Genomic DNA, 72,089 nt, shown 5'->3' with positions numbered 1-72,089 from the left:
GGACAATATAAGCCACAAACACCACTACCCAGTGCAATACTTGATGTACAAATATAGGCACTAATTATCTACCCACTGGATATGTGCTAAATATTTGAGCAGAGCCTAGTTTTTGATTCATCCACCCCTCACAAAAGAGGAACACCAATATCTTGCATCTGGGAAGAGGAAAGATGATCTGTGGTTAAAAAAGAGAACTAGATGCTATTCCTGCCTCCAGCATTCCTATGTAACTTTGGGAAGGTCACTTCATCTCTGTATTTGGGTATTTTTTGTTTTTGTTTTTCAAATGCTACCTTAACTTTTAATTCTGAATTTTCAGACATTTCTGCTTTTAAAAATGACAATGTTCTATTAAGGCTTTTCCCTCATTACTTTATTGATATGAGTTAAATGAAGTTTTTTTCCCCTTCTTCTTCTGGGAATTTTTGTTCTGCTCACCAAAAAATGTTACACAACTCTCACATTGAAGAACTGTGCTAGTCTTCAGTATCTGAGCAATGCTCCTCTACACTGCTAGTTGTGAGAAAAGTATTTCTTATTTTCTTTCCTTCCATTGACTCTAAAGTTCTTTGCAGATGTTTAGGGCAGTATGTTCTGTTTCAGTGGAAGACTTGGGAACAAATGTCTGCTAGAAAAATGTTTTTTATAATGTGCTCTCTGTGTGTGTGTCATTATTGCTATCAGTAGTTCTATACCTAATATTTGTGCCTGTCTCAGTTTCTTCTGGGAAAAGTTCTCTTCACTTCTGAGATCTGGAAGGGTATCATTCAAAGCATCTATTAAAAGCACATTAATCCCCAAACCCTTTCCCGGATTTATGTTGCAAGTAAATTATTGGGTTCAAATAATAAATAACAAGTATTGGCTAAAAATATCATTGGGAAGGATTAAAATCAACAAGGTGACTTTTATGTGATTGAAGATTAGCTGTTACCCATATTCTCATAGGAATTTGAAGAGTGAACAATTATATCAATGCTTCAGAGGCACCCTTTTGATTACTTAACCCAGGAGTCTTCCAAGTTTAAACATGCAAATATTACTATTATTATTTCTCAAACATCAGCTGTATGCTTGGCACTGTGTAAATAGATAAGAAAGCAGCAGTCATGCCCTATGGAATTTGCAATTCAGCATACAGACAAAACAGTTCAGCCAAATGTAATATACCAGCCGATGATGTGAGATTGAGGTGGTCTGGGAAACTTACAGAGGTCACTATGAAAGGTTTGAGAGCCCTTGGAGAATAAGATGGGAACTTTGGGGGAAAAAAAGTGTATTTTTTTTAAAGCATATATAAAAAAGAACCCCAAACATGGCGAAAGTGTAGAACACGCACCCACCAGGACTAAATTTAAAAGATGTGCTTAGCAGTGAACACATGCATAGCATATGGATGCAGCTGACGGAAGAGTTGCTGGACTCCATTCAAGATACCACTCACACAGCAGATGAACCATCATAAATGTAAGCTACACAAGTCACAGCCTCACCACTAAGGTTCCATTGAGTTATCTGCGAATACAGAATGTGGATAACTAGCTTTGTTGTCTTCTGAAAGTATAGACATTTCTGTGCAGGAAAATTATTATGGACACATAACATAGACAAGTACTCATGCGCTCTTTACCTCTCGTGAATTTCCTACCTTGGCATCTTTTACTTCATAGACTCTCTGCCTAACAGATTTTGCACAGCATTTTGTCATTTGGTTCTTTATGACTGCTCAGTGAAAAACAGGCACTATTCCTTAGCATTATCTTTTACAAAAATGTCTACAATTGAGGTAAGCTTCTAGAACAGATTAATAGCTTTGCAGAGTTACATCTTTGCCAAGTCTTCTTCACACACAGACAGACAGACAGACACGCAGCCACCACAAAAGACAATAACCTTGAAAAGGAAAACACATATAAATTCCTATTATGTCTCTTTAATTTCCATGATGACTACTGAGTGTTTATCCTATTTCTGAACTTTCACATCACTGAGCCAGACCAGACCTCAGCTGGACCTATATGAATGTCAGGTTATTGGTGTTCTTCAGTGATTTACCATTATTAAAGTATTTTATCAAAAAAGCTATAGTATACCAGCATGACCAATAGAACTGATAGACATTTACTGAGGAAAACCAAATATTATTTTATTTCCAGTGCAATATGTGAGCCATAACATATTCCTATCCCACTTCTTGAAAAAAAAGAACGATTTTGCTCTGCACAATTCTTTTAAGGATAATTTGATTAGTGACTGCCTAGAATCCATTAATTAAAATCCTAGGTTTCTAGGTGGGCAGAAAAATCACGGATGCCCCCTGAGTTATGCTAGCACTACACAAAATATTAGCTTCCATTCCCAACTGTGCATTTTTTAATCTTGTGTGCTGCTCTTCATCTAAGGGACTAGCACCGTGCTATTTAAACACTGATTACACCTAGATAATCCAAATTATATTATATGAGGGATAGGGAACTTGAGTGATTTTAATTCTACATAGGATGGAAAAAATTCAAAATTAGACATTCTGTTTAATGACTTTTAGGAAACTATTCTTCCTCTTTAACATAGTTTTGGTTTTTAAAATTGATGGACCCAAATCAAATCCCTGTCTCCTAACATTCAGATTTTGAGGCAGTTTGGATCTGGAGCTTGATATGAATTTCATGGCTTGTCCATATTTCTATAATGGGCTGAACTGAAACCACAGATCTAAGCACTCAGTAAATGTCTGATAAAATCAGGATTGGTCAGGATGATGATGATTATTATTCATAAACATTATTGTAGCACCCAAAGGCTCCAGTCAAGTTTGGGGCTGTATTGTACTCTATTGTGCTGTATAAACATAGATAAAGAGACCTGTAGAGTTTATGATATAGAAGATGACTGGTTGTGGATGGGAATATAACAAATGTAATACAAATAACCAATAATAATAATAACATGGTCATAACTGGTGTAATTTTGTCAGTTATATGTGTTGGTGTTGTTAAGTAGCGTGAGGAGAAATGCATGAATGCGGCAGTTAATAAGAGTGAGGGAGTAGGAAAAGGAAGGAGGAAAGAGACAGTCATAGCTCATCACCTGCTCACCCATGGTCAACAGTTAGGGTTTTGTAGGTATTGCAGCAGGGATGGTTTTTAAGGAGAGGTTTGGAAGAGGATAGGGTAGTAGCTGTATGGATGCTTTTCCAGATTTTTTCCCCATGTATAAAAGGCATAACGGGAGAAATCATGAAGTTGTCTGAGGGAAAAGTAGATTGATGTGTAGTCTGGAAATGTTGGAAGAGCAAAGGTAGGATCAACTTCCTGGTAAATCACTATGCAGGAAGTTAGCATAAGATAAGATGTGAAGGACTTTAAAGGTAAAAACAAGAAGTTTCCATGTGATGTAGAAATGAAGAAGGAGCCAGTGGAAGAATTGGAGAGGGGATTGATGTGGGGACAAACCAGGAAGATTAAGCAGCAGCATTTTGAATGCAGTAAGGGAGGCAAAGTTGCAATACTGAAAGCCAAAGATGAAGTAGTCAAAGACAAAGAGAAGAAGGTTCTTGGCAAGAATTTTGGTGGTGCAAAGTAAAAGGAAAGACCGGGGCTTAGAACTATTATGTAAGAAGGTTAGCAGCAGAGGTGAAAGTAAGCCGGTCTGGTCTGGTCTGGTCCGGTCCGGCCCGGCGTACAGGCAAGAGCCGGTACACTGTGCCGGACTGGATCGGCTTCTCCGGCGGCGATTTAAAGGGCCCAGGGCTCCAGCCGCTGCGGGGAGCCCCAGGCCCTTTAAATCACTGCTGGAGCTCCGGCAGCTGGTAAGTCCTTTAAGTGCTGCCCGAGCCCTGCTGCCGGAGCTCCAGCGGCACTTTAAAGGGCCCGGGGCTCCCCGCAGTGGCTGGAGCCTCTGGCCCTTTAAATTGCTGCCGGAGCCTCGGGGTTCCTGCAGCTGGGCTCGGATGGGGATTTAAAGGGCCCGGGGCTCCTGCAACTGCAGGGAGCCCCAGGCCCTTTAAATCACTGCCGGAGCCCTGCCGCCGCAACCCCGGGGCAGTGGCGGCAGGGCTCTGGCGGTGATTTAAAGGACCCGGGGCTCCGGCCGCTGTGGGGAACCCTGGGCCCTTTAAAGCACTGCCCGAGCCCCGCTGGCCGTGCTTACAGGGCCCAGGGCTCCCCGCAGCGGCCGGAGCCACGGGTCCTTTCAACCACCGCCGGAGCCCTGCTGCCGTTACTCCGAAGTGGCAGGAGCACCGGGCCCTTTAAATCCCTGCCCGAGCCCGGCTGCCGGAGCCCCGGGTCCTTTAATTCGCCCCTGAGCCGCAGGGCTCCCAGCCGCCTCTGCAGCTGGTAGCTCCGGAGTGATTTAAAGGCCCCGCCTCTTCCGGTTGAGGTCACCCCTCTTCCGACTGAGGCCACACCCCCACTCAGGACTCCGGCGTACCGGTAAGTCCTTTAAGTTACTTTCATCCCTGGTTAGCAGCAAGGTTTAGATGTGGCCTGGATCTATGGTCTAGAGAGAGGATTAAGTGAAAGACAAAGCTCAGGTTACAGGCCCGAGTGACTGAAAAGACAGTAATGTTGTCTGTAATGATGGAGAAGGGGGAAAGGTTAGAGCTTTATTGGGAGAGATCAAGAGCTCAGTTTCAGCCAAGCTAAGTTTAAGTTTACAGGTGAACATTATGGCAACAGCTCCGTCTGGGTCCTAGCCATAGGGACGGCCACGGGGGCTCTGTATGCTGCCCCCGCCATGAGCGCCTGTTCCACAGCTCCCATTGGCCAAGAACCACAGCCAATGGGAGCTGTGGGGGCGGCGCCTGTGGGTGAGGCAGTGCGCACAGCCGCCTGGCCGCGCCTCCGCCTAGGACTCAGAGGGAGCTGTTGCCACTTCCGGGGAGCTGCCTGAGGTAAGCGCCACCCAGAACCCGCACGCCTTTCTGCATCACAACCCCCAGCCTTGAGCCCCCTCCTGCACCCAAACTCTCTCCTGGAGTCAGCACCCTGAAATGCCCCCCACACCTCAACCCCCAGCCCTGAGACCCCCCCTTGCAGCTGGGGGCTGCAGATGGAGCCGTGCGCCCCCGTCCAACCTGCGGCTTGCGATGGTCAGCGAGACTGTCACCGGGGGGGCTGCAGCCGGGGCTGTGCACCCCTGTTCTGCAGCTTGTGGTGGGGGCCGGAGCCAGGGACATGCGCCCCCGACCTGTAGCTTCCTAGGGCTGTGCGCACACCTCGCCCATGGCTCCGGTGGGGGCGTGAGCCTGTGGCTGCCCCCCCCATGTGTCTGGATATTTTATTTTTGTGATCTGGTCACCCTAACCATGGCTGACAATTTCAAAGGTAGCCCGATAGGTCAAGGAAGATGGAGTAGAGGTTCTGAGAAAGGCTTTGCTCACATCACGCTTTTAACTCGCTTAGGCAGCAATTTTATCTGTCTCAAGATATCTTTCTTAATTTTGTTCTTAAATTGACCTAGCTGTGCCTTAGTTGTACAGGCGGTGTCCCAATAGAGCACAAGAGTTGCCTGCCTTAAAAAAAGAAAATATCTCGTATTATATTTTACAGGCACTTATAGTGCTCTTTATTTTTTCTTGTATTTTAAATTTTAATTTAATTCATTTGAAGCCTATTTGGAATCTGATGTCACTTTTAACCACATTTCACTTAATTGCAGTTACTTGTGGAATTAAGCCTTCATAGCTGCAGTTGCTCAATGTCAAAGGACAAAGAAAATAAATTACTTGAAAGAAAACTGAAGCAGCATTTCTATTCTGCATTTCAGTTGCTGACATTTTCTGGAAAATGGCAAGAGGTGTCAGAATAGTGGCTGTTAAAATGATTTATCTTTGTAGCCTATTAAGTTGAATTCTGAAAGAGTGAAGTGAAAACTGAAGACTTCCAGGGGGGACTTCATATATTTTATCTGATGTATTCTATTACTTACATTATTTCAAGTTTATAGCAAAAGATTTCTGCTTTTTCACCCCAGGGTTCATCTTTAAATATGTCCAAGACCTGGGAATTTGATCTTTTACACCCTTTTTAAAACCTCTGGCCACTTTAAAGTAGACCTCCAAACAGTCTTGGGTTTTACAGATTTGTTCTGCTTTGACTCCCCACAATACAGTCCAGGCCAATGGGGGCTGCGGGAAGTGGCGCGGGCCGAGGGATGTGCTGGCCGCCACTTCCCGCAGCCCCCATTGGCCTGGAGTGGCGAACTGCAGCCAGTGGGAGCCGCGATCGGCTGAACCTGTGGACGCGGCAGGTAAACAAACCAGCCCAGCCTGCCAGGGTGCTTACCCTGGCGGGCGCGTGCCAAAGGTTACTGATCCCTGGATTAATAGGAGTCCCTGAGAGAGCAAAACAAGATAAACCCCTGGAATTTATCCCCAGACTTTTAATGGAAATACATATCCTGCTTGAGGACTTTATATTTGACACTTAAAAAGCCCAAAGGTCTCTAGTCCCAATGGCTGCCTCCAGGGCCCCGATATTCAAGTTTCTCGGGTTCACAACCAAAGAAACCATTCCATGCAAGGCAAGAGAAAAAGGAGAGCTTTACTGGGGCAATCCCCCCCTCTAAAATACTGCTCTTTCAAGACTTCACAAAGGAGATTGTGTGTCATAGGGTGGCTTTCAGTAGGCGCTGGAGCACTTTCAAAACCAAAGGAGCTAAAGTATTACAAGTCCTGATTTATAGCTAGCTTCTGATTTGTATTCATTACTATCAACTTCACCTTTCTTCCATTTGTATATATATTCCCAATTATCATGAATATTTTTCTGTTTAAATTCTTCCTCTCAGATGGTTTGGCTCATAATTGTTTTCGGCTTTGTGAAATTGACCTTTTTAAAGCACCAAGTATATATATTATAGATCTGGACTTTATTCTGTTGCACATAACAAATGTGATCAAGTCATGAACTCTTGTACCTAAGCTACCACTAATTTTTAGTTCTGTGATCAATTCCTCTATCTGTCAAGACTAGGTCTAATATAGAATTCCCCTGTGTTGGATGCAACACTTTGTAGGTTAGGAAATTGTCATCTACAGTATTTAGAAATTACAAGGATGATTCCAGAATATGTCTCTAAGGTTGAAGTCTGCATGATAATACAGCTTATTTTCTGCTAGATACGTGCTTAAGGAACCAGTTATCCTGTTTCCTAGTATGAGTTGGTGGTCTGTAGCAGACACCAACTAGTACTCCATCTTGTGCTTTATCAATTATGATATTGATTCATAAGCATTGAAGATCATTTTCTTCCAACTTATCAGCAACTCTGAAACAGGTACTGTAATGCCATTTTTGCCTACAGTGCTACTCACCCTCCGCCTTTGCCCACTCAGTACTTCCTAAATAGGTTATAACTATTCATTTTAACATTCCAATTGTGGGGATCATCCCACCAGGTTTCAGTCACACCAATAGATTGATTTTATGCTCTTAAACGAGCAATTCCAGTTCCTTTTGTTTGTTACCCAGGCTCCTAGCACTGGGGTATAGACCATTAAAATTTTTCTTCTCTTCAATCCCTTTGAGCCTTGATGAATTTTATTTTTGACAACTTTATGTTGTGCTAAGTTAGGTCTCCTTTAGTTCCACCTTTTTGATATTAATTTTAACATCCTCCTGACTAGTCTACCCTTTAGAAGTTTTGTTCCCCCTTCTATGAGATGGCGGTTAGGCAAACTATACAGACTCCTCTCCCTATCAAAGGTGGACCAATACTCCACAAAATCTTCTATCCGACATCACTTACCTAGCTAGCGGTTCACTTCCAGAATCTTCTGCCTTCAGTCTTGTTTTGCTGCCAGGATAGGAAGGATCTCTGAGAAGATTACTTGGACATTCCTCTCCTTTAACAACCTCCCAAGTTCTCTGAAGTCATATATAATCTGTGAGGTATCACATGAAGTCATGTTGTTAGTGCCAATATGTACCATCATATGTATCATCCTTGTCCACTGACTTCAGAAACCCATTGAGTCTCAGCGTCTCTCATCTCATGGCTCCAGCAAAACAGCTCACCATCTTCTTGTATGCTTTTCTTCACATCCTTTGGTTTCTTGATTAATTTTGTTCTCAACATCATTATCTTGTGCTAAATGAGTGGTCATTTGTTCTCTCTTTTCACCCTCCCCTTTTCTTATTAGTTTAATGCCCTCCTGACTACTCTAGTCAGCCTGTTCCCGAGAAGATTGGTAAGGTTCCTCTTCTACGCAGATGAGAGCTATGCAAACTGTACAGCTCCCTCTCCACAAAGCCAAAGCAACTAAAACTAGATGTCTGGGTCTCCTGTCTCAGTACAGTCCCTCCTCCCACCCCCCACCTCCTCCCCAGGGTTTTTGCAAGGGGCACAGGGCAACAGACATATATACCTTAAACTCTCTTTCCTATTTATGGTTTAAAACCTTTCTAAGATGCCATTGCCTAAACAGCACTGCTATGGCTCTGTCTCTTAAAGAAATCTCTTGGAACATTAAAGGATTTAACACCAACGTTAAATATAAGAAAATTTATGTCTGGTTGTAAACAGCCAAGGTTGACACACTATTTTTACAGGAGACTCATTTAACTGTAGAAGAGCCTCATACATTGGAACGAGATTGGGTTGGTACTGCTGCCACACCTCAAAATCTAGAGGACTCTCTCTGCTGTTCCAAGGAGAACTGGCAGTGAATATTATTTATGTTATCTGGGATACTCAGGATATCTCCCGATTGGTTCACAGCTTCTATATAAACCCAGGACAGGAACAGAAGGTTGTCCATGCAACTGGGATCTCCCTGTGTAGGACTGTTTCTCCTGCAATACCTACTCCTTTCTACTGATCTCCTAATCCTGCCTGCCTCCTGACACCTGGCTCTCGGTTTTGCCCTCTGGCTTGCCTTGGCCTCTGACCTCCTGATAGCTGACCTGGCCTGACTCCTGCTCTGACTCCAGATCAGACCGCCCATGCCCCAGTCGTGACACTTAACTTCAGCTATTCTCAAACCAGGTAAGGATCTCATGCCATGCTTGAATTAGAGACCAATCTCCATAATTAATAATGATATAAAAATATTGGCCAAACTGTTGGCATTTAGGCTGGAGAAAGCTGTGCTCAGTGGGATTTATTAAAGGCCAGCATGGCTCGGATAACTTAAGACAGTAGGTGTAATAGCATGATGGCATGATGACCCTGAATCCCAAGCACTTCTAACTTTGGATGCAGAAAAGGCCTTTGATCAAGTGAACTGGGAATACATACTATATACTCTCCAGAGATTTAGTCTGGGGCCTTTTTTTATAGCATAGGTTAAACTTTTATATAAGGACTCCACATACCATCTCTTAACCACCGGCATAATTTTCAGACTCATTTAACTTTCTCAGAGGCACTAGACGGGGTTATCCACTTGTTGGGGACCCCCCCTAGGCATAGCTACCAGGTTACATAAAAACTGCTTAAAGTATAAAAAGGTAAAAGTTATTTGTATTTGTTGCACTGGATTTGAGACATGCTGGTCTCCTAGTGTCATTTCAGAGCTCTGAAATAAACTTGGCTTGCTTTCTCCCCTCGGTGTCTTTATTGGTGCTAAGCACACCGGGCCAACGGACCCTTTGAAGTCCGCCTCGAGCCCCTCAGGCGGTAACAGTTTTGGCGCCCAACGTGGGGCTCGAGGCTGAAATTTAGCCTTGCCCGGATCCCTCCTGGTGGCCGACGGATTACGACGACGACCGACGCCCAGAGCGCTCACCGGTGACTTCATCGGGGGGCCTCGGCAGAGACGTGGTTTGCTCGACCCCGGAGGGCACAACGGTGCAACGCACACAGACAGTGGAGAAGCAGGGTGGGGAACCGGTCCCGTGGATAGAGCGACGGTGCAGAACCGGACCCTTGGATAAGGTAGGAACAGTCCAGTGGGGACTTTATCTGTTTTGACCTGGGGACGCCCAGAGTCTGCCTGTTTTGACCTGGGGACGCCCAGAGTCTCCCTCAGTATGGGGCAGGGACAGAGTACAGCCGGCAGGGGACAGTGTACACCCTTAGAATGCATTCTGGTGAACTGGAAGGTGTTTGGATCTGATCAGTTAATTAAAAGTAAATTGAAAAGGTTCTGTACAGTTGATTGGCCTCAGTACCAGCTGGAGTGCCAAAAAAGGTGGCCACCGGAAGGATCACTTAATTATAACACGATCCTTCAGTTGCTTTTGTTTTGTCAGAAAACAGGTAAATGAAATAAACATTTCTATGCGTATACGTTTATGGTGTTAAAAAATAGGACTAATATTTTGCTCAAGTGCCATTTGACTCCGACAGGCTCGGTAGTATGTGCTGCTAAACTCCAGAACCCTCCCACTGTTGTAATGCCAGAATCGGTGTCCCCTTCGGCTCCTCCACCCCCACAGGCTTTAGAAAGTGCCCCCCCCGTGGGATTGTATCCGTTGATTACTGAGAGTGTGGTAGCTCGGCCAGGAACACAAGAGCGGGCAGCACAAATAGTATCTGTATTTTCGCACGTACCTTTTGACCCTGTACATTTGGCCGCTTTCAAGGCAGAAGCTGAAGAATTCTCAACGGATCCAAGCAAGTTCATTTCTATTTTTGAAGGGTGTCTAGCAAGTTATAAGCCTGATTAAAATAATTGTAATATACTTATAAGAACCCTGTTGTCTAAAGTGGAACAAAATCAGGTTATAGCTAAGGCTAAAAAAAAGAAAAACAGAAAAGGCATTTAAGGTTTAAAAAAAAAAGCTATTGAACACCAAAAGTTGTACAAAAAAAAATCCTCAGAAGTAAGTGTGCTCATCCTGGTTTGTTGCTTCAAAGCTCTGTACAAAAGTTATGTTACTAAAAAAGTGTATAATGCCAATAAGTATGTGTTAATAGTTAAAAAAAAAATGTATAAGTAAAAAATAAAAAGTTCCTTTAAAAATTAAAAAAAGCCAAAAAAAAAAAAAAAAAAAAAAGCACAAAATAAGTTAATTAAAAAAAAAATACAGCTAGCCTCAGTCCAAGGTCAGTGTTCACAGCCAAGACTTTGCTAACAACCAAGAAGAAGGGAGGCTGAATGTGCCCAGGCTACTGTAAAATCAGCAAAATACTGCAAAGCATAATAAAAACAACAAAAAAGTTAAAAAGCAGTTTTGTTGGACAGTATTGGCTCAAAAATTTAAAAATTCCCCCACTCTGTTTTGACAGGCTTTGGTCAGAGACTTGAAGGAGTGGGATAATTCAGACAAAGCCCTCTTGTTGCAATATGTAAATGACTTGCTAATTGCTGCTGTAAGTCTAATCCCTTGTCTCAAAGCTACTGTAAGTCTCCTAAACTTTATTGGACTGCAAAAATACAGGGTATCTCAAAGCAAAGCCCAAATTGCTCTTTCAAAAGTTCAATATCTGGAATTTCACATCAGGCAGGAAAAAAGACAGCTCTCCAACAAAAGGAAGAAGGCTATCTGCCAAGTTCCAATCCCCAGCAACCGCAAAAGGCTTAGGGCATTCCTGGGCATGGCAAGCTTTTGCAAAATATGAATTCCAGAGTTTGGACTGTGGGCTAAACCTCTGTATAAATGTGTTAAGAGAGCAAAACATGACCCCTTTCATTGGTCCCCAGAAGCAGACAGGGCATTTAAAATCTTAAAAAAGAAGCTAATGGAAGCTCCAGCCCTTGGCTTGCCCAATCTATCTAAGCCGTTCCAACTGTATGTGCATGAACAAAAAGGGGTAGCTTTGGGAATGCTTACCCAGCTATTAGGTGCCTGGAAGCGTCCTGTGGCATACTTTTCTAAACAACTAAATCAAGTTTCAAAGAAATAGCCAGCCTGTTTGAGGGCAGTCGCAGCTACGGCTCTAGTCTTGGGGGAAGCGGAAAAGCTGACAATGAAAAAAGCTGTGCAAGTGTATGTTCCTCATATGGTCCGTGCCTTGCTGGACACTAAGGGGGGTCTTTGGCTCACACAGGCTCGGGTTGCTCGGTACCAGGCAAAGCTGTTAGAGAATCCTAAAGTCACCCTGCAAATTTGTCCCTCCCTTAATCCAGCTACACTGCTGCCCAAAACAAAAAAGCAAAAACATGACTGTTTAAAAATCATAAATGTTCAGTATGCTAGCCGCCCAAATCTAAAAAATCAGCCACTCCCAAATGCTGACTTAAAATAGTATACAAATAAAAGTAGTACTGTTGTAAATAGGCAAAAAAGGGCTGGTTATGCCATTGTGTCTCTTCATAATACCGTAGAAGCTGAGAGTTTACCGGCAGAAACATCTGCCCAGCTTGCTGAACTAGTGGCCCTGACTCGGGCACTCGAGCTGGCAAAAGCCAAACAGGTTAATATCTTTACTGACTCAAAGTATGCTTTTGGGGTATTGCATGCTCACGCTAGTTTATAAAAACAAAGGAAAATGCTAACAGCCCAAGGCTCTCCGGTCAAGCATGGGTCTCAAATTCTCCGACTTTTAGAAGCAGTACAACTCCCCTCAGCAGTAGCAGTGGTGCATTGCAAAGCCCATCAAAAAAAAAATCAAAATATAACCAAGGGCAATGCCAGAGCAGACAGGGAAGCTAAGCAAGCTGCTACCCTAAAATCACCAACTAAAAAAAATGCCCAAATGCATGCCCTCATCCCATCAGTGGGTAAGCTTGCAGCCCCTCAGTACTCCCAAGAGGACAGAAACCTGGCTGACAGTCTCGGTCTCCAGAAAAAGAAGGGATGGCTTTGTTCCACAGAGGGAAAAATCCTCCTGCCCAAGGGCTTGATTCAATCAGTGTTGCAGAAACTGCATCAAACCACACACGCAGGCAAAAAGGCTCTCACCCAGCTCATGACTAAATATTTTCTAACCTCTGGACTTAAACCCCTAGCATCACAGGTACAAGCTAAATGTTTAATCTGCCAAAAAAATAACCCTCGAACAGAAGTAGCAGTGCCACCAGCCACCCTGGAACCTACCCCAGGCCCAGAATTGGTGTGGCAAATAGACTTTACTAAGTTTCCCAGGACCCAAGAATACAGGTACCTCCTTGTCTTAGTGGATCGATTCAGCGAATGGCCTGAGGCCTTCCCATGTCGCAACAACACTGCCAAGACAGTGGCTCTTACGTTTGTCAAGAAGATCATTCCTCGCTTTGGCCTTCCTCAGTGGATGGAATCTGATAATGAAACACACTTCACATCTCAAGTGGTTCAAAAAATATCAAGTGCTCTGCAAATCCCCTGAAAACTCCACACACCCTGGCGACCACAAGCCAGTGGAGTAGTAAAACGCACAAATCAGACACTCAAGCGACACCTCTCAAAGGTCTGTCAGGAGGCCTCTCTTAAGTGGCCTGATGCCTTGCCCCTTGTGTTACTTCGCATTCGGGCTCTCCCTAAAAGTAGGATAGGGCTTAGTCCCTTCAAAATTATGTTTAAAAAAGCATGGCCTATAAATGGTACCCCAGTTCTGGCAAAAAAATAAAAAATAGGGTGTGGTTTTTTGTCTCAGTATATGTGCTCTCTGTCTGCTGTTCTTTCTTCTCTTCACAAATACACCAAAAATTCACAGCCTCTTCTGCTGGATACTCCGGTCCACTCCCTGCAGCCTGAAGACTCCGTTCTCGTGCGGACCTGGAAGGACAAGCCTCTCCAAGAGAAGTGGAAGGGACCCCACACCGTCCTGCTTGTCACCCATACAGCGGCAAAGGTCAAAGGACACAAAAACTGGATTCATCACTCTCGACTGAAAGCAGTGCCCATTCCTAAACAGTGGACTGTCCAGCCTGCAAAGAAGACTGCTAACAACGATTTGGGACTTAAGCTGTTATTCAAAAAACAGTAAGAATCACTAAAAATGCGTTGTAATCTTTCTGAACAGTCACAACATACTCCTCGCGAGAACCCTAAACATTGGTTTTATTTTCTCACAAAAGGCGGACCTAGCCTGTGTATTTGGTCTTGTTATTTTTTGACTTGTTTAGTGTCAATAATTCTTATTGTACTCTAGGTATTTAAGTTGTAGTAATTACAATATAAGTTTAGGTTTAGGGTCTCTCACAGCATTTCTTTTTATCACAAAGGCAATTCTTCTGTTACCTACTGTTTCACCCACATCGCATGCAGAATGGGGAGCCATCCCTGCAAATATAGCTACCAACACATATGAGGCCCTGAAAATTGCCTTTGCCCGTGAGTTCAATCTTTCCAACTGTTGAATATGTGCCCAGACTCCCCATCATTCAGCGGAATTGCCCTGGAAAGTAGTACCCCAAAATTGGTCAAACTATTGTCAAAGGTGAATGGTTACCAGCAGCAGCACCTCTAACAATTTAGGTTTGCAATCTAACTGTACTGCGAAAGCTCCTTATGGCCTACACCATGGCTCTTGGATTTCCCATTATAAAGCCACTCGTAAGCCCCAGCCTATTCGTTTACGTTCTCCACCCACTGGTCTCATATGTTATCAGCAAGCCAGTACAAGTAAACATACCTGGTTTGCGGGCATCAGTAAGTGTAAATTTTATATTAGTCCTGGTATAAGTCTCACTGTTCCTTTACTAAATGCCACCGGGTGGCAAACCGAAGCTGCATTCTTTACCCTTTCCCCACAAACTGCCCTACAAAACTCACAAGGTAACAATAAAAGGGCTAGTTATAGTAAAGCCTTTTGGGTTTGTAGTATTAGTGCCTACAAATGGCTTCCTAATAGTTAGCATGGTAGCTGTTACAAAGGCTATCTTGCTCCTCCCCTCCGCATTCTACCCAAGGCTCCCTCCGGTCGTCCCAGGTACTATCAGTCCTTAAGGGCTACCATAAAACCAATCAGTAAAAAAGACAAGTTTAAAATAATAGCCCTCCCTTCCTATGGGGTGGGACAACTAGCCCAACTTTACAAAAAACTGTCTAAATTTCTCACCCAGTTTGCCAATAATACCCTAGCCATAAAAAAAAGCATAAGTTCTGAGCTGTACCAGCTTCAACTGCTGGCTTTACAGAACCGTCAGGCCCTAAATTATGTATTAGCCTCACAAGGCGGGGTCTGTGCCCTTATTAAAAAAAAGTGTTGTACCTATGTCCCAAAGTTTTCACAAAACATTAACACGCACATCTTGTCAGCTAAACGGGCCTTTAATCAATGAAAGGCCCAGAAAGAAAAACCCACTATTTTAAATTCCCTTTAAAATTAAATACCTAGTTTAAAAAAACTAAAAAATATAAAAAAAAGCATTGTTCGCATCTTGCTCACAGGTGTTGTAATATGTTTTGTTCTTATTCTTTTGGTCATTTGCTGTAAAGTGCTCATATGTAAAATTTGTACCTCCCCCTCTCCAGAGGTTCCCTTATATCCTCTCATTAATAATCCTAATTGTATAAAGCTTAATCGCATTTTGTCTTTAAAGTATAAAAAAACTCTAACAAAAGTTTGTTAAGTGTTCTCAAAGAAGGGATTGTTGGGGACCCCCCCTAGGCATAGCTACCAGGTAACTCGGGAGAGTGGAAGACCAAAGTGTCGATGAAGCTCTTTTGCTCTGGGCCTAGCGGAACCCCCAGACTCCATCTTGTGAACTCTCACTTACTTCTGTGTGTAATGCTTACAGGCTACAGCAAAAATGTATTGGTCAGCGTTTTTAGCAGATGGCTTCAGTTTCACTCACACTAGCAGAAATAATAGAAATAAGAAAGAGGAATAGTTAGTTTTGCAAATGTCTAACTCAAGGCCGCAGAGACTGGGAAAGTTTTCTCACAGGCGTATGGGAACTTTTCTAATTGTAACGGCTAGAGAAGGGAGGGGTGGGAGGAATACTAAGAAGTTAACAGACAGAGGCTTACATAAAAACTGCTTAAAGTATAAAAAGGTAAAAGTTATTTGTATTTGTTGCACTAAATTTAAGACATGCTGGTCTCCTAGTGTCATTTCAGAGCTCTGAAATAAACTTGGCTTGCTTTCTCCCCTCGGTGTCTTTATTGGTGCTAAGCACACCGGGCCAACGGACCCTTTGAAGTCCGCCTCAAGCCCCTCAGGCGGTAACACACTGGCCCGTCTCCTGTTTGCTCTGGCCCTCAAGCCCAGGGCAATCACCATTAGCTGTCACCTGAATATTTGGAGCATCAAGATTTGCCCATTTGGAGTACAGTTTGATGCTATACACCAATGATGACCTCTTGTCTATAATGGACCCCAAAATCACAGTGCTTAGCCTTCTAGTGTTAATCCAAGATTTTGACTCACTTTCAGGCTATAGAATTAACTGAGAGAAGTTGGAACTACTTGAAATCTCCTGGCTGCTTTATAATGGGGGCTTTCTCCCAGTGGAATTTTCAGAGGCAGTCAGAGGAAATTAAATACTTGGGGATAAAAATAGTAAGGAACATTTAAAAAAAACTTGTAAAAACTAATTTAGAACCTTCCATCCTACAACTAGAAGACAACATCAATCAGTGGCTAGAGCTTTCTCTGAGCCTCTGAAGTAAAATTAATAAAGTTTAGGTGAACGTTTTACCTAGATTTTTGTATATTTTGAACGGGTTTCCTATCATCCTCTCCCTATTCTATTTTAAAAGATTTCAAAATATCAAAACCTTTATATGGGGCCTGAGTCAGTGCCTTAAGCTTCAGCTCACCATTGTTGTCTTGGTTTCAGACTCCTGGTCCTTCAGAATGATTACATTGCCTCCGTCATGTCCCAAGTGCCTCACTGGTTCCAACATATAAACAATAATACCCCTTTTCAGATAGAGATCAAATAAAAAGTCATGAAACCAATCCCCCTACTGGGGCTTTTGGGATCCTCATCCTGGTATAGCGCAAGCTCCAGTGTGCTTCAGCAGCAGTGGTGGGAAGTACCAATTGTGGACTACAAACTGCTGCATGTTTGGAGAACTTCCTGGTTCCTGCTGGGAAGTATCCTTTGCCCCCCCAGGAGGAAGTTTTAGCACTGAAGCTGGGAGCATGAGGCAGGAAGAGAGGAGGCTGCTGGAACTGTAATCCTGTTCTAGATTTCCTTACAGAATAAAACTTTGCTCCTGGTGGTTTGTCTAAGTGGGTCTGGTCTGGGGTGACACACTGGCACACATGACAGCGCACACAGAGGAACCTCAGGCCCAGTCCCCCAAAGTTGTGTACAAAGCCACAAGGCAGACTAACCCTATCTTGAATTACCCCATACTGGGATGGTGAATAGGAGGGGTGGGGGTTATAGTACCATACAGAGAAAAACAAAGTACCCCTGTAGAGGCCACCCGGAGAGTATGGACCATTTTGGCCACTAAATTTCATTTTCACACCCAACACGATACAAAAGACACTAGCTGGAGTAGTTCTAATTTACCGATTGGCAATCAACAAATCATATGGAGATAATGGTTGATTGATGATTGATAGAGAGTTCCATTCGAGGTCCTACAATATCAGGATAACCTCCTGGCCACACCATTTGGCAACTTATAGAGCTGACACATTTATTGACCTGTCACTTTGGCCTGGACACTACAGCTGGTCTGAAAGTGGAAATCATAACAATTTATGCATTTTTGAAAATGTTTTTGTCCCACATTGGATTGAAAAGTTAAAAATGTGAAATTTTTGTGAGAATGGATTTCCAGAAAAATTCCGTTTCAGGAGAACTGAAAATGTATGTCTATTTTGAGCTCATGTGAGGTAGCTGCTAACTGATTGCACTGAATAGGATGTAGCTGTCAAGAGATTGTCTTTTCATGCACTACTTGGCATTTCCTCTGTTTGTTTCTTTCTGTTTGACTTGTATTGATGAAGGATGCAGGTGCGTGGTCGGTTGCTGCATAATTGGAAGTGGTGGTAAAAGAGCGGTGCACTAGATATCCAGACAGCAACAAGACCATTTAACTCCCCAGGGGACTAAGTAAAGATGAATTGTTGGTGAAAAATTGAGTGTATGACAGATACACCCACGGTCCAAGTCACATGGTATCAGTCCTAGTTCCCTGACTGGCTGAGCCAATGTGGCCAGGAAGGTCATGTTAAAATACTGGATAACATCAGTTCCCAAATATATATGTTTCCAGGTTGTATAATTATTAGTCTGATTAGAGATGTTTGACTCTGTTTCTCTGACCAAATGTATCTGTTGTTAACTTCTCTCTGTAAACTAATCAGAAAAATATCAGGGCTCTTTCTCCTGTCACAATGAGGTAAAACAGGAGTAAATCTTCTGAAGTCTATGGATCTAACTAGTGTAAATGTAGTGTGAGAACAGAATTAGGCTCAATGTTTTTCTAGTCTTTTACTTTTACAGAAAATATCACCTTGCATAGGTGCTGGAACTAGGGATGCTGGGGGTGCAACAGCACCCCCCTACCTTGACGTGGTTTCCATCATATAGAGAGTTTACAGTTTTGTTCAATGGCTCTCAGCACCCCCACTAAACAAATTATTCCAGCACCTATGTCACCTTGACAATGACAACAAACATTCAGGAGGAAATGGAAAAAAATGTCTCCATGTACCTTTAAAGGATCTCTAAGTGGCTTCAGATACACTCTAGGGAATAACCATTGCTGAAAAAAACCCAAGCTGATCTTCTAGAAGACAAAAGAATGAATTAAAAACCTAAACAACCTTCAGTAATGCATTTAAAAGCCTAATTCTATTATTTCACTCAGCCTGTGTTTTCTTTCGAATCAGACTAATAATTATACACCCTGGGAACTGTTATATTTCATGTATGTGGGAACTGCCGTTATTCAGTATTTTGAGAATCCTTAAACCTCCCATTTATTTTATTTATCATTTTTACAAGGAGAACAGAGGCAGCCTGGTGTCAGAAAAAGATCAGAGAGGCCAACTCTGTCCTGTTTAATCCCCAGGGGACTGATTGAATTTTCCTCTGGACAGTATTATTTTATATTTCTGCTTCACTTGTATATATTTATTTTGATTTATAAATTATACCATCATGGCCGCAGGGCAACAGTCCTATGAGAATAATTTCTGTTTGTGCCTGTGAGCTGGCTTAATGTCTGTGTTATGTGATTGAGGATGGACTCCTAAATAAGTTTACGCCTCTGCACTGTTTAATTTCTTCCTCCATCGCTTGATTCAGCAGCCAGAAAACTGACTGGATAATATTCTATTTGACATTAAGCCTCACATTTAGTTTGGGACAGGAACTGCCTTTTTATTATATATATAGAGTGTCTAGCCTGATGGGTCCCTGGTCCCTGGATGAGGCTTCTAGGCACTATCACTATCCAAATAATGAGAAAGCAGCACCCTGAGAAAGATCAAGTAACTTCTTTTTGAATGAGGCAGTGGAGTAATTCCACACACAGTGAAAAGGTGGAGCAGCAGGGGCAGAGAGGTTGTACATGTGGAAAAAAGAATCACCTTTACTAAGCTGGATGAGAGACAAGGACTACTGCTGATCCTGAAGAGCTGCCACAAAGAAAATTTGCCAAGTGTAACTATGAGGAGCAGGCAATAAGGGACCGGAGGCAGAGCAATTGGCCCCTCAGCTCTAGCAGCACTATGAAGTCAAGTCAACAGCCTCTACTGGGATCCCAGGGGCCAATCTCATGACCCAGCCATCCCTGAGATGACTATTGAGAGAGGCTGAAGTAACACAGGCTCAGATTTTTAAAGGTATTTAAGCATCGCGCCCTTCAGTGTTAAAGGCCAGCATTCAGAGGCAGCAAGTCTCAGAGCCCGGATCAGCTGACTTGGGCTTGTGCTCCAGGACTAAAAATAGCAGTGTAGACCTTCCTGCTTAGGTTTGAGTCCTGGCTCTGAGACCCTCCCGGATTTCAGGGCCTAGGCCCCAGCCCGAGCAGGAACATCTATTTTTAGCCCTGTAGCACAGCCCAAGTCAGTTGACCTGGGCTCTGAGACTCGCTGCCGCAGGTTTTTTTAAATTTGTTCGGGGTTTTTTTTGCCTTCTATTGGCACATCCTTGCACTGTTTTTTGAGTCTTGCCAGCAAACCCCCAAGTTTCTGCTGGTCAAGTTAAAGCACCCCTGAGCAGCATAAGTCCTGTACTGGTGCTCTTCCACCAGTACAATGCCTGTGTGGACACAGGCTAATACAAATAGTCCTCCAGCAACAATCCCATAGTTTCCCTTTCTTTGCAGTGGTGACCACTCTGGTTGAATTTTTGAGCTCATAGACTCATAGACTCATAGCTCGATGCAATACTGAGTGTGGACCCTACCAATACCCCATGAGTGACAATACAGGAAGGCACCCCAGAACTAAAAGGTGACAAAGAACTCTTTGAGGATAGGATGTGGAGGATGCAGTTCCAGCAGATAGCCAGGAGCTCTTTGCAGCCCAGCCAAACCTGACTCAGATGAGCCTAGAGACAGAACCCATTGAGGAAGGGGAAGGAAGCTCAGGTAGGTGTATTAATACATGCATTTGTTTGTTTTTATAACTTACTGCACAGATCCGAAATCTTCGCCCCCCACTCCACCACCATCTCAATATGGCAGCCAACCACATGCAGGCAGGGAATCAAGCAATTGCCTTTTAATGTAGCTGGTTTATTTTAAGTGTGTGCATTGACCGTAATAGGTAGAAAATAACACATAGAATACACTGAGCATTGAAAACACATTAGCAAATGCATATTTTTTGCCAGCAGGTAAAAGTTCTCGTAACACAACAATGCAAATATAAATCAGTGCATTGCAAAGAGAAAAAGAAACCAATCACCTGAGCATTCAAATAAAATACTTTGAAAATACACGAAAATCCGTAGAAGCAATCCAGTAACTGGGCATTCAGAATACAGGATTTCATAGGAATAACATTGTAAACGAAACATGTAATATAAACATTAAAAACAGTATTTTGGTTTTCCAGTCTGAAAGTCCAACACAGATTTCTTGCATGCTGAGCTTAGATTCACCATGTCATTGGCAGCCACAAATTTCAACAGTTGCTGCGCATTCCTGTTCTTGTGCCTGATACCAAACTTCCCAAACATACTTGCCCAGGGTGTCATTATCCTTTCCTACCTGCATATTAAAGAAAAAATGTGGGCCTAAATTGACCTGACAGTGACCTTTTTAATAACAGTGGTCAAAATAAACAGGCAAAGGGCAATGCAAATACAAATGCAAATGATTTGATTACTGTAAATCGGATAAAATAAAATAAATAATCTAATTAGCTAGGGATTACATTAAATAGAAGTCACTGTACTGAGTGATGGATAATTAACTAGAATTGTATTTACTTATTTTTCTTGTACTGAAGAAGAAGGCACATCTTTGGCTTTCTTTTCTTTCAATGCAGCCTTTAATTAAACAAAATTATTCTTAATTTTTTACACTGGGTGGAGCATTATTTAAACAAGGTAAATTGGAAAGACAAAGACAACAAATACTGAGATTCAGGTTTAGACCTATATTACCAGGGAAGAGCTTGCCAGAATGGGCAGACATTGGACCTGATTTGCAGAGGTGCTGAGTACTCACTGCTCCAGCAGACTGCAATGGGAGCTGCAGATGCTCAGCCCTTCTGAAAATCATGCCCTTATGTTTCCAATTTACACTTGGAAAAAACAAGCAAACAGTTTAAAGGCAACTCCTAATTTCTGCACCTGAGTTTATCAAGCTTCATGTTTATCAATCCAAATTCACAGTGAGGAACGGTGCAGAGCTGACTGGCATCTAAAGCAGAGATGCATCCTACACTTTTAAAATCTTATCAGAATGTGATATGGCAGTTCTTAAACCCAGATCACACAAGGGGACATCCTGTTGATTTTAATCTTTTCCTTTAAGATTTTTGATTCTGGAAAATTGGGGAGTGTTTTAGCTTCATCATCATTATTATCTGGTAATTAAAAAAATATTGCTTGCTTAAATAAATGTCAAGGTCCTCTAAAAATAGAGCTTGTCAAATAGTAGATGCCATTTTTATTTTTAAAAAGTTTTATAAATTACACAATATTTGCAAGGGCTTTGCAGTATCCTGCAGTACTCTGTCACAGCAATCAGTATATTTGTTCAGCGTATGCACAAAGTTGCCTTTTTATATGTTCCTCTGTTTAAAATACCTACTAGTTAATTTAGTGAAAGACCTGCTACCTCCATTTCTCCCACAACTGTGGGACTACTATAGACAGTCAATCTGTCTAGGGATTTATACTGCACTCATTACCATGGTATCTTGGTGCCTCCACAGCAGTGGCTATCTGACCAGATATCCAAGGGGGAATTAATGAGCATTAACTCGTTAGGTCCCATGCTTTTCCCAACTGCAAGGTACAGCAGCCAACAACAGCATGTCTCTTAGGCCTGGTCTACACTAACCCCCCAAGTCGAAGTAAGGTACGCAACTTCAGCTACGTGAATAACGTAGCTGAAGTCGACATACCTTACTTCGAACTTACCGCGGTTCAGACGCCGTCCACACGCGGCAGGCAGGCTCCCCCGTCGACTCCGCGGAACTCCTCTCGTTGAGCTGGAGTACCGCAGTCGACGGCGAGCACTTCCTGGTTCGATTTATCGCGTCCAGACCAGACGCGATAAATCGAACCCGGAACTTCGATTACCAGCTGTCGAACTACCCGGTAAGTATAGACCAGCCCTTAGATGCAATGTGCTTCCTGAAGAAGGGAAGCTAGCAGGGAAGTGTGGAGGCTCTGGGATCAATGCCTTGCTGTGCATTTCTGGCCAGGTGGCAGCATGCTGATATGATGACTTGTGGGCTGGCATTCTTCTCGCTGTACCAGAGAATGGAGACAAACAAAGCTAGGGGTATTGCAAGCAGTGTGGTAGTGCGGATGCCAATGAGCACCATATGAAGTTGGGTGACTTTCAGTCAAGATGTGGAGAACAGGGAGATGGAAAGAGAGGACCCAGGCTGAGGCAGGAGTGCTGTGGTGGGTTGTACGAAAGGATTGGAGGGCAAACGACAATTGATTATTGGGTGGGAGCTTGACCAGTGTTCTCAATTAGCAAACAGCAAGGCAACCTGACTAGCAGTCTGCCCTAGATGTCCGAGTGAGATATCTGCCCCATTATGTGCCATGACTAGAACACAACTAGTGGGGACTTAATGTCTGAACGGGGGGCAAGTTAACAGGAACATCTGAGAGTAACAGTGACAAAAGAGATTAACAGCAAGTTAATTCTCTAGTGAAGTCTGTGAGACCGGAGGCAGAGTTTCCTTGTGGATTCCCAAGACTCTGAGGTTTTGCAGGCACATGTTCTTTGCTTCCTCCAAGGATTTTTAAATCCCTCTCCTCTGAAGGGAACATGTGGAGGAAAATCTACAAGGTGGTACAGAGTTTCCTGGGCTGTCTGTTCAATTGACAGCTTTTCCACAGGAGGGTACAAAATGGTTGACAGTTTGTCCGCTCATGAGAAACAAAGACAAACAGTTTCAGCTACTTCCTCTGTGATGGTAATCAGAGAGATAAGAACTTTATATAGATCATGAAAACACCCACAGTTACATTAAAAAGACAGATATTTTAATAAGGGATATAAATCCTATTTGGCGCAGAGACCATCTGTCATTATGTGTGTGCACAGTGCCTAGCACAAAGTGAACCTGCTCTTGATTTGGGCCTCCAGGCAACTACCGCAATGAAAATTATTAATAATAATAAAAATATTAGCCAAGCACTAACTGACCGAGTTAGGAAAAAACGTCCCCTATGTGTGGATTATTCCATACTTGTCCATTATGGGGATTCTAACAGCTTCTTCCAAAATATGTTGTATTGGCCACTGTCAGACAGGACTGAGCTAGATGGGTTACTCATCTGATCCACTTAGGCAATTTCTAGATTCTTAAGTCCACCTTCTTATGCTTTGTCTGAGTGGCTGGGCTTCAATCAGAGGGAAAATAATTTATTCCACTTACACTCAATGGCCTAGTGTGTGAGCTGTTCCCAGGATGTACATGAGCCTTCCGTGTAGCTTTGGGATGCAGGATCCTCTGGAATTAATTTCCTCACTGCCTTTTCACAGTGGAATCTGAAGGCCTGCTGGTGTTCTGTGTAAATAGTCTCCCTACATGTTCAGTTTACCAGTATTGATGGTAACATTATCAGAGTCAAAAGGTCAGACTTTCTCATATCCAAGGGGACACCCAACACATGCGCATTTCTTGAACTGATCTGTTTTTCAAGATACTCCAGATGTCGTTCTGCCACAGGATTTCCCCTTTAACAGTATTTTAATTGAATGAGCCTGTTCTATTACGTATCCCTCAGCTGCTTAATAGATCATTTTTAGAGATATGCAGTCAATAGATTCTTGTTCTTGAAAAATTTTTTTACAGGCAAAGCTTGCCAAAAGAGTCTTGAGAGCCCAGTTGTCGTGAACTGTTATTGTGATGGTGGCTCTAGTATGAGAAAACAACTAGAAAGCAAGAACTAGTCCAAGGATACACTTCTAGCACTGCTGCAAACACGATTTAAAGCTAGCAGACTAGGAATTAACACAGTCATTTTGAACAGCTAGTATGTGCATCTTATATGCAACCATACATGCCAGGAAAAAATGTATTTTAAGGCCATAACAGTCATGAAATGATTGAAAATCTGTGTATTTCCCTTCACATCCTGCAAAACCTGGCATTTCCTTCATAGATAGGGCCTCGTTTTCATAGGTGGTGAGTACCCACAGTTCCAGTTGAAAACAGTGAAATCTGCAGCTGTTCAGCACCTTTGAAGGCCCATGACCTTGCTCCCACCGAAGTTAGCAACAAAACTCCCATTGACTTTTAAGTGAGCAGGATTAGATTATGGGGACCAAATTCAGCCCTCACTTACACCCCTGCAACCCTGTTGAGGATAAAATGGCTGCACAAGTGTGAGAGCAGAATTTGGTTCCGAGTTTATGAAGACTTGCAGGCAGTTTTAGTCATGAGTTCTCTCAGTTATAAATCTCTCATTCCTTATATGAAATAATAGATTCATAGATTCTAGGACTGGAAGGGACCTCGAGAGGTCATCAAGTCCAGTCCCCTGCCCGCATGGCAGGACCAAATACTGTCTAGACCATCCCTGATAGACATTTATCTAACCTACTCTTAAATATCTCCAGAGATGGAGATTCCACAACCTCCCTAGGCAATTTATTCCAGTGTTTAACCACCCTGACAGTTAGGAACTTTTTCCTAATGTCCAACCTAGACATTTTCCTAATGATCAACCTATTGCTAAACTCTCTTTCCAAAGCCTGTGTTCAATGTACTGATAAATTTAAAATACGAAAGTCAGTGGAATATATGAAAAAGTCTGAAAGTATATATGGATGTGCTGGTATTTTTGGCCTTTTTTTTTTTAAACAATTGTTTTTGTTTTTAAAGGGCTCATTTCAGGAAGATACAAGTAGCTAGTAAATAATGCAAACAGACGTAGATAATCAAATGGTTTATGTTTGATTTTGCAACTACAATGAATGACTTACTGAGTTAACTACTCTGCCACCCATGGAAAAAAATCTCGCTTGAAGTCCACTATCTTTCTATTCCAAAAGCCACCAAAGCAGGAAGTGGCTTCTCTGCACCAGCAGTGAAGAAGGAGCTGTGGAAGATCAAGGATGGCTACTCAAGTAAGTAGGGCCAGTTCCAGGGGCAGGCGAGCAGGGTGGTTACCCTGGGCACCGACTTCCAGGGGGTGCCATATTACTGTGCTGCTCGCCCCCCCCACCCCCTCCCCCGCTCCACTGATTGTCTGTATCTTGGTTTTTTTGTTTATTTGTTTACTGGAAGTGGACAGCACCGAACACATATTCCTCCCTGGCCAGAAAAATGGCTGTGGCTGCTCCTGGTAATGATAGCTGAAAGCAGAGAGGGGAGAAAAGCAGCAGCTAAGAAAAACTGTATCCATCTGTGGAAGGTCAAGCAGGTAGCTGTCAGACTAGAGCAGGAGAGAAGACAGTACCTGACTTTTTCACATCAGATGAGGTGCTACATGCTGGTTTTAGTCACATGAATGGGGCTTTACTATTTGAAAAGTTTCCCTGAGTTTTGTCTACAGTGCTGATTATTGCTGTTCAGAAATAACAAATTTGTATTTTTGGTTTTGTGATGTCTTGGGCAGGGTATGATATTTTGGTCACCATTAAAGAATCATTGCTTACCAACAGTTACTATATGGTGGCAGGCAGGAGATACCATGTTTTCTTCCTGTTCTCACTACAGGGAAATAACTGTAGTATCTCATATACCACAGTGTACCGACTTCTGATTTTTTTAAATGACAACCACCATACATAAGACAAAAAAATGCACTGCAGGGCTGAGTATGTTAGGATTTGCATGTAAACTGCAGAAGGAACAGAACTGCTCTCCCATGAGAGGGAATCTGAGCAGAATCTCAGAAACTTTTTTCTGAAATGCTGCCAACAGTGTGTTCATTAACTACTTATGGATCTGTAAAATAAGTAGAGCAATTTCCAGCTGAGAAAAGCTTAGCCCATGTTTTTAGTGGCTTGGGGGAGATTTCCATTTAGCTCTCTTGATAAAGCCTACTGACCTGTCTGAGTCTCAGCTGTGGTAACATATGTAAAGAGAGGAAGTCCAATGACAAGCGGCCAATTCTCGCTCCCATTGAAGTCAACTGAAAAATTCCCATTGACTTGGGGATGGAACTAAGACTGTGTCCTGAGGTGTTCTGTGGCCACGCAATGCTTACAGAGTGTGCAAGAGCTCTGCTTTATTCTGTGCCCAGTTTCAGCTGGCTGTGCATAACAACAAGAGCTTCAGGCAGTGCCTTGCCCAGACTCTATGTCTGGGAAGCTCAGTCCTTAAAGGCACAGGCCGCACCACCACATCTTTCTTTCCTAGCTAAAACTTATTAACAATAACACTTAGAGAACCAACATTAATATAACATGCATTTACAAATACTTATAAATAATCTAATAACTAAACTTACTAATAACATTCAGTTAGTCATTGAGGTGCCCTGTATGCTCATTTGAACCTGCAGTGCTCCCCTGGAACCTCAGAACTACTGCTGTCAGAAGGTGGCAAATCCACTTAAGAAGATAAGAATGGACCTACTGGGTCAGACCAAAGGTCCATCTAGCCCAGTATCCTGTCTTCCGACAGTGGCCAGTGCCAGGTGCCCCAGAGGGAATGAACAGAACAGGTAATCATCCAGTGATCCATCCCCAGTTGCTCATTCCCAGCTTCTGGCAAACAGAGGCTAGGGACACCATCCCCGCGCATCCTGACTGATAACCATTGATGGACCTATCCTTCATAAATTTATCTAGTTTGTTTTTTTAACCCTGTTATGGTCTTGACCTTCACAACATCATCTGGCAAGGAGTTCCACAGGTTGACAGTGTGTTGTGTGAAGAAATACTTCCTTTTATTTGTTTTAAACCTGCTGCCTATTAATTTCATTTGGTGACCCCTAGTTCTTGTGTTATGAGCAGTAGTAAACAACACTTCCTTATCTACTTTCTCTACACCAGTCATGATTTTATAGACCTCAATCATGTCTCCCCTTAGCCATCTCTTTTCCAAGCTGAAAAGTCCCAGTCTTATTAATCTCTCCTCATTCAGCTTGTTCCATACCCCCTAATCATTTTTGTTGCCCTTTTCTGCCCTTTTGCCTCATTTGTTCTGGTTGTTTTATGTCCTGGTGCTCTGTTGTCTCAATCTGCTGTAGTTGTTGCCTGTTTGAGACTCTTTGGGCAAAAAGGCAGGTCCAGTGCTTGGTATCGTCCTCCTTTTTGGGATTTGGAGAAGGTGCCACCATAGTATGTATCCACCTAAGGTGAAAACCTCATATGACTGAAGGGCAACCTACCTCTTGTGACCCCACTGTTGATTGCGACCATTGTTTCCCAACATAGAGACACTCATCATCATTTTCATGAAGTGGTGGCAGCTGCCAGGACCTCAAATCATATTGATTTTTGTTTTGTTTTGCCTTATCTGTCTCTATACAGCTGCAAGTCCCCAGAGACTGACATCAGTTTCTAACAGTGCAGATGTTCTTGTTTTTCATTTTCTGTCCAACAAAATTTCAGCAGGTAACAAACCCTGCTTCATTGATGTTATTCTGTAATTTAACAGTGCTAAATACAGATGAGTCTGACTCCACAGCTTTTTTCAGTAGGTGCTTTATTATTTTGATACTGTTTCCCACCAACTCATTGGATTGGGGATAATGGAGACTAGTGGTTACATGTCTAAACCTGTACTTCACTACAAAATACTTAAACTCATGCCCACTAAACTGTGCCCCATTGACTGATACTACTATGTCAGGTATACCATATACTAGCAAAAACAGATTTGATAGGCACAATCACCTATTTAGATGTAGTATCTTCTAGTAGGACTATCTCAGGAAAGTGAGAATAATAGTTTAGGACAAATACATAGTTTTTTCTAGCCAACATAAACAAATCTATGCCTGCTTTGCTCCAGAGGGTCAATTTTTCCTGTGCCAATAGCGTGGTCTCTTTCACTTTACTGGGCCTGTATTTTTAGCATACGTAACAAGCCTTAACAGCTTCCTCTATGTTGCTGTTCATTTGAGTCCAGTATAAAATGGCTCTGTCCAGTTTTAATTGGCTGTGTGTAACAACAAGAGTTTCACAGCACCCACCCACACTCTGGGAAGCTCAGCCCTTAAAGGCATAGTCGCTAGTACCACAGGTCCCACATGAGCTATCCCACTATTTCTCTTAGTTTAAGTTTATTCTAGTGTTTGGTCCCCTGTTGATAGATACTGAGGGCTAAATTCAGATGTTGAAGTAAGTAGATACAACTACTCAGACTTCAGCAGAATTGCATATGCGTATCCCAGGTCTGATTATGATCTAATATCTTTGTATGTTACTTTTTTCACATTACTGTAAAGAACTGAAATTTATTTGAAATAACTTATTTTACAGGCGAGAGTACAAATATGTTGAGGACATGATTGCAGATTTCCAAACAATAATATTAATAATAAAAAAAAATCTGCTCTCCTATTGATCCAAATGAATGTTGAAAACATTACTATGGCAACAATTCTTACTTAATGGAAGAAGCATGGCATTATCTATGCATGGGAATTAAATAGGAAGAGGTGTTTTTCAATGTGTTCCCCCTACCCACCCACTACAGATGTGCTGACCTTCTGACATCAGCTCTTGCTGCAGGAAGTTTCTATTAAATAAAACTTAGGGAATTATTCATTGGCTCATGCCCAGTGAATCAAGAAATACTATTGACCTCAAACACTCTGTCACAGAAGACAACATGGCATGGAATTCACATTTTCTGAAAGAATCAAGCATCTTTCTTGCATTTAAAGCCACCAAGTTTATCATTGTGAATAAAACAGACATGTTGACAGGTCCATTTTAGTGATGTGTGTATTTTGGTTATGTGCAGTTACAAAACTATGAAAACACCAATGATTAGCTAAAGAAACTCTGTGAAAGATCCATGTTTGTTGTACTCTTTATGTGAATGAGTGAGGATTTATGGTAAAAATACAAATTGTTTTTGTTCCCTCCTCTAATAGTGGCAATAAGAGTAATAAAATAAGCAAGAAACTACTTTGCATTATGTGGCTAAATAGGTCTGTCAAATACAGCCTGAGCGCTAACCAAGAGCACTAATGAAGATAGGGATATTTATAACACTTCACAAGCCTTGTACTTCCTGAAGGTGTCAACTTTACCTGGGGTGTATCTCTCCCCCTCAACACCCATGTGGGCACCTGTAAGGAAAATACAACTCTGACCACTCGTGTATCTGCTGCTTCTATGATCCTGGGGTGGTGGTGGCTGCTATGGGCCCAGGAAGATACTTTTCCCCTTCCTATAACTGGCTGGGGAGAGAGAAAGTATTAAGTGAGGTATGGTGCCAGTGATAAGAGCAGAGCCTGGAAGAAAGCTTCCAAACACCCATTCCACTGTAGAAATGCTTTTGTTACTGTCCTGGTGATGGAGAAGTGAGGAAGCAGTTGCAATCTCTTTCAAAGATGTTCATTTGCCAGCCCCTTTCCTGTTGGGGCAGCCCAAGGTGCAACCAGCCATGAGAGCAGTACAGGTAGGTGTGGCAAACCCACTATTTGGCAATCCACTGTGCTCCTCCATGGAGTCACTAGCGAGTGAGTAAGGGGAGTGAGGAGAGCAGATTCTTGCACACTGACCTTACTTAGGAGGGACACCCTCTATTTTTGAGCAAAATATTTAGCTTTTTTCTTGGTCTCTTCAAAAAGCTTTCCTAGGTCTGTATATTTCATTGGTGTTACGTGGTCTTATTTTAATTCCATTATGTCCTCATTATAACTTTCAAATGGTGTCCCATCTGGAAGAGATGAAAAATAAGGAGGATTAGGAAAAGTAAGAGACAGCATGGGGAATAGTTAGACACAAGTTTATGGAGAGGATAGACACTCAGTATTTGTGGGGGTGCAGTGCAGAAATGGAATAAACTTCCATACTAAAGAATAATATTGACATAAAGCATGCTAGCTAGCCACCCACTAGTTCTCTGCAGTTTACTCTGTGTCCATTTTAAAAAAATCTGGGGTTTTTGGTAAGATCCTAAAAACTGAGCTCCTGTTTACTCTGTGTGGACATTAAAAATCCACTTATGTGAGAGCAGTGGTTTTCCTTGCCACCATCTCAAAATTGTCATTTGTTCTATGCACCAGTTGTTCTCTGTCCTCCACACCAGAGGTGCATTGCATTGGCACTGTATTGTAAAGTGCTTTGAAAGGATGAAAGAATCAAAATGTAGAGTGGGAGATGACCTATTAATTCGTCTAATTTATCATTTCACTGCCTCCAGAGGATTATTCCTTATTTCACATTTAGTTATGTTTTCCCAATCTAGTTTTAAAAGTTCCACTGGGTGGGACTTGAAGCTATAGAATATATCCTTATCATTCTGACAATATAAACTTTGTATGCAGCGTTGTTGTAGCCGTGTTGGTCCCAGTATATTAGAAAGACAAGGTGGATGAGGTAATATCTTTTATTGCACCAACTTCTATAGGTGAGAGAGACAGCTTCTGAGCCACTCGGAGCTCTTCTTCAGGTCTGGGAAAAGTACTCCGAGCGTCACAGCTAAATGTAAGGTGGAACAGATTGTTTAGCATAAGTAGTTAGTGCATATTCTAAGGGACCACTCTACTCTTTCCCTGACCTGAAGAAGAACTCTGTGTGGCTCGAAACTTTATCTCTCTCACCAACAGAAGTTGGTCCAATAAAATATGTTACCTACCCACTTTATCTCTCTAATATAAACTTTGAAAATCTTATGCATTTGGTGGAATAGGCAATGCCGCTCCACTCATCAAATCAAAATCTTGCAGTGCTCTAAGCTCCCCAGAGTGAAATTCCTGTCCCCATCACTATAGTAAATGAGAGCGTACCATGTATTTTTAAAAAGTAATAAGCTCTCTTCCTTCCTTCCTTCCTTCCTTCCTTCCCAGCCCATAGGATAAATAGCTTCATCAGTTCACAGGAATTTTGTTTGTTTGCTTGTTTATGTTTGTGCGTGTGAGTGAGTGGGTGTTTTGTGTATCTATATGTGTGGGAAGAAAGTATTGCGGGAAAGCTAAATTGAAATAAGATTTGCATTTCATTCCGAAAGGGATGTGATCTCTGCTCATTCTTGTCTCTTGCAAGAGTTAATACCATAGTCTTGGTCCAGCTTCTTTGAGAGTTCTATCTCCTGCACTCACAAGTCTCCTATTGTTTGAGTTTCATCAGTCCAGTGAAACACACATGTCAATGGAGGTCCTGGTTGCTGAGGGAGACACTCTTTTTTAAAAGTAGCTTGGGCCAATTCCAGACAAGGTTTTGAGCATCAGGACAGAGACCTTGAGCTGGACTCTATTCAGTGTTAAGACCAGAGCACTAAGGACACGTGTTCATTGTGGCCTGTGATGTTAAGATGCATTGGGTACTAGTTGGCCAAAATCCCCGATCTCCTTCAGAACTGTTGTTTTGCACACCTGCTATCTATATAGCTGTCATCTTTCTACCCCAGATGTGGCTGCATTTCAGCAGCGCTGCATGTATGTAGCTTGTAAAGGGCTTTGGGATACTTTGGGTTGACAGGTGCTATCGAAAGGTAAGATACTATTGTAAGTATTTCTATTAGGAATAGGCCTGAAGCAGAACAATGAATACAAACTCTTTTCCTCCTGAAGTTTGGGGAAGTGCTCTATGGGAATAATTCCATATACAGATTGTGTTACTGAGGCCTATCTGTAATGAGTGTCCTCAACATTCAGGCAGCACAAAGTTTGTGGTCCACATTTTCAGAAAGCAGGGCTTTGAGGTCCATGCACACAAATACAGGATTGATGCCATAGATGTACACACCAGTTAGTATTTGGGCATCATGGGCCAGAGTCTGCTCTCATTTGGACTAATTTAAATCTGAGTAGACCCGGCCCCCTACATGTTAGGGTGGGACTGAGAAGGAGGGCTGCTCCGGATGCTGTGACAGTCTGATGGCCAGCGGATCTGGGCGGCTGCCTGGGGAGAAGGGGCAGCAAAGGTGGCATTGCCTGGGTGCTGTGAGATGGAAGAGATGTCTGTGAGTGAGGTGCAATGGAAAGGAGGCAGAGAAGGAGGTTCTGGTGGGGGGTGCCCAGCCAGGAGGGAAGGGTAGAGAAGGGTGGGGATGTTTTTTGGGGTGCCAGGTGGAGAACAAGGGACAGGGGAAGGGAGTCTGTGGGGCAGGGTGAGGGGACTGAGGACATGGAGGATGGAAAGAGGATCGGGGGGACCACACAGTGGGCGGCGGGGAGCGGGGGTGACTCCTGGCACCATCATGCAGAGGCAGGCGCGCGGAGCCCGCCCCCCGCCCGCCTGGCTTGGCGGCTGCTCCGAACGCTGAGCCGGCCCTTTGTGACACCTCAGGGGTTGCCGGGCTGCGGCGGCGGGTTGCACCGGGGCGGCTCGGCGCTGGGCTCAGGACTCGGGGACGGCCACTCGGAGCGCGGCGGAGGATGGGGCTGCGGGCGGCCGGGGACGCGGGGCGCCTCGCCCTGCGCCTGGGGCTGCTCCTGAGCCTGCTGGCCCAGCAGCCCGTGAGCGCCAAGAACGACAGCGGCTCTGCCCTGGAGCAAGCCGTGGTGGAGCCGATAGTGCAGCTGTTAGAGCCGGGTGAGGGGAGGGGCCGGACCGACGGGGTCCTGCAGGGTGGGGTGGGGTGGGCAGCAGGGTGCCAGGCAGGGTGATGGGGTCTGTGGGGTGCCAGGCAGGGTGAGGGGATGTCAGGGGGTGCTAGAGAGGATGAGGGGGGAGTGTCTATGGGGTGCCAGGCAGGTGAGGGGGGGTGTCAGTGGGGTACCGGGGTGACTGTGGGGTGGCAGGCAGGGTGATGGGGTCACCAGGGTGAGGGGGTGCCATGCAGCGGGGATGGTCCCTGGGTGCTGAGGACAAGCAGGATTTCCCCTGAGCACGCTAGGAGTGGGGAAGTGCAGAAAGGCTCCCTGGCCCCCTTTACCTTCACCAGGAGGGAGCCTGGCTCCCCTGGTGCATGGAGAGTAGTTCATATCATATGCCAACAGTGGGAAGATATCCTTGTTCATTCATGATTTATCAAGTCACAGAGTTTCTAAGGGGCCCTCCTAAAGGGGGAGCAAGGGAAATTCTAGATTTACTTGTGATTCTTGTAGCTGAACAGTGTGGGCTAAAGGAACGTGTTGGGTACACGTAAACTCCCTCACAGTCTGTTAGTTCATTGAGCAATGAGACACCTAAGTTCACACCTAGTGTGTCATTAGGCACAAGGCCAACTACGTAATGAATTGTATTCCTTCCTTCAGCCATCTAAAAGTGGACTTTTCCTTTTACAGAATTTCATCTGTCTCCTTGTCCAGATAGGGTTATCTTATTTTTCCCTACCACATCATTTTTCATACTGTGTTTATCCCATTTCCCTGCTCAGATATAACCACTCTCAGTGTCATTACAGAAATTGCCTATCAGGGATCACGAGGGATCAATGCAGCCAGCTGCTTTGACTACAAAACCTGAGTTCCAGCAGTCCTGGAACTAGGAATGAGAGTGTTAAGGTTACCCCCTGGATGCTCAGGCCTCATGCAGTGTAGTGGAAAATATTGCTAATAAGCCACAATAAGAGTAAAACATTTAAAACACGAATGAGTGACTTTCTCTATTAGTTCACTTCACAGGCATGACTTGGAACAACCTCTATTGACATTCTCAAATAGGATTTTTAAGTATTTATCAAAATGTACTATGTGCATCCTGTGACGTGACTTGTAATGAAAAGAGAAAATAATGGAAACAGTTTCTGCTCTGCATGGTTTATACCAGATTCCAGATGTAGAGAAGAACCTGAGATGTCTTTGCTTTGCTGGTACTAATTTCAGCCCTATGACTAGAATGTAAATATATATATTATTTTAGCATAGTCTCATCTCAGTTTGTGTGAGATTTACATATATAACTCCTATTAATGCTAGTGGAAGTTATATACATAAATCTCTTTGCATAGGGATGATGCTATACCTTTTTAATCAGTGTCCGATACAAAATGAAAAAGGCATACATAAATGTACAGATCAATAGGGTTTTTTTCTGGGGAGATTTCTCAAATTTTAGATTGGTTTAAAAAATCTAGGGAGGAAATTCAAGAAAAAAAGAGGTGAGATTGCATCATAACAATGATATGTACAGTTTTATATCATTACGTTTGCTCCTGTTCCCCTTAAAGATTTTGTTATTTGTTTTTGTTTTTCTTGGCTTTTTTTTTTTCCAAATTCACTGACAGCAGGATTGAGTCCATTGTCAGTTATTTCTGATTGGCATGCTAATTTAGAATCAATCAGTTTTCAGTGTCTAAATATGTTTAAAAGTTTAGTTGGAATAGTATTTGAAAATAAAAAAATCCTTTTTCTGATTTAGGGTTATTCATCTCTTATGAACAAATCACCATTGTAAGTTTAAAAACATAAGAATGACCATTTCAAGTCGGACCAAAGGTTCATTTAGCCTAGTATCCTGTCTTCAGACAGTGGACAGTGCCAGATGCTTCAGAGGGAATGAACAGAACATGGCAATTTTGAGTGATCCATCCCCAATTGTCCAGTCCAAGCTTCTGGCAATTGAAGGTTTAGGGATGCCCAGTGCATGGGATTGCATCCCTGACCATCTTGATTAATAGCTATTGATGAACCCATCCTCCATGAACTTATCTAATTCTTTTTTTAACGCAGGTATACTTTTGGCCTTCACAACAGACAGTGGCAACAAGTTCCACAGGTTGACTGTGTGTTGTGTGAAGATGTACTTCCTATTTTTGTTTTGAACCTTCTGCTTATTATTTCATCGAATGACCCCTAGTTCCTGTGTTATGTGTTATGTGAAGGGGTAAATAACACTTCGCTATTCACTTTCTCCACGCCATTCATGATTTTATAGACCTCTATTATACCCCCCTTTAGTCATCTCTTTTCTGAACTGAACAATCCCAGTTTTTTTAATTTCTCCTCGTATGGAAGCTGTTTCATCCCCCTAATCCTTTTTATTGCCCTTCTGTGTATTTTTTCTGATTCTAATATATCTTTTTTGAGCTGGGGTGACCAGAACTGCATGCAGTATTCAAGGTGTGGGTGTATCATGGATTTCTGTAGTGGCATTCTCGTATTTTCTGTTTTATTATCTATCCCATTCCTAATGGTTCCTAACATTCTGTTAGCTTTTTTGACTGCTGCTGCACATTCAGCAGATGTTTTCAGAAAACTGTCCACTATGACTCCAAGATCTTTCTTGAGTGGTAACAGCTAATTTAGATCCCATCATTTTGTATGTATAATTGGGATTGTTTTCCAATGTGAATTACTTTGCATTTATTAGCATTGAATTTTGTCTGCCATTTTCTTGCACGGTCACCCAGTTTAGTGAGATCCCTTTGTAAATCTTTGCAGTCATCTTTGGACTTAATTATCTTGAGTAATTTTGTATCCATTGCAAATTTTGCCACATTTCTGTTCATTGCCTTGTCCAGATAATTTATGAATATGTTGAATAGTACTGGTCCCAGGACAGATCCTTGGGGGACCCCACTGTTTACCTCTCTCCATTGTGAAAACTGACCATCGCTTTCTACCCTTTGTTTCCTATCATTTAACCAGTTACTGATCCACGAGAGGACCTTCCCTCTTATCCCATGACTGCTTAGCTTGCTTAAGTTTGTGACAAAAGAGTCATAATATATTTTATAATGATGCTACTGGATTGAGGGAAGCCTCCTGAGAGGATAGCATAGTTGATATCTGCCCCATAGTTAGAGGAAGTTTGCTTGCTTTGGGTAGTAAGGTTGCTCACCTTTTGTTAGTAATCTCTGAATCTGTTGGGTCCCTGGCTGCTCTTAAACCAAGTAGTAGCAGTGACCAAAATCCATTTTTTCATTTGTATTTGGATGGGAGATTGCAACCTCTCCTTTCAGATGTGACCACACCTTGCCACAGTTGCCAGATCTGGTCATCTCTAGATTGGACGACTGTAATACGTAGACTCTGGGGTAGACACCTTGGGTAAAAAAACTGCATCTGGCCCCAGTCGGCTGACTCTAGCTCACACCTTGGGTGAGGGTGGAGGGGCCCAGAGCTTGGGCTCCAGCCTGAGCTTGAGCATCTACAGAGCATTTTTAGCCCCACAGCCTGAGCCCTGCAAGCCTGAGTCAGCTGACCTGGCCAGCCGCAAGTGTGCCGTGAGTCTTTTACGCCTTGTCGCGGTTCCTCAGCTAGTGTAAATTGTCATGGCTCCATTGAAATCAATAGAACTATGACAATGTACACCAGCCGAGGATCTGCCCTCCAGTTTTCCCAGTTCTCTAACATGTTTTATTTCTGTCCCTATGAACGAGAATAAACCATTTTATAATATAGGTTGATCACAGCCACATTTAAACATGTTTACATTAGTATTATAGATGGGATCTTGGAAATCTCCCTTTCTATTATGCTGTGGTGGCTGAGATTAGCCAAAGCTCTTGAGCTAATATCCTACAGATTTAAATGAGGTGGGGGGAGGGAAGGCACTGAAGGCATGGTGTCTTAAGTTATGGACCATCTCTCTGTTTTCACATGATTTTGCATGAGGTGATACTGACAGAATCTATTTTTTTGTAAATTCCTCCCTTTCTGGTTGGAGAGAGTTAATAATAATGAACTAAATTGTGAAATTATTCTTTAAATATTGTTGTACATGTACTAAAAGGGTTTTCTGATTAGTACAGCTTATATATTGAAATAAATCACAAAGTCATAGTGACAGTTAGGAATAGCACAAGTGTAGAATTATGAAGTTTCATGAATAATGTTGGAAAAGAGGTTATAAGAGTTTGATATCAATTTATGCCTACTACCACTGTAGTGTTAATCCCTTACTGTTGAGTAAGGAAGGCTATTTTATATTTGTGTATCACTGACTGCTAGTGGAAAGGACCCACTCATTTTTCAACCAAAGAAATGTTATGTAAAGTTTTAACAGCTTAAAAGAAGAGAAATATAAACTCGCATTACTGAATTAACATAACATTTTGTGTAGAAGAGATTCCAAAACAAAAAAATGAGGAATAGAAAAAGTAAACTTTGCATTTATGGTATTTATTATCATAACAACATATTTGGAGTAGGATAGACTGATTATGTAGACTTGTAAAAACAGCCATAATAAATCGTCTTTGTCCCTTTGCATTTTAGAAGATTAAAAAGACTTATTGCCTGTTTAATGAATTGTTTTCAAAGACACTGCATAAAGTTGTTTAATTCCTCTATTGATCAGTTACTTTTTCTTAGCATCCTTATACACATTCAACTTGCATGCTAATATTAATAAAATATATCATCCATATTTGAATCCCAGATGGAGATGTGAACCTTTTGCTTCTGCATAATTTGCAAAACCCATTTCCTAGCCTGAGAAGTACCAGAAAAATGGAAGAAGCCAAATCATAGTGGTTAAAACCACAATAGTTAATTAGAAGACTGTACCTGGTTGATTCATTGCTTGTGCTAGCTGTCTAAAGCTGACCTTAAAGTGTGATGGGGGGAAAAAAATCATGTGGGAAGGCTTGTATTTGCCAGAAAGAACTAGGAAATGAGTTGATTGAAATATTGTTTATAGAGAATTTTGCTTAACTCTTTTAAGGGAAGACCTATATTGTGCATAGGTACTTTGTACTTCTCAAGGTATTCAGTAAATCAGTGGTTCTCAAACTGGGGGTCTTGACCCCTCAGGGGATCACAGGTTATTATGTGGGGGGGTTGCGAGCTGTCAGCCTCCACCCTAAACCCCGCTTCACCTCCAGCATTTATAATAGTGCTAAATATAAAAAAAGTGTTTTTAATTTATAAGGGGGGTCACACTCAAAGGCTTGCTGTGTGAAAGGGGTCACCAATACAAAAGTTTGAGAACCACTTCAGTAAACTAATTTAACATAGTAGGTTGACTTATAAGGAAAATGCATAATATTTTCTCAAAAATGAGATTAAGATTTAAATATTAGTTATTTGCTCTTGGTTTTCTGAAAAGGACTAGGGAAGACTTCAAGAAGTGAATTTCCTGGTAATTGGGTATTCCTCCCCGCTCCCCCACACACCCTCCAAGAAGGTGTCATATTAGAAATGTAACTTCAGACTTTGTGTTTAGGTTTGAATGCTACAGTATCCAAGGAAGTAGAATTTGGAATGTGCACAGTGACGTGTGGTAAGTAGCAAAGCAGATGAATAAAGCATATTGTAATTTGTTTTTGGGAAAAAAGTGCTAGCTGTAGCAATTTAGCAGGTGTAATTTGCTTGCTCTCCTTCACCTCTCATTGATTTCAATTTCCAATAACTATAATTAACAAAAACAATCAAGCTGATTGTCATTAGAAGTTTAGGTCAGATCTGTTGTTTTATTAATTTCACAGCCTGCAAGCTCCTATTTTAAACCAGTTCCCTACATTTATTGGCACATGAGCTGCCTTCACCAAAGTAACAATTTTCTCTATTTGTGAACATCTGTGAGATGTTCAGAAGATGAAAGATCTTCTGATGCATCTCACAGATGTCTTCCCACATACAGTATTGCCAGCTCTATCAAAACATTGCTCATCTGCAGTAGTCTATTCTATATTCCACATTTATATAATTTATAAACGATGTCATGGAAAGAAGAGGTATCCTGGAGAAAGATAGGATGAAAATTCAGCACATAGAATCTCAGAATTTTTGCTTCACCCATCTGGTGAAAACTTGACATATTGCAAAGAAGACATCTGTGGTAATAGGGGCCGGAATGGAGTGGCACTGCATTGCTTAGAAAACACCCATTTAGCAGAAGTTTCAGAAATAGTATTGAAATTGTTTTGAACAGAATCTGTCTCTCATAGTATCATAGTACCTGGAAACAAGAAGGGAGGAGGGGAACCAGCAACTTTCAAATCAATTAGTCCATTCCCCAGCCAATATGGTATTATTTCATACATTACATTCTCTAGTATTTTTTTCCTGACTAGTTCTGAATGTTGCAAATGATGGGGCTTCCACTACTGCCCTTGGGAAACTATTCCACACGCTAATACATCTTGATCTCAAAATGTCTTTTTTTCTGACATTCAGTTTAATTATTCCCTTTCTTAATTTTGTCATTTACTGCTGGTTATACACCTCACTTCCCCTCATTATGAGCCATCCTAAATAATCTAATTTTCTTTCATGCTTGCACCCTTAAGATATTTAAAGACTGTTATCATGGCCCACCTCTTCAGTGGACCTCTCAGATGTCCCTCCATTTGAGGGACTTAACTCAGTTTAGTCCCAAAGTTACCTGTGTTCCCAACAAATGTGATGTCCCTTCACTTTTATTGATGTCAATTATTTAAATCTTAAATAAATAATCATCAGTTAGAGGTTGGATGAAGGATTATTTACACTAAAGGCCATTCCCCATCATTTTGAATTTGGATATTATTTTGTGTCCCTCATTTTGGGTCTCGGTCACTCATTAGATACAATAGTTGGATGTTGGGAGGTTGAAAGGTATTCCCTCCAGTCCATGCAGCCAAACTATACACATTTAACTTTCTTAATCTTTATTTATAAATTCATCCCTACATCCCTCAGTAATTTTGGTTGCTGTTTGAACTGCCTCCAGTTTCTCAATATCTTTCTGGTAATGTTGTGGCCAGAATTCAATATTCCTGATGTGGTTATACCACAGCTTATAGAGAAATCATAAAGCCTTATTTCTTCATAATAATGATGCTCGTTAATATTTTGGTCAATTCTGCATTAGTCTTTTTTGCTGCCGTGTCCCAATAAATTGATGTCTAATTTTTCTGTCTACTATTACCTCTAGGTCTCTTTCATCATTTGTATTTTCCTTCCCATTGATATTTACTTTTTGTATTATTTTTCCCAGCTGTATTATTAACTTGCATTTTTCCAAGCTCCATGTTTCTAATCTTTCTAATTTAACATGACCACGTTTCCATCCGAGTTAATTTGAATAACTCTTTAAAATAAGACTTCATTTGACAGAGTATTGCAGTAGATTAACTTCTGCAGAGTTGGCAGCTGCTAATAGGGAGGGGAAAAGGGAAACAAGTTTTCTGGGAATAGAAGACAAAACTGGTCAAAATAGAGAGGCAGGGAAGTACTGAAATGCCCTACAGGTCTCAGGATGGGGTTCTTTTAGTCAACTCTTTGACTTTGATAGGGTGCCACAGTTTTAATATTCAGGTAGTTAAAACAGGCATGTTCTTTCCTACTAAACGTGACCACAGTTAGCTCAGCATCCGGATTTTTTCAAACCAGCCATTTTGATGTTCATAGGTTTTCTGCTCACCCCCTCCCCCCCGCCCCTGTTTTCCCAGACAGCCAGACAACAAAAAGACCTAGTTCTAAAGTAAGAGGAATGTCTTTAATAAAAGTGTCAGTTCATTGTCATTTACACCTCTGTCTCTGCATCCTTGAGATGAGACATTCTCAGCAGTGGAGAATGATCCCTGTTTTCTGACAGCTTCAGTAAGCGTTGTTGTCTCTCTCTCTGTCACTTGAAGTATTGTTTCATGAGCTGTATGTCATCTGTGAAATATTCTAATATCTATCAGTGTGTATCATACACATTTAAAGGAAGCAGATACATCACAACAAATTATTCTTCACATCAGTGGGGTTAATTCAGCATTCAAATCAATTTCCCATTTATCATACTGCAGGAGGGTTTTAACTCCCCTTTTCCCATGCCCCTGCAGTTTAGTAAACAACATGCTGCTAGAATAATGGCAATTTCTTCAGTGTTTACTGGGCCTAAACATACTATTCCCTCCACCCCCACACCCTATGTCATTTCAGTGAACTGTGTACACATTGTTTGGCAAAAATAAATATAGCATTTGTTTTGAATTTGTAATGGTTAAAATGAGGCAGTGTTCCCATTGAAATACTGATGTTTGAGAGTAAATACATTTTATTTAATTGAATTTTATACAGACATTTCCCTTAACCTTCAATATTTATGATTGCCGACTTCCCCTCCTTATCTTCAGTAGAACCCTCCATGTCTTAGGTGGAGTTATGAGGGTCAAAATGAGGAGGTCTGAATGGGATCCACTTCAGAGCCTGTCAGTGTTGTTCCTTAGCCAGCCAATACTGGTTACTGTTAAGTGATTCAAGGCTCTCCTTCTTCTAAGAGGATCCTATTCTATAAGGTGCTTAGCACACTCAATCCCTGTTGACATCAGTGGGAATTAAAGGTGCCCAGTACACTGCAGGGTCATGGTCAGAGTGGGAAGGCTATCTCTACCATGCTCCCAGCACCAGCTGACTTGGGCACTGAAAGGCCATGTTCATGAATACTGCTAGTCAGCTTTGATGTTTGATTCGCTGTTTTGTTTTTTAGCAGTATACAGTATATTTCTGTTTATCCAAAACCCGATTATCCAAACCTTTGCATTATCTGAATCCCTTCCTTGTCCCCCAGCATGAGATACAGGAAATACATGCCCTCTGTAGCATGTATCTTATGCAGGGGATGAGAAAGGGGTTCAGTAATGTGGAGGTTCATATAATAGAGTAGAGACCCCAGCCAGGACTATTAGGAGGTGTAGTAGGACTAGCTCCTGTCTACAGGGGAGGCGACTCTGCTGGTGAATGACTCCTGCGGCAGCACAGGGAGTCCTTTGCAACCCCACTGTCATGAGAGTGAGTGAGTAGGGCTGTGACAGCAGTGCTGCAGAGAGAGGTCCCTTTGCTGCTGCAGGCCCAGTGAAACCCAATCCCTGCAGGCACAAGGTGTGAGATGGGTGGGCGGGGAACCTGTAGTCCTGGTGGGACAGAGCAGAGACCCCCAGCCAAGACTGCAAAGAGAAGAAGGAGGCCGAGCCCTCAGTCTCAGGGGAGGCCACTGGTGCCTGGATGGCTCTTGATTATCCAAACAAAATCCGTGTCCCACATGCTGTTTGGATAATCTGGAGTATACCATATAAAATTTAATTGTATTTTGAATTCTTCTAAAAGGAGTATATTAAGAATGACTTTTTAAGAATGTGACATATTGACTCTGAGGATCTGTGTGCTTTACAGGACCTTAGGTGATGAAAGTGGGCAGAAGTAAGTGTTGTCAGCCAAATCTTAAGCACAAATATGGGATAGCCTTGGCAGAAGCTCTGAGAGGATCTGTTTCTCTGGATGTATGGTAGATAAATTAGTTTAGCATCCAATATAAAGAGGGAGAAGGCAAAAAATGTTGGAAGAAAAAGAAGAAATGGAAACTAAAACATATTTTTAAATTTTTTTTGCAAAGGTATTGGCATTCGAGAAGTTTTATTAACCAACGGGTGCCCTGGAAGCGAAACAAAATGTATTGTTCGTGTAGAGGAATGCAGAGGACCAGTAGATTGTGGATGTAAGTAGAATACTATGATATAGGAATTTAGAGTGAATGTGTTTATTCAAGGGAAACATCCTTATTCTGTGTGGTGGAAGTGGAATGAAATTATTGCATTCCATTCTCCAATTACCCTGTTAGGCAATCTAGTAACATTTCAAAACTCATTTCTGTACTGATGTGTGTTTGATTTTAAGTGGCTGTAAAGTACATTTTTCTGCACTTATTTTCTATTTTGTAGATATGTATGTAGTTCTAAATATTAAGCCAAACTGCAGATGTTTTAAATGGTTTTAATTGAAAGAACAATTTCAAAATAACATTCCTTGATTAGGTAAATTATGAAATGTATAGTACATACAGAGGTATTTTAGACAGTTTTTGATGTATCTATTAAAATTTTCTTCCACAGGGGGTAGACCAATTTCTGAAAGCCTTGCAACTGTGAAGATCCCATGTATTTTTATACCTCCAGAGAATCGATTTACATACCTTTGGAAAATGTTAATTCCAGACCAGGTGGGCAACTGAACCTCACCTTGTGCAGGAGAATGATATATTCAGTACTTTTACCAGCTGCTTCAACAATCTCATACAAACTCCTGGTTTAATTCTTTTCTTTGCTATCATAATACAAATGAGATCTCTACAGTTTTTCTTTGACAGTCAGATGGCACAAGAGCTTGTGTGCCCCACTACTTTGTAGAGCTCCAATTTTCCTTCATTTGTTTAAAGTAAGCAATACGTTCTGTAATGTATTTTAGAAGGTAACCTTTTTTGTTCTTACTTGAGTAAATAAATGCAAAGTAATGCACATTAGAAAACATAATCCCAACTATACATACAAATTATAGGCTCTAAATTAGCTGCTACCACTCAACAAAGAGATCTTGGAGTCATTGTGGATAGTGCTCTGAAAACATCTGCTCAATGTGCAGCAGCAGTCAGAAAAAGTGAACAGAATGTGTGGAACCATTAGGAAAAGGATAGATAATAAAACAGAAAATATCATAGTACAAGTATAGAAATCCATGATACGCCCACACCTTGTATACTGCGTGCAGTTCTGGGCACCCATCTCAAAAAAGATATATTAGAAGCAGAGAAAGTACAGAGAAGGGCAACAGAAATTATTAAGGGTATGGAACAGCTTCCATATGAGGAGAGATTAAAAAGACTGGAACTTCTCAGTTTGGAAAAGAAATGACTAAGAGGGGATATCATAGAGGTCAATAAAATCTCGACTGTTGTGGAGAAAGTGGATAAAGAAGTGTTATTTATGCCTTCACATAACATGAGAACCAGGAGTCACCCAATGAAATTAATAGGCAGCAGGTTTAAAACAAACACATAGTGCACAGTCAACCTGTGGAACTTGTTGCCAGGGGGTGTTGTAAAGATCAGAACTGTAATGGGGGTCAAAAAAGAATTAGATAAGTTCATGAAGGATAGATGCTTCAATAGCTAATACCCATGATGGTCAGGGATGCAACCCCATGCTCTGAGTGTCCCTAGCCTCTAATTGCCAGAAGCTGGGAGTGGAGGACGGGATGGATCCTTCGTTAATTGTCCTGTTCTGTTCATTGGCATTGGCCACTGTCAGAAGACAGGTTACCGGTCTAGATGGACTATTGGCCTGACCCAGTATGGCCATTCTTATGTTCTTAGAACTTGGGTTGTCAACCTGGAGGATGTGAACAAGTGTCAGTGGGACATAACCACACTGCCCTACTTCTTTGGTGAATAGGAGAGGTGTCCTGCCTAGATGTGATGGGGTTTTGGATAGTGAGGGAGGGACCCTGGTATGGAACTGATTGAGAAGTGCTCGAGTAGAATAACCAGTTTTCTATGTGACTTTGATATAGAGCATTTCCCCCTTATAAAGCTATTTGAAAAAAAAATCAATTTTGTCTTTTTTTTTTAATATGGATAGCAATCACTGATTCTTCCTAATGATTCGGCTATTCTGGAGGTACACAGGGATACCCATCCAGTAGCTTTCCAGTGTGACACAAAAGAAAATAATGAGCTAGTTGCCTCTGTAAAATATACAGTATATACAACAGCTGGTAAGTCCATAGTAGCTTTTAAACCTTTTACAAGATATTGCTTGTGTTTAATGAGTAGCTATAAGCCTTCATAGGACTGTACCTCACCTTAGTATCAGAGCAGGTGCTTACATACTATAATGATGAGTGCCATAGAAATGCTTATCAATAAAAGATGAATATAAAAGAAAACACGGCTATGGAAACTATGAGGTTTTGATGGTAGCAATAAGTAATTTCTTAAATTTATAGGCTAAAATAAATTATTTCTCTTTGTCCTGTTAATTTGTTACTAGGGCTTGGTCAATCTGCACAGATCACAGGTGTCTTCTCTCACTGCTAGCAAAAAAGCAGGAAAGGCAACCAGTTAAATGGAAGCAGCTCTACTCCAGTTGGTGGCACCTTGTTCTCTGCTTCTCAGCTCCCCTGTTAAATTCCCCAGTGCAGTGCAGAAGTAGGAAGGCAACCTTTTGAATTTTAACACATTAAGCTGCCATCTTGAATTTTATTATGCATGCTGGATTTAGAAAAGCTTAAAATTAAAAAGAAGATTTCATAAAATGGTTCATCTGCAACAGCTTTCTTCCCTCTTCTACTGCAGTTAATTTTTGCTTGCATTGTCAGGAGAGAAAACAGTGGTCCCGTTTGCCTTTCAGATTCTGAGAGGCCTGCTGGAGACTCCAGCCTTCCCAATCTGTAGAAAAGAGAAGGGACCTTATGTGGACAGAGTCCCTGCCTGAAAAAAATATGGATTCAGATGGACCTAGAGCCATGGAGGACTATTTTATTGAGGAGAATGAAAAGAGTCTGGTTTAAAAGTGTGCTGCCAGCAAGATTGAATTATCCAAATAAACACTGTAGAGGAGAAGGCATGGGACTGGAAACCTCTCGAAGTCCCTTATTTTTCTACTCTCCCATGGTTTCATGTCCATCTGAAGCAACATTTAATTCAGGAAGGAACTCTGCTTACATAGATAAGGTCTCTTCTCTTTTCTTCTGCAGAGTGTCCAGGAATTTGTTTTTGAATTCTTAAATCCATCTGGCTCCTGCAAAACTTCCAGAGCTCTGGCTTTGTCAGGTTATATTCTCTCTATCAGTATTCAAACTCTGAAATCTGTTTGTAGGAAGGAGTGGTTTCCTTTGACCCTGATCAACACAGCACTTAATCGTGTGTTTAGGTTTAAGCACTCAAGTAGTCCCATTGACTTGGAGTCATGCTTGAACTTAAACACGTGATTAAGTTGTTTACTGAATGAGGGCTAGGCTGAGGTCCATCCAGCAGAATGTCTCACAAGGATTACGAGTATCTATTCAGAAATTATTGGTTTGGCTATGCAATTATAAGACTCTCAGCAAAGCTTGTCTCCAAGATCTACTACCTCTGTTTCTTGGAGAAAAAGAATCCAGTTCCACTCTTCGGAAGACAATGGAAAAAGCCTGTGTCATGCTCAGTGCCAAACTGGTTTCCTCTAGATCTGCTCTAAAGCTATACAGACTGCCAGCGGATTTTCAGATGAGTGGCTTACTTCCCCTAATGTGCATGCAGACCTAAAAAACTGAAGGTGGAAGAGATCATCAGTAAAATAATTGATTGTGAGTTATACAGTTCTACGGAGACCTTTTTCTTGTGTGTCCAGATCTGCTGATGGTTGGCTTTCTGAGATCCAGCAAGATCAGGATTTCTTCATGTACCTCTCCAGGGGGATCAGAACTTTTGAAAGGTCCCTTTTGCTATTAAAAGCTGTAGAGATATGCCACAGGATTCCCTGTGTTTAAATGCAGTCATTCTTAGCTCTTCTCTGATAGTTTACAGAGCTCTGTTGCTCAGACTCTGGAGGGGGGGAATGTTACTTCACATCTTAGAATGCTAGCCCTCCCACTCCAAAGTTGAAAACATATTTTGCAGAGAGTTTAGGCATTACTTTACCAGACCCCTTGAACAAGAAGGTATCTCTGCCTATTCCAGAAAATCTAAACCTTTCTCCTCAGAGTGGATCCTTTCCTTTGCCATCTGTTAATCTCCAGTGAGGTAGAGCCTTAAAAGCAAATTTTTTGGAGGGGATGGGGAATGAGGAGGTACAAGGGGCAGAATTGGTCATTTTTCAAGGCCAGTTACAAGGCCAAACCCTTCTTTTCAGCATCCATATTTAACTATAAGGGTTTCAGACCAGAATGGAATTGGCACTAGGGGAAGGGTCTCAGGCTGATTTTGTCCCAGTGGATCAGTTTTACTTAGGATCACAGTGTACCTTGTTCGGTATCTCCTAGAGTTACTTCCTATGATTTCTCACCTTCCCTTCAAGGCATTTGAATCCATAGAATTTAAGTTTCTATGTAGTCTTCCTTGCTGTGGTAATGGCCTCTAGTAGGGTGATTTCAACACCTTCTGGATTGTTACCTTATATGCTGTTCCACAGATACAGGGTTCTTTGCACCTTCCCTAGTTTTCTTCCCACAATGCTTTTGCCTTTTCACATCAATCAAGATATTTTCTTGCCCAGTTTTTGTCAGCAATGTAAGACTAGGAAAGGGAACATTTGGCATACCCTATATCTACAGAGCACTCTTAAGGCTTGCGTTGAAAACAGAACCCTTTAGAAAGCTGACTTTCTTTGGGCCTGAGCCAATTCCCATTAAAATCAATGGGTGTCCTTGGTTCCCATAAACTTTAGAGGGCACTGGATTGGGCCCTTTGTTCTTTTCAAGGGCCCCAAGCAGGGATTGCCATTGCAAAGTAGATCAGGAATCATACAGAATACCAGAAGTGCCTTGTGTGGCTAGGATCAGAGCACAATCTACCCAGGTCGTCACCTTTTTTTAGGTAGAAGGAGGTGAAGCCTAAGTAGATGATCTGTGTCATGTGGCTTTCTGGTGATCTGTGCACACTTATCAGAAGCACTGCCAACTGAAGGGTCTGGTTTTGACCGACACAACTTTGTTCAGTGGGTACTCAGAGTGGCTTTTCCCCGAGAGGATCCAGATGTATTCTTGGAGAGAAGTGAATAGGATCATAATGGGTGTTTTCCAATTCCTTCCACTTCCTCTAGAGAAATGGAGAATGAGCTGCAAGGCTGGGGAAGGGGAGTGGAAATGCTTCAGCTTGGTTGGTTGGGTTTCCTTCTTGTTGCTGCCAGGGAAAGGAAAACCTTGTGCTGATCAACAGGTATAAAAAACAAAACGAACAGGTAAGAGGAAAACTTGTTTGTTCTGGCCTCACTCCCTCACTTCACTCTCTTTTCCCTCTTTTTGACTTGTATGCTTGTGTAATTTGAACATTACAGCCAAATTCTCAGCTAGTGTAAATAGGCATAGCTCTATTGGAAGACATAGAGAGAACACTGATTTACACCAGCTGAGAATTTGGCCCCATACAGGTATAAGAATTTTCTTGTTTAAAACATGCAGCATGATGTTTTCCACTTCAAATTTTAGGATATGTCTTCGGAAGGTGGAAGAAGTACTGTATACATTTTGCAAAAGTGCAGGAAGAGACCTGTAGGAGTTGTTCACACACATATTCCAAGTGGCTATGTGGAAGAACCTGGTGTAATGTAAAGCTGCCTATAGAGAGCTTTCATTTGCACTTACTCAGCAGATTACCATACTTCTCACATATCAGAGGGGTAGCCGTGTTAGTCTGAATCTGTAAAAAGCAACAGAGGGTCCTGTGGCACCTTTAAGACTAACAGAAGTATTGGGAGCATAAGCTTTCGTGGGGTGAGGTTCTTACCCACGAAAGCTTATGCTCCCAATACTTCTGTTAGTCTTAAAGGTGCCACAGGACCCTCTGTTGCTTTATACTTCTCACTGACCTTCTATTGAACAATAATAATGCTTTTTCACAATGAGCTGTCATCACAAATGGGCTTTTCTCCTTTATTTTCAACACAGTTCCAGACGGATTGGTGCTGTTCTTCTTTTGTAGCATCCTGGGGAAAGAAAACCATTACTTGTTTTTCCTTCAGTAAACATTATTATGTCCATTGCAAGAAAAAACCCATCCATTAATAGATGAATTTTCCATATGTCCCTCTTACCAAATCACTACCATGAGATACAGTAAAGCATTTTTTCATACTCCTTCCTGTTATGTTGTTAAGTTGCTTTTGAAGACTCCAGTGCCATAAGGCAGTTTATTCATGTTTTCTAATTATAGTTCTGTAGGGAGGGAGGATTTTGCGGGGGAAGGGGTGAAGATAGAGAATGATTCTCCTCATGGTGCCATGTGAAGGGAGCCAGTCTGCCAAGATCCAGACTGTGCCCCTTCTTCCATCACCCTAGTGAGTGTGTTTATTGGCACCAGCAGTGGAGGAGGTGGAGGCAGCAGCTTGTCAGGCATCAGAAATGGCACATCACCCACGTGGACAGTAGGTTGTGCTGAGGCACTTCTGTAGACCATTTCTCATGAGTTCAGTTCACTTCCTATTCAGGCAGAGGCTGCCTCTTTCTAACAGACTACTCTACAAAGGACATATTACATATTATGATTTTTTTTGCATTATATAGTAATGAAATAGGGAATCCCAGTGACCATATTTGGAATTCCTGGTCTTTGTGTGTGTGTGAGAGAGAGAGAAAGAGAGTCTGTTCCCACATCTGGACATGCACATGCATTTTTAATATGTGAAGAGTCTTGCAGATGATCCACAAGGGGAACAAAGATATGTGCACCAGTAGTACATACGTACAAAAAAGTCTGACTAGGGAGTAAAAAGTGCATTCCTATCTAATGTAACTTTCTCAAAACAAACAATGTATACTTAGAAAGCTGGGTCTGAAATTAAGTGAAAATAATGCATATATGCTGCTGAAGTGTGTAAACAAATGGTCAAGCATTCTGTTTATAGAGAGAATACTGTTTTATCATCTTCATCTACAACATCATGCTCTAGGAACAGCACCAACTCACTGAAAAAATTTTTGGGGAAAAAAGTGCCATGGCAGTTCTTAGAGTGATGTTCCTATGGGTGCTCCACTTGTAGGTGTGGCAGCCCCTCCTGCGCCTGGGATCAGAGATCTTCATCAGCAGTGCCTGTTGGACTTCACATGCCCACCCCATGCTGTGAGAGGGACGTATATATAGCGCTGTGCAGTCTGACTGCCCAGTTCCATCTCTATCGCCTTTGGTCGGGGACGGAATCCGCAGCAGAGCCTGCTTCTCCTATTTTCCTCACTAGATAGTGCCTCACCTGTTAGTGTAATGTAGTTAGTATTTTCTTCTTCTCCTTTCTTCTATCTAAAAAAAATATATTTTTTGTTTTAAGTTTACCTTCACAGTTATTTCATAGCTTAGGTTTCCATTTCCCCACTTCCCGCCCTTTCCAACTGGGAAGCCTTTTTCCTTCACCTTTGTGCCCAAATCCCCTGGGTTTAAGAGGTGCTTTTCTTGTGAGGCTACCTTCTCAGTAATGGATGGACATCTGCAGTACATTCGCTATCTGGAAGAGGGACACATCCCACAAAAGTGTTCCCGCTGCCTTGGCCTGAAACCCGGAGCCAGAAAAGACCGGGACATTAGATTAAAACTTGTCCTCATGGAGAAATTGCTGCAACTGGCATCAGACCCGGGCCCAGACTTTTCTCCGGAGAGGCCCTCACTCTCTGCCAGGTTGTTTGCCGATACTCACTCCCATGTCCCTTGAAAAGAAAGTCTTTTGTTTTTCACTCAGATGAAAAGAAATGGGCTCCCTCCTCACACCTTGAGGCACATCCTCCCCGGCAAGGTTTGTTGCCTTAACATCGTTTGGCAGGGGACACAATTCCAGGGCCCATCCGAGTACCTCTGGTACTGATGCAAAGAAATGGTCTAAAGACCCTAACCGAGCAGACCTACAGCCCTTGGCACTGTTTCCCAGCTCTGGAGAACGAGACAGGCCAACTTCAGGAGCTATAGCACCAACAAAAATGATGGCACTGGCATCCTTTCGGACACCGACAAGACAGTCAATACCGAGCAAGCCCTCAGCACTACTGAAATCGTCTGCACTGGCCAAAGCACCAGCCAAGTCACCAGCATCGGCCAAATCATTGGCGCCATCTGTGGACACTTCAGGGGATACACTCTTTCTTCAGCATTGAGTCACGCCGGCACTAATGATGCTTTTTCCCCCTCCACAAGACTTTATATACCCTAAAGACCTGCTGGTATCTGACACTCCTGAGTCTCCACTTCTTTGACCTCCCCCCACTTCCACCCTCCTTTCCGGACTCACAACACTCCTATCTTTCTCTGCCAAGGATGGCACCTCCCTTCCACTGTGATGAGGAGGAGGAAGAGGAGGGCTCAATTGCTCCCTCGTCTACCAGGCAAATCACACCGGCTCATCTTCACTATCCACAATTCACATCTGGTCCACAATCTTGGCATGGACCACCGTGGATGCAGCCACATGTTCCACTCCCTCCATACTGGCCATATTGGGACTCTTGGGCCATGTGCAAGGCATGGTTTGGGAACCTCCTAAAAAGCAAAGCCCGAGACCTATAGCTCTCCCTTCACCATCGGTCTCTTGCCCTCTGGAGGTTGAAACCATGCTGGTACCAACTGAAGCGGAAGAACAGGAGGAGGAGGTCACACCAACACTACATTTTTCCTTGTCCTCTCCTGACGAGGTTATTATGCCTCAACCTTCTACATCTGCCAACGACTTCAGGAAATTTTTCAGGACTTATTCCACAGGATTGCAGACTCCCTACAGATCCCTTTGGAGGAAGTCAAGGATCAGCAGCATAAGCTGCTTGATATGCTTCACACATCCTCTTTCTCCAAGATCGCACTACCGATCAATGAGATTCTTTTCCACCCTGTGAAGGTGCTCTGGCAGACCCTGGCGTCCATCCCTCCGACCTGCAAACACACCAACAAAAAATATTATGTTCTGGTGAAGGATGTGGAATTTCTAGTCTTGCACCCCATCCCAAATTCTTTGGTGGTCAGTGCTGTGCAAGAGAAAGGCCGTCAATACCAATCCCATTCTAGTCATCCAGACAGGGACTGGATACACTTAAACTTATTTGGACTCAAAGCATATTTGTCAGCCATGCTCCAATTTTGATTCTCTATCTATGAAGCTCTCATGGCTAAATACAATTACCTAAACTATGCTAAGGAAGAGCAATTCCAGTCCTTAATATCGGAAGGACACCTTCTAGCCCGTACAACTCTACAAGCCTCGTTAGACTCTGCAGACACTGCTGCCTGATCCATTGCGACTGCTATGGTAATGAGGCATGCATCACGGCTTCACCTCTCAAGTTTTCCTAAGGAGGTACAAACCACAGTAGAGGACTTACCTTTTGAGGGCCAGAAACTATTCTCGGAATGCATGGAGAATTCTCTGCCCTCCCTTAAAGACTCCCGAGCTACACTCCGACCTCTTGGCATTTATACAACACCACCAAAGAGACGCTCGGGGAAGTATCATCTCCCCCCGCAATCCCGACCACGCAGTACATCCCTCAACAGCACTATGACACCTAGCACCGAAGACAAAGGCCTCCTACTAAACATAGATAGCCCACTCCTCAAGGGGCTACCTGTTACACACCCCCACCGAAGCAACAATTGTGAAGGTGTGGTCAAGGCCCCAAGAAGCCTGCCCCTCTTCCGGTCATTCCCACCATCTTCAATATTCCACCAGTTTGGAAATCAACTAACTCAGTTTTTCCCATCTTGAAAATTAATCACATTGGACAAGTTGGTTCTAGAGATAATCAAGGAAGGATACTCCATCCCTTTTCTATCCATCCTGCCCCACCACCCCATACGCTATCCCTCTTCAGGGACCCCTCTCACGATTCCATTCTTTGGGGGGAAATAAATCATCTGCAACTGGGACCCATAGAACTGGTCCCTTCCCAGCACATGGGACAGGGTTTCTACTCACACTATTTTCTGATCCAGAAGAAATCCGGCAGCTGGTGACCCATCCTAGACCTTCGCAATCTAAACAAGTTAGTCAAACTGCAATGCTTCAAGATGGTTGCCCTCTCCACTATTATCCTAGCACTGGAACAGAGGGACTAGTTCTTGGCCCTCGACCTCCAAGACATATACTTTCATATTAATATTTCATATTCACGGCATCTTGGGTGTTCTCCAAGGTCCTTGCAGTAGTCGCTACTTACCTGAGGAAAGAAGGAAACATCTCCTCAAGGCCCCATCCAAGACCGACGTTCTCTGAGCTGTCCACGTAACAATTGGCCTGTTCATGAAGCTAGGCCTCCTTGTGAACTTAGAAAAGTCCACTTTAATGCTGGTGCAATAACTGGAATTCATCGGCTCACAGTTGGGGATGCCACACAAGTTAGAGCCTCCTACCACCTCACAGATTCTTGGCTACTGTAGATCTGCTATCCAACGTATGGGTCTGCCCCCAGATCTCTGCCAGAACCTGCCTGCAACTTCTAGGCTACATAGCAGTGGCCAATTTCAGGGTCAGGCACACAAGACTCCATGTGTGATCTCTTCAGGCATCGCTCTGTACAGTATATCTCCCGCACAAACACAACCTCCACAAGTTCTTATCCATGTCACATCTGCTCACCAAACGCCTCTGAAGGATCTCTATAACTTTTATCCCCACATAGGAGACCCGACCCCTGCCTGGGATCTTGTCCTTGTCCTACCTTCTCTGACTAGACGCCTATATGAACCAATGGCAACCTATTCTTATGTGCATCTATCAATGAAAATGACCTTCCTTGTCACCATCACTTCCACCTGACGAGTTGGTGAAATTACAGCCCTTATGGCATGTCCACCTGTGGCGGGGCGATGACTCACCGCTGCGGCGCTCCCTGCTGGTTGTCCAGGGAATTAGCTCTCCAGCCTCCGGAGCGCCCTCTGCAGGCTGGTGTCTCGCCTGCCACTGGCCCCATGTCCTTCCCAGACCCTGGTGCCCTTTGCCCAGGGGTTCTGCCCACCACAGTACCCCCTCACTCTGGGTCTCCCCTTCCAGGGGAACTCCCAACCTCCTATCCCCACCTTGCCTCAGTGGCTATTGCCAGTCATCATCTAGCCCCCGCTCCCTGGGGCAGAGTGCAGTCTATAAACCACTCATCATCGGCAAGGGGGGTTGGACCAGCTGCCTCTGCCTATCTCTGGGCTGCCCCTCTGCAGCCCCGGTACCTCTTGTAGGCCTTTAACAAGGCCTGCAGCCTGGGGTTTTACTAGGCTGGAGCTCCCCAGCTCCTTCTGCCCTTCCGCAGCACTGCTCCACCTCAGGTACCCTTCTCAGCTCCCAGGCAGCCAAGTCCTTCTCTCTCAAAAGGCTAGAGAGAGAGTGTGTCTTCAGCCTCTGGCCCTCAGCCCTCTTATAGGGCCAGCCATTGCCTGATTGGGGTGTGGCCCCAGCTGTTGGTGCTTCTCCAATCAGCCCAGCTTTTTCCAGCCACAGCCCACTCCAGGGCTGCTTTAACCCCTTCAGGGCTGGAGCGGGATGACCACCCCGCTACACCACCATACACACTATTCTACAAGGACAAAGTTACACTACTCCGACACCCGAGATTTCTACCTAAGGTTCCAACATCTATCCATCTCAACCAACCTATACACCTTCCTTGCTTCTTCCCGAAGCCTCACAGTAATCAACAGGAGGCAGCTCTACACAGACTGGACGTGAGACGAGCATTAGTGTTTTACTTGGACTGGACTAAACCTTTCTGAAAATCACCATGATTATTCCTCTCCACCACCAAAAGAGTTAGAGGCACAGCCATATCTAAGCAACGCCTTTCAAAATGGATTTTGCAGTGTATACCTTTATCTTATGAACTCCACAATAGACAACATCCTACCACAATCAGAGCACATTCCACACATTCATTATCCACCTTGATAGCCTTTCTCAATAATATCCCCATTGCTGAAATTTGCAAAGCAACCACATGGGCATCAAACACACGTTTGCCCATCACTATGCTATTACGCACGATGCCACAGCAGACATTTTCCTAGGATATGAGGTCCTATCATCGACAGTAAATGTTGCTCTGAAGCCCCAGCCTTCCAATTAGGGGCCCTACTTTCTAGTCACTTATAAGTGGAGCACCCACAGGGACATCACTCCAAGAAGAAGATAAGGTTACTTAACCTGTTCTTCAAGGTTCTTCGAGATGTGTGTCCCTGTGGGTGTTTCATTACTTGCCCTCCTCCTCTCTGCTTTGGAGCCAAAAAAATATACGCTCTGTGTCAGAGAAGGAAGTGGGGGTGGTCAGACCGCACAGCGCTATAAATATGTCCTGCTCATAGTGTGAGGGGGTGTGTAAGCGCATGTGCGGTCCGATGGGCACTGCTGATGAAGATCTCCGAACCCAGGAGCAGGGGCTGCTGCCACACCTACAAGTGGGGAACTCATTGGGACACACATCTTGAAGAACCTCAGTTACTACACAGGGTGAGTAACATTCTCATTTGATGGATTTTCTTTGGCTAGAAGTTGGGGTGGAAGAGCAAGTGCTCCAGGGTTGATGTATGTAATTTATGTAATTATTAATCTATTTTTTAAAAAGAAGTGACTGAATAAATTACATCATTTAAAAGTGTATGGATAAAACTTTATATCACTGATATTTTCTGGAGAGAAAAACTAGCAGTGACAACATATTTTTGGGTGTAGCCTATTTAATTTTTAATAGATTAAGAGGCAGATTGTGCTATTAATGCACAGATGCATATGGTGGGCAGTCCAGAGAAGCATTGTACTACTAGGAGCCCAGAGAGGCATTGTTCAGGTACTCCCAGAGCTCCTCAGTGCACGCTGGGAGTACACCCTCATGCCACACCTCAACAGGGTGCAGAGTGCACTCCCCTTTGTGGCTGTCTAGCTCTGATAGTTGGTATGAAGGGAGGATGGGCCATATCCCTTCCTCGTCCCCTTTCCTTTTGGAGTGGTTTGCACCTCATGGAACAATAGAAGGATCGTTCCTGTCCTTCCCTCCCCCTACATATCTGTGCAGAGGCAAGCGATGGTCTGTCCCCTAGATACCAGATTCCTCTCAGCTATATGGGTGTGACTCCTTTTCAATGGAATGAAGGTTGCACTGGTCTAACTAAGGGCCTAATCCAAATCCCTTTGAGGTGAATGGAAAGACTCCCATGGACTTCAATGAACTTTGGATCAGAGAAGTGTTCAGTTACTGAGTATTCAGCCCTGAGTATTCAGTTACTCATAATATGTTGCTCTTTCATACTGCAAATAAAATTAATGTGTTGGTTAATTTGTACAGAATCTGATTTTTACAGAAATTCCTAAAATATCTTCCAAAAACGTTTGTATTGGTTTGGGGCTACACTGACTTGTGCACAACTCACTTTCTTATTTAATACAAACAAACAAAACAAGAAGTTTCACTTAAATTTACCACACATTCCTCTTTCAGTCCAGAAAAGCATGATCAAAGAATCAACAGCTACATTGAAAACATGTGGCTGTGTAAAGGTTGGAGACTTATGAAATATAAATTGACAGGAGTGGAGCTATTTGACACTAACAGTCAGCTTCTAAGATGTTTTACTAGAGTATTGCTATTAGAGCATTTTAAAGAATATTCTCCTATCTCTACTTTTAATAAACAAATTAATTTTTTTCAGAATGACTGGAATAAATATTACACTGGCTGAATCAGTGGATCAAAGACATACTGAGCCATGTCCTGCACTGCTCATTCTGGCAAAACTCTCACTGATTGTAATTGAAGTTTTGTCTGAGTGATGAGTATAGAATCAAGCCAGTTGTATTGCTTTAAAATACTTTTAAAGTGCTTTTTGTGACGCCTGAATCAGTATTTCCTCAGAGTAAAATGCTTGATTGGACATTCACTTTTCTCTCTGCTCTGCTTTTATTTTAATCATATGTGATAGCCTTAAAGGCATCTCTGCTTGTGTTATAAGGTTGTCTCATAGACTACTCTCGTTCTGGATTATATGGATCTGCCATACGAAGCAAAGGTGAATGGATCAATACTGGATGAACTATGAGATACTTCCTACTTCTCATTAGCAGACTCCCCTGTTGCAGCCTGCAAATAGAGATATCCTTAGAGCATCATAATCACTTATTACTAAGCAGTAAAATAAAAAAATCGAAATTAATTAAATAGCAAAATTGAAGTTATTTTTAATTAATATTCCCCCCCTATATCATTCTAAAATGTCACAGTCCAGCATTTAAAATGAAACTGCCTAAAAGCAGTTAGTTAGTTTAACCTTATCTGACAATTCCTATATGCAGAACAGTTAGTTTTGGAATTTTCAACCAGTCTAGTGATCATCCCTGTCAACCCTGTATCATGCAGAAAGACCATGGGGATTATACGAATGATCTATGATTTAGGAATAATGAAATCATTACTGCTGTGATGCAAGAAAATGGACTGGAGGGCCCATTAATACTCAAGTGATGCTATGGAATTCCTGCAATCACCGTGGGAATTTTGCGTAGCAGTAAATGTCAGGATCACACCCTGTGTTTTTAACATAGATGTTGCCAGATAGAAATCAATCTGAAATTAAAATTTGCTTCTATATGTACAATGTTTCCTCTAATTTTTTCCACCCATGGGCGGAATGAATTTTTTTATGTGCACCGATATCAAGGTAATGTGTGGATGTGCGCCACCAGTAGAAACAAAAAATCTAGATATGATATATATTTTTAAAAAGTTACCATAGGGATAATTACTCCAGCCACGACAGGTTAGGCATTTTAGAACTCACTACTCAAAGAATTAAATTTAAGCATAAGAGAGAAATAAAAATTATGAAATGCCTAGACTAATCAAAAAATAAAATAGCACTCTGAAAGAATAAAATTACAGAGAATATATGTGCATTGCAGGAAGTATCAAGAAGTAACAACAACAACAATAATACAAGTATGTGTTGAGAGGTGAGTGTGAAAGAATGTGTGTATGTGTGTGAGACACAGAAAAAGTGTGTATGTGTGTGTGTGTGAGAGAGAGACACACACTGTGTGTGTGTGAGAGAGAGAGAGAGTCACACACACGCATCTCTCCCCTCCGCAGCCCTGGCCGGGGGAGAGGCGCATCTCTCATCCCCGCCACAGCCCCGGCCACAGCTGGGGCCAGGGAAGAGAGGCGCCTTTTCCGTCCCCGCCGCAACCCCGGCTGGGGGAGAGAGGCATCTCTCCCCCCATCGCTCTGCACACCCTAAGCTCCCCCAACCCACCATCACCTCACCCCACTGCCCTCACCCTCCACATTCTCCCCGCTCACTTGTGTGCGCACCTGTGTCGCTTCTGCGTGCCCCTTGATGGCCTTGTGTGTGGTCGCGCAGGTGCACACCTGAGAGGAAACACAGTGTATGTAGATTGTTGAATCTGGAGTGATCAGAGGTGGGTGTATTACATTTCAGGACCTTGGATTGTTATTGGACACTTATCAACATTTCTGAATAGAGCTGATCGTGTTTGTCCACCAAACATTTTTCTTCACACTGTGACAATTGAATCTCATAAATTAGATGGAAAAGACTTACTAGGTTATCTTGCATGTCTTCTACCAATGTTGGATTGTTTCTTATAGTTTGTCCTCAAGTGTTTTGTCTGGTATCATATAAAATGTCTCAGGTAATGGGGTTGCCAATACTTCCCTTAGAAGATTGTTCTGGAGTTTTACAATGCATTGTTAAGAAATATTTTCTGATGTCCTAAGTTTTCCCTTGCTAAATTTCATCCTATTACGTCTAGTTATACCTCTTTGGTCAACCCAAAACAATTCCTCTGCATGCTTCATGCTTCAAATACAATACAGTTAGCATCCTCTGTTTTATTATTGTTTAATTATTATTATTATTTATTTGTATGCTCCTAGGAGCCCCAGCCATGGATCAGGGCTCATTGTACTAGGCATTGCACAAACACAGAACAAAGAGACAATCTATGCCCTGAAGAATTTACAATCTCAGCAAATGATTTAATTTATTTATTTTTTAATTTGTTAAATTTATACAATACACCTACCTTTACCTTAATCTATTCAAATGTTATAAAAAAAATTCTAAAAAGCAAAATATGACTATTTTACTAATTCTTTTCATAACACTAGATTTTTTCCTAATCTCAGGCTTTTAATAACTTTAATAATTTGTGCTGCTCCTAATTCCCTCCAGTTTGTTACCATCTTTCTGATATTGATGTGTGCGAAACTATGTGTAATCTTACTAGGGCTGTATAGAGAAGGACTACCATATATCTAATCTGCTTGTGATGGGATGCCTCTTTGGATACAGCTCATAATTGATTTGGGTTCTGATTTCCTTCCACCGTATTGCATTGCAAGCTCTAATGTAATTTGCTGTCCCTTACTACTCCTAGGCTTTTTAAAGGCATTATGTGTCTGGTTTTCCATTGCCTTGCATCTTCTATACTTACACCTGTGCAAAGTGGGTGTAAAATACTACTATTCTGATTTGGACTCATTTTTTCACAGGTCTAACTGGTTACACAAGGTTTAAGGCAATGGAGAATCAGACCCTATTTCTTTTCAGTTATTTTCCTTCCATTTAACAACCTGTTCAACAAAATGTTTGAGCAATAATAATCAAGGTATTTCTTCTCTTTAGAATTGGAAACAAGAAGATTAAGAAGACCAGACACAAATGTAGTTCTGGTGTTTGTCCTGATAACTGGAGTTATTGTTTGTGTTGGTGTGATCTTTGCATTAATCTTCATAATTCTTCACTGGTAGGTAGACAGCGTACAAATGTGATTTTTGTGTTCTTTGATCAGAGTATAGTACTACTAACTGCAAACCTGACACTCAGATGAGATAATTTAATTTTTCTACACTGGGATATTTATGTTGCTATTGGTCAGTATATCTGACAGCTTCTCTTTCTACTAGAGTAGCTTCAAAAGAAGTAGTCTGCAAAGCAGTACCATAGATTATTGATCGAAAGGGACATGATATAGTATATTCTGTGTAAGGGAATGTAAATCTACTTAAATTTACATTTTTGTTCAATTGTTATTTCCATATCAGGGCAGCTGTAAAAGCATTCTGGGCATCAAAAGTTGGTAAGAGCTCCAAAGAAGAACAATCAAGCGCTCAAGGTTCAATGAGAACCATAGAAGAAGCACCAGGATCAGGATCTGTATTTGCATCAGGATCAAGATTAGCGTCAGGATCAAGATTAGCGTCAGGATCAAGATTAGCATCAGGAGCTGGATTAGCCTCAGCAACCGTGTCAGTACCAACACCAACACCAACAGCATCACATTTAGATACTACTGGACAAGAACAGGTGTCTTTCCATGAATGGGACAATGAAGAAGAGAATTAGAAAGAAAAATAAGGATAGACTATATTAAAAGATTATCTAAAAAGAGATTATAATAAAGCATGTTTAAAATACTCACATTACTAGTTTTAAGATTTTTTTTAACATACATTGGATATATAGAGCTGAACTTTAAAGATGGTGTGGTAAAAATACTAGGCCCTGCTGCCCTGCACCAAAGGGCTGCGCTATTGACGCTGGCCGCTAGGCCACACTGTCCTGTATTGAAAGGCAGCACTATTAACTCTAGCCGCTAGGCCACACTGCCCTGGGCACCAGGGCTATTAACTTTTCGCTGGTCCTTAGACTCCTGGGTGGAGAGATCAGAGACGGACAAGTGGACTTACTGGTGGTGTCCACATACCCCCGCCATCCTCCTTTCGGGCCAGGGTGTGCATACACTACCACAGGGGCCCTTTAAAAATTTGTCCCCCAAATAATTAAAAATTAAAATAAATGTTATGACCAAATTCCTTGGATAAGTGAAATCTCTGAAAAGGGGCCCTAGGAAATAACAGTTTTGGTATTTTACATCATAGTGACTTTTTAAAAAAAAATTTAAAGACTCATTTCAGATACTCAAGAATGGACAAAATTGGTTCTCAATAAACAAACAATATATTGTTTAAAAACAGAAGCACAAGAAGAGTATATACAGAACATAGCATTTACAAACTACTGGACAAATCTGCATATATGAGCTACATAGCCATATAGGTGCAGATCCAGGAAATTTACACTCAACTGTCGTTATGTTTTGATAGCTGAATTAATTCAAAGCACCAAACCAAAGTTTTGCTTTCTGCAGGATGTATGCACAATATTTGCATTTCCTCCTATTAGCCATATGTAATGGAAATATTAATGTTAAATTCACAATAGCCTCAAGTCAGGAAAGCATCTATATTCAGGACCGCTTAAGCATGTGTGTAAGTCCTACTGAAGTCAATGGGATTTAAGCATATTGGGCTCTTCTGTGGGTATGATTCCCAGCTTTAGGAGACACACTTGCACAAGCTCCCATTGAGTGAACATACTAAAAATAGAGAGTAGACACAGCAGGATGAGCACTGGGAGGGTCTAGCCAGCCCAAGGGCATTCCCATCCAAGAGTATATATATAGGACAGCTAGTTCCTCCAACCGCTCATGTTGCTGTGGCTACCTCGTGTTTTTAGCATGCTAGCTTGATGAAAGCCAGCACGAATATGTCTCCTGGAGCTGGGAATCATACCCGCAGTTCGAAATGTAGACATGCCCTAGCAGGAGAAGCACAGAGCTCAGCCCTCCTGATTCTGAGCTCCCTGGGGGGCCAGAGCAGCTCTCAGAGTAGTTTAGACAGATCTGGGCCTGTCTAAGGGTACGTCTACACTGCAAATGAAGGAGTCATTGCAGAACAGGCAGATGTACCCACTCTAGCTTTAATCTAGCTAGCTTGGGTAATAGCTGAGAAGATGTGGCATGGACCCCAGCGTGGGCAGCCACCCAAGTATGCCCCCAGGGTTCCTTGTGGGTTTGTTTTGGGGTGGCCAGCCCAGGCTGAAACCTATTCCATCATGTCCTCACTGCCAGTTACTCACATGAGGTGGTCCTCAGAGGACAGCCATAGCTGTCAACCTCAGCTCCTGCACTGGGTGAATTTTCCCGTAGCTGGATCCAGGGCTTTTAGAGCCCCTTTACAATGCTGTTACCCAGCATAAAGGGGCAGGAACAGGGGTGAGAATCTCACCTACATTTAAAGTTAAACATCTACTTAAGTTCTGTGAAGTGATTTCCTGAATGGGGGCCAAATTGTTTATGTCATCTTCATTATCTCATTTACCTTGCATTATCTAGATTTGATTAATCACCTTGCTATTTTTGTTTTAATCTGACAGGATTTAAAATCTTTTCTTTTCTTTTCTTTTCTTTTCTTTTCTTTTCTTTTCTAGGATGATCCTTTTGGAATTCATAACTCGTCTGTATGTGATCCACCATCTGTCTCAGAAAATTTAGGATACATTTATATAGTTATTTAGGTCTTGATGTATGTTTCATTTACGTCTGATCTAATACTATATATGATGGAAATCAGTTTTTCTTTGACAGCTTTACTGGTCCTTGTTGGAAATGAATTTTTTATGTTGAATCGCAAAGATTTTCATTATATTTTATCACTTTATTTAGTCAAACACATTTAACAAAACACTAGGCACTCAAAGCTTTTTCTCCGGTGTTATGCATAGTGGATAAGTTAGCAGCATAAATAAAGGTCATTTTTTAACCAGATGCTCCATAAAATGAAATTAAAAAAACATGAGTTGAAAACAGATTTAGTTCTCTATGATTAGCAGTGATATTTTCAGCAGTGTTCTGAAGGTACAGGAGGCAAATCATTTGATTTGTATATCAGCTAAATGTTAAGTCAAATACAAAGTAGTTTATGCTGGCTATGCAATTATTTTTTTAGAAATAGTAGAAAGCTTGAGTTCTGCAATTTACGTATTTATTTAAAATATATGGACTATTTTTCAGTGGTACTGAGCACCCTCAGCTTCCGCTCACTTCATTATGGGCAACTCTTTAAATTGGGCCAATTCCGTGCACTTGTGTTTCACTACTAAGTTTCACATTAGATGTCTAGAAATAATTTTGAGTGAATAATTGGATCAGGGTGCACAGACTGGAAAATTCCTTATAGTCGTTCAGCATAACACTACTTTAGCAGGAGATTGTGTTTATGTGCTGTGAAAAGATAGCTGGAAAAATGCATGCATGCCTGAAGCAATTAGAATCAAAATTCAACTCATTTGTGAGAAACTGATTATTGGAAATTCTTAAGCAATCTGTGTTTTGTACTGTATCTACCCTAAAGATGTGGAACCGACCACAGCTCAGACTAGGCAATCTAATGACCATTTTGAAGAGAGCTGGGCTGTAACCAATGAATTCTTAAGGGTAGATTGCAAACTTTTTGCAGGACTGACAGTGTCTTATTACATATTTGCACAAAGGGGCCCCGATCCAGTCTGGGGCTTCTGGATGTTAAATATTAACATCTACTCACTGTACACAAGAAACAATTAAGCCCTGGAGCTAAAACTACACTGTACTATACATGGAAAGTTAACAATCTTATTATATGCAGGGCTGGTAGTACTGGCTGCTGTTTAGGGAGCCCAACACTTTCCATTGTAAGCCCCTGCTTTCAGGTTCTTATAACATTGCTAAACTTTGACTGTTGGAGCTGAAGTTTTCTATGCTGGCTGTCTGCCTTGGCTGAATTTTTGGGAAAAATGTTAGCCAAATGCTTCAACCATTTCCGAGAATGAAGCTAGGGAAAATATCTAGTTTTGCCCACATTAAAAAATTCTTGAGATCTTTTTGTTGAACAGCTGTAGCACCCCCATGCTTTGGATCAGGAACTTGAAATTAGGCCAGGTATGGCATTTGTGAAAAGGATGTGTCTTTTGCCATTCCGATGAAAATCCCACCCAAACAAAATCATAGTTCACACATGCTCAGTAGAGATTTACTAGAATTTAACTAAAATCGCTGAAGATTCTGTCCTCACTGAACATGCTTGAACCTCTCACAAATCTTAGTGCTGATCAGAGTGTACATGCTCCATCCCCACAGAACTACTGATCATGCTCCATGCCCCCACCGCTCCAAGTGCTGCTGACCAGACTATGCATGCACCTTCCCCTTTTAGCTCCTATGTGACTGGACTGAACATGTGCCATCCCGACTGCAACTGAGCATGCTCCAGCCCAGTGCTCTGGGGGCTCAGAAACATTAACGCTGAAGTCTCTGGACTGGGATGGGGCCAGGCATTGGAACTGAGAGAACGGAGCCTGTCTCTTTACTGATCCCCCCTGCTGACACCCAGGCAGTGTGGAGGAGGAAGCTGCCTGATTCAAATGCAGAAAAAACAAAACACAGATGAGGAGGAGGGAAAGAAGTAGATTGGGATGAGGAGTCTGATGAAATTGGGACTGGTGGGAGTAAGAGGAGAGACACCGTGACAGGGAGTTAAAGTGAGAGAGACTGGGAATGGTTGATCAAGGAGACTGGGACTGGGAGGAGGAGAGTGGGACTGGCTGGGCAAGAAAACTGGGAGTTGTGGTGTGGAGGGCAGTCTGAGACTAGCTGGATGGGAAGGCTCAGAGTGGGAGCCATAGGGTGGGGGGAGAGGCTGGAAATGTGAGGGACAGGAGGCTGGGACAGGGAGCTGGGGCAGAGCGGAAAGGCTGGGAGTGATTGAGCAAGGAGACTGGATGGTGGATGGTGGTGATGAGATTGGGATCTCTGAGGGAAATGGGGGGGAGTGACTGGGAAGGGGGAGGATCATTGTGATTGGATGAGGGGCTGGAGGGAGGGGGAAGACTAGGATTGGTTGGTAAAGGAAAAGACTAGGCACAAGTAGGGGAGGAGAGCGAGATCTGACAAGGATCTGGAGTACAGGGGGCAAACTGTGACTGGCTGAGCAAAGAGACTGGGACAAGGAGACTGAGAATGGATGAGGAGCGCAGGAAGTTAAAGTGGGAGCTGGGATGGGGTTGGGGAGAGACAAGGAGGCAGTAGGGGGAAACAGGGACTGGCTGGGCAAGAAGCCTGGGACAAGGAGTTGGGGTAGTGGTGGGGAAGTGAGACTATCTGGGAAAGTAGCATAGGAACAAGGAGAGACTGGGAGTCACATTGGAGGGAAATTGACCAGTGAACCCGAGGGAGGAGACGATGACTGACTGGGCGAGGAGACTGGGACTGGGATGAAAAACCTGAGGACTAGATGCTGGGGCTGGGTAGGTAAGGAGATTGGGATTGTAGAAGAGCTAGGCCTGGACAGGGAGAGTTCAGAAGGCATGGGGCAAAAGGGATCAAGCTTAGGGGTAATGGGCAAGAGTCTGTGCTCATTAGAGTGCCTTCCCCTCCAGAGTCTAGAATGGAACCCAAGATTCCCGAGTCTCTTCTTTCCTCTGCTGTCCACAAATATCTGTGAAGCTCACTAATAAAATGAGAGTCTTACTCTTCTAATGCTGGTCCACATAGAGGTGACAACCTACTATTGCTAATTCTGTTAGCTCAAATGGCAGAGGTCTGCATGGTAGCTCTCAAGGTACCAATCCTGCTGATGATCCATGCGGATATCAACATGATGCCACATGATGGAATTTCTGTTTTTTCAGTTTAAAAACCTATTAAAAACCTAGGAAATTATGCATAAAACTATGTTAAAATACATTATGAAGGTAAAAAAGTCAAGCATTCAAAAGTTAGGAAATGCCAGACTTAGAGTTACCTGTGCAACCTTATTTCGGCCTCCTTGTGCATATGCATTATGTCACACTGGCTTATGGATTAGTTTGGAAGATTAATGGAAGACAGTCCCTGCAGAAAAGGCAGCAAAGGAGAAAGTTTGAAGGCTCTTATGAGAGAGGTGGATAAAAAAGCAATCAAATGTGATATGATTGACAGATCAGAGGAAGCAGGGCAATGGGATGGGGTACACAAGCAAATAAGTGGAGAAGGGCTTAAAAGGTAAAGACTCAGAACAAAAATCCTGGTGCCATTTAAGTCAATGGGAATTTTGCCATTAGCTGCAGTGGGGTTAGTATTTCACCCTAAAATCTTGAATATGATGTGATGGAGAGAATACACACAGACACATTACATTTAGACAAGTGTGTACGTCCTTGTAAATACATATAAAACACAACCTTTTTAAAGTTTTAAAACCTGCAAACTTTTACAATTACAAAAAATAAGGTAAATCCCTTGTCTCATGAAATGTTCATTAGGTGAGTAATGTAGTTCTTTCAAAATGCCATCAGTCTTCCTGGTCCAAGTGATCCTCGCAGCAGTTCTCCAGCCAGCGGAAGTCAAAATGTCAGCGCTCTTTGAATATTCGAAAGGCAAGTCATATATAATTAAATCTCTTGTTTTTATTTTTCCAGTGTTGATTTATTTCTGTGTGTTTTATTCAGGCTGCCTGTGTTTTGCACAGACAGCACTTACTAGTCTCAGGGGAAGACATTTTTGATTTCCACAGAAAGCATGAAAAGTCAAAGTTCATGAAGTGTAAAGCCCAAAGGAATTATTAGATCATCTAATCTGACCTCCTGTATACCATAGACCATTAAATTTCATCCAGGTACCCCTATCCTGAGCCTAATAACCTGTGGCTGGCTAAAGCATATCTCCCAAAAAGGCATCCAGTCTTAATTTGAAAACATCAAAGAGAGGGAGAATCCACCATTTCCCTTGGTAGTTTGTTCCAATGGCTAATCACCCTCACGGTTAAAAATTTGTACCTAATTTCTAATTTGAATGTGTCTAGTTTCAGCTTCCAGCCATTAGTTCTTGTTCTGCCTTTCTCTACTAGATTAAAGAGCCCCTTAATACCTAGTATTTTCTCCCCATTAAGGTATTTATACACTGTAATCAAGTTATCTCTCACTTTTCTTTATAAACCAAAGAGATTGAGCTCTTCAAATCTCTAACTGTAAGGTATTTTCTCCAGCCCTTGAATCTTTTCTGTGGCTCATTTTCTGCACCCTCACCAATTTATCAAAATCCTTTTAAAAATGTGGACACCAGAATTGTAAGCGATATTCCAGTCTCGATCTTACCAATGCCATATACAGAGGACAAATCTCCTCCCTACTTCTACACTCGTTTGCACATCCAAGGATTGCATTAGTCCTTTTTGCCACAGCATCACACTGAGAACGCATGTTCAGTTGCCTGTCCACGATGACTCCTCAATCCTTTTCAGTCACTGCTTTCCAGCACAGTCCCCTGTTCCTTAGGAATAGCCTGAATTCCTTTCCCCTAGATGTATAACTTTACATTTAGCCATATTAAAACACATTTTATTTGAATGGGCCCAGCTTACCAAGCCATCCAGTTGGCTGTGTATGATTGCCCTGTCCTCATTATTTACCACTCTGCCAATCTTTGTGTCCTCCACAAATTTCATCAGCAGTGATTTTATTTTCACTTCCAGATCTCTGATGAAAATGTTGAAATGGGTCAGCCTGGTACTGATCCCTATGGAAACCCACTAGAAACATGCCCATTTGGTGATGATTCTTCACTGACAACTACTATTTGAGATCTGTCATTGCAGCATGACATTCTGATTAAAAATTAGCATTATACAGTGTCAGTAGAGTGCACTGGCTAACTAGGGCTATGTCTACACTGCACTTTTGTCGGTGAAACTTTTGTTGGTGAAGGATGTGAAAAAACACACCTCTGACTGACAAAAGTTTTACCAACAAAAAGTGCCAATGTGGACAGCACTTTGTCGGCGAGAGAGTATATTATATCTATGCACTTACCTTTATCCACCAAACTTTTAATGTCCTCAAGGAATGAAATCAGGTGTATTTGACAAGACCTAAAACCATAAAACCTGTTGATTGGTATCAGGTATATTGATACCGTTAATTCTTTATCAGTTGAATCCCGTATCAGCTTTTCCAATATTTTAATAATTTATTTGTAAATAAATATTGTAAATAAATGTAAAATAACATTATAACAAAATGAAATAACATTACAACATTTAAAATAACATTTTCACTTCAAAAAATTCATTTTCAACAAAACCCCATTTTTCAGCAAGAAAAGTTTTCAGTCACAAAATTTCAGCCAGCTCTCCCAGTGGGTGACTTTCACTGTTTGTGAGAATGAAGCATAGTAGTAGTTTGGAATCCTCTGTGGTAGGTTTCACTTTCACAGTGAATAAAAGTAGCAATCCTGGTGATTGCAATCAGGAGCTTTAACTATTGAGAACACACCATAGACATGCTTTTTCTTTTGATTGTACTTTCTATTGAAAAAAGAAGTGGGGGAGGGGAGCTCTTCATTAGAGTGCCTGCTGCCACTGCCCTGGTCACGTCCACGAATTTCTTTACACTCAAAGTTATGCAGGCTAATTAATCAGCTCTCCTACTCGGGATGCAAGTGAATCACCTTGGATTCTTTTCCTCCCCTCTACAAAACTGCAGTGTTGGCTGGTGTGACAACAATGTTGTTACTTGGGAAGCACCCAGAAGGCTCACTCAAAACAGGAATATTCATGACATTTACAAATCGATATATTAAACAAGTGAATATATAAGGTAGCAACAGCCATTTTTATATGGGTTTCTTCATTAAATAGACTGGATCCCTCTTTAATTTAGTCAAATTGCATCCTAAAGCCAAGCAATAGCTATGTATAAATTTAAATGTCCTAAGCTGCTATGTAGTATTGCGGTGAGATGTTAAAAACTTGCTGCATTACACCCTAGAGGTTGCTGCATTTCAGAGGTGGGTGAAGCAATTGCTGGGTTTTAATGTGTGTTTAGGTTTCTGAAGTGCTTTGGGGGTCCTTGGGTCTGAAAGCCACTGTATAAATAGGAGATCATTATCACTCAGTGATTGGTGGTATAGACTCTATGTTTATCTATTTTGGGTTATTTTTATCCTTGATAAAAGCTAGTACCTCTTTTCTTAAGCATGATTTGCACAAGATATATAATGACAGGGCCTTATTCGGATCTCACTTAGGGTATGTCTACACTACGAGAGTAGTTCGATTTTACTTAAATCGAATATGTGGAATCGATATTACAAAGTCGAATGTGTGTATCCACACTAAGGACAGTAATTCGACTTTGTGAGTCCACACTAATGGGGCAAGCGTCGACATTGGAAGCAGTGCACTGTGGGCAGCTATCCCACAGTTCCCGCAGTCCCCGCTGCCCATTGGAATTCTGGGTCGAGCCCCCAATGCCTGCTGGGGAAAAAAATGTGTCGAGGGTGGTTTTGGATAACTGTCGTCATCCAACCGTCACTCCCGCCCTCCCTCCCTGAAAGCGCCGGCGGGAAATCAGTTCGCGCACTTTTCTGGTCAGTGACAGCGCGGACGCCACAGCACTGTGAGCATGGAGCCCGCTGTGACCATCGCTGCAGTTATGGCCGTTGTCAACACCTCGCACCTTATCGTACACCTTTTCCAGAGGCAGATGCTAAGAAATCGGGCGAGGAGGCTACGGCAGCGTGGTGAGGACATTAAGTCTGAGAGGGGCACAGACCTCTCACAAAGCACGGGACTCCACGCCGTGAACATCATGGTGGCAATGGGTCATGTTGATGCTGTGGAACGGCAATTCTGGGCCCGGGAAACAAGCACGGACTGGTGGGACCGCATAGTGCTGCAGGTCTGGGATGAATCACAGTAGCTGTGAAACTTTCGGATGCGGAAGGGAACTTTCCTGGAACTTTGTGAGTTGCTGTCCCCTGCCCTGAAGTGCAAGGACACCCGGATGCGAGCAGCCCTGACTGTCCAGAAGCGAGTGGCCATAGCCCTCTGGAAGCTTGCAACGCCAGACAGCTACTGGTCAGTCGCGAACCACTTTGGCGTGGTCAAATCTACCATGGGGGTTGCTGTGATGCAAGTAGCCAACGCAATCGTTAAGGTACTGCTCTCAAAGGTAGTGACCCTGGGAAACGCGCAGGTCATCATAGATGGCTTCGCTGCGATGGGATTCCCAAACTGCGGTGGGGCTATAGATGGAACTCACATCCCTATCCTGGGAACGGACCACCAGGCCAGCCAGTACATTAACCGAAAGGGCTACTTTTCAATGGTGCTGCAAGCACTGGTGGACCATAGGGGACGTTTTACCAACATCAACATCGGATGGCCGGGCAAGGTTCATTATGCTCGTGTTTTCAGGAACTCTGGTCTGTTTAGATGGCTGCAGGAAGGTATTTACTTCCCGGACCACAAAATAACTGTTGGGGATGTTGAGATGCCTATAGTGATCCTTGGGGACCCAGCCTACCCGCTAATGCCCTGGCTCATGAAGCCCTATACAGGTGCCCTGGACACTGAAAAAGAACTCTTCAACTACCAGCTGAGCAAGTGCAGAATGGTGGTGGAGTGTGCTTTTGGACATCTCAAGGGGAGATGGAGAAGCTTACTGACTCGCTGTGATCTCAGCGAAACCAATATCCCCATTGTTATTGCAGCTTGCTGTGTGCTCCACAATCTCTGTGAGAGCAAGGGGGAGACCTTTATGGTGGGGTGGGAGGTTGAGGCAAATAGCCTGGCTGCTGATTACCCCCAGCCAGACAGACGTGCGATTAGAAGAGCCCAGCGGGACGCGCTGTGCATCCGGGAGGCTTTGAAAGCTAGGTTCCTCAGTGAGCATGGTAACCAGTGACTTTTAAGTTTGTTTAAAGAGAAGCTGAACCTGCCCCCGTTTCTTTACCCGGTTAATGTTGACTATCCTCTCCAGTTACATACCCCGTTCACCCCGTCCCCCCCCTTCCAACCCACGTTTAAAAATAAAATAAATGGAACTTTGTTAATGAACCCCGTTTTCTTTATTACGGGTTTTGCGGTAAACTGTTGAAACTGGGACGCAGACTGTGGTGGCGAGCGGGCGTAGTGATGGAAAGAATGCTTCTAAACTCGAGGAATGACAGGCTCCTGCTCCTACAGCGGTCCGCAGTGGTGGACTGGTTGTTTCAACGAAGCCTGCCACCCCTCCTTTTCGGGACTCTGTGTGTGGGGGCTATGTGACTTTGTGGAGGGGGAGGACGGTTACAGATCCCCTGCTGCGTGGCTCTGTGATCCAGGATAAGGACCGCTGCATAAGATCTCTAACCGCCCTCCCCCGCCACAAAGTCACATAGCCCCCCCAACACAGAACATGAAAACCACCTCCCAGACTGACCAGGGTGCCTAGTGACTGCAATGTGTGTGTGACCTGCTGCTGAACCTGCCCCCGTGTCTGTACCCTGGTAAAGGTGACTGTCCTCTCCAATTACCAACCCCCTTCCACCCTTCAAACACACTCTCCTGTAAAAGAACATGATGGAAACAGTAATTAACAGAAACGTATTTTTTATTAGCAACTACACAGTTAGGGGATGAAACTGGGACGGGGGCTTGGGTGAGGCGGGAAGGAAAGGACTTATCAAATTTTGGGGAATGACAGCCTTCTGGTACTCGAGCAGTCTGCAGGGGTGGAGTGACAGTTTTCACGGCCCCTGCCGCCCCTCCTTCTTGGGACTTTGGGTGAGGGGGGTATGGGACTTTGTGGCGGGGGAGGGCGGTTAGACAGAGACTGCAGAGGGGCTCTGTCCTCCTGCCTCCGGTCCTGCAGAACATCCACAAGGCGCCGGAGCATGTCAGTTTGCTCCCTCATTAGTCCAAGCAGCGTTTGAGTCGCCTGCTGGTCTTCCTGCCGCCACCTCTCCTCCCGTTCAATGTTTGATCGATGGTATTGCGACATGTTTTCCCTCCACTGGGTCTGCTGGGCCGCCTTGGCTCGGGAGCAGCCCATAAGTTCTGAGAACATGTCGTCCCGTGTCCTTTTCTTTCTCCGCCTAATCTGCGCCAGCCTCTGGGAGGGGGATGCCAGGGTAGGTCGGGAGACAGTCGCAGCTGTGGGATGGGAAAAAGGGAGTGAATTCCTCAAAAAGATAATTTTTTGTGAACAATGAACATAGTCTTTCTCTGTGAACAAGACCATGCACAGCACCTATCACATGCGCACTCAGGACAAGGTCGAATTTTCGGCCTTCGCATTCAGTGCCTGGGGTCTTGCAGTGGAGATCAGACAAGCGGGGCAGGACAGCGGAATTCGGGTAGCAGGCTGACATGGTAAGCCGTAGACTTTTGGCTGCTTAAAACTTAAATTATAGCAGTGCCCTCCTTTCACGTTCAAAGCAATGCTCCTAGCGTTGGCCAGTTCCTGCTGCTGGCAATCCGGCAAGCATGAACTCTGCCCCTGTCCCACCCCCTCTCGGCTGTCCCCGGGAAAGATCCCTGTATGCTGCCCCTCTCCCGCCTCCACCACGTGGCTGTAAACTGCCGGTTACAGTTCTGTAAAGGAACAGGCAAGCAGTCCCAATAGTAACATTCCCCTAATTCTAAGCAGGTCACCATGAGCGACATCACT

At 42.8% G+C, this 72,089-nt stretch overlaps 1 protein-coding gene across 1 annotated transcript; it reads left to right on the top strand.

Annotated features, from left to right (window-relative positions):
- Nucleotides 1-32,890: 32,890 nt before the first annotated feature.
- Nucleotides 32,891-60,400, top strand: SPACA1 (sperm acrosome associated 1). Its single transcript, XM_026656221.1, has 9 exons — nucleotides 32,891-33,028; nucleotides 36,589-36,619; nucleotides 38,583-38,624; nucleotides 42,708-42,809; nucleotides 43,204-43,310; nucleotides 44,725-44,860; nucleotides 59,427-59,547; nucleotides 59,846-59,916; nucleotides 60,375-60,400. Exons 1-9 carry the CDS (start codon nucleotides 32,891-32,893, stop codon nucleotides 60,398-60,400), a joined length of 774 nt encoding a protein of 257 aa, XP_026512006.1.
- The last annotated feature ends 11,689 nt before the right edge of the window (nucleotides 60,401-72,089 follow it).

This window comes from Terrapene carolina, unplaced genomic scaffold, assembly GCF_002925995.2.
Source record: "Terrapene carolina triunguis isolate 2854851 unplaced genomic scaffold, T_m_triunguis-2.0 Scaffold42, whole genome shotgun sequence".
NCBI lineage: Eukaryota > Metazoa > Chordata > Testudines > Emydidae > Terrapene > Terrapene triunguis.
This window is presented reverse-complemented; position numbering and strand designations above follow the sequence as displayed.

Bases quoted from the DNA above. Each gene is read 5' to 3' on its own strand.
- SPACA1 (XM_026656221.1), top strand. From the start codon at position 32,891: ATGGGGCTGCGGGCGGCCGGGGACGCGGGGCGCCTCGCCCTGCGCCTG. The intron at 42,810-43,203 runs GTAAGTAGAATA...TTTCTTCCACAG, and splicing joins AGGACCAGTAGATTGTGGAT to GGGGTAGACCAATTTCTGAA. The intron at 43,311-44,724 runs GTGGGCAACTGA...TAATATGGATAG, and splicing joins AAATGTTAATTCCAGACCAG to CAATCACTGATTCTTCCTAA.